Source organism: Diadema antillarum, unplaced genomic scaffold, assembly GCF_040938485.1.
Source record: "Diadema antillarum isolate AM-2024a unplaced genomic scaffold, OU_Dant_1.0 scf00000068, whole genome shotgun sequence".
NCBI classification, from domain to species: domain Eukaryota; kingdom Metazoa; phylum Echinodermata; class Echinoidea; order Diadematoida; family Diadematidae; genus Diadema; species Diadema antillarum.
Genome location: NW_027270957.1, coordinates 681,476 through 753,564, shown reverse-complemented (window position 1 = coordinate 753,564; position 72,089 = coordinate 681,476). Strand labels below are relative to the sequence as shown.

The window sequence follows — 72,089 nt, the reverse complement described above, 5'->3', positions numbered from 1 at the left end:
CTATAGGCCTGTCATCAGAAATGTATAATATGAGGCGAAACTCATGTGTTTGCTTGAGTTTCCGTTGACCAGTAAAACTGAATTATACAAGTTGGCTCATATTAAGCAATGCTTCATTTCCCCTCTTTCTTTTCTTTTGACTCTTATCTCCCATAACAACTTGCTTGGCCTTTGATCTGCCTGTGATACTCACCATTGCCCTATGGTTCGGATGTTGGAACAAAAAAGGTGAGTGCACTCTGCTTCTTTGCCATGTACTAAGATTTGAAAGATTCATAGTTATGATATGTGAATTAATGTTACAAACTCAGCGGCCTGAATTACGAAGGTGGTACAATTGAAACTATGGTTTAAACCATGGACACTTTGTATTGAGTGCCAAGTGTCGCATGGCCTATTTCGTTACAAAATCAGTCATTTCGTTGATGAGATGATCATTTCGTAACGAAATGACAACATTTCAACGAAATGATAATTTCGTTAGGAAATGAACATTTTGTCAACGAAGACGAAATGACTGATTTCATAATAAATAGGCCATGCGACACTTGGCGCTCCATACAAATTGTCCATGGTTTAAATCATGGTTTAAATATTACCACCTTCGTGAATTTGGCCCATCATGTGCTCATGTCTTTTTTGTATTCTCTGATGTAATGACTGTTGTCATTCTTGATAACGTTTGGATGCATCAGGTTGTGCTGTGGGTACCGAATGTGATCAGCCAATGCTTAATTAAACAATGACAGGTTGTGATACCTGTACAGAGTTAACCAGCCTACAGGTCAAAACAGAAACATAACTTTCTGAATAGAATATGCACTGAGATGGCAATGGGCATTCTGATTTCAAGATGTCTTCTAGCCAGCATATCTATATGAAAGTTAAAGGGATGGTACAGTATTGGTGGAGCTGAGGATTTGGCTTTTAACTTTTTGTGAGATACCAAGAAACCACTTATGGAATGGTACAGAGCATGCCATTCTAAGAGGAATTCAAAGTTTATTTGATGAAAATCGGTTTTGGAATGACTGAGATATCCAAAAACAAAGTTAAACAAAACAATCGTAATACAGTGTGGGTCCCACACTTCACTAGTATTGCTCTGTTTTGGGTATCTCATCATTTCATAACCAATTTTCATCAAATAAACGTTGGATTCCTCTTGGAATTACATGCTCTTTCATATTCATAAGAGGTTTCTCATTATCTCACCCAAACATGTTAAAAACCTGAAATTAGGTCTCAACCAAACTATACAAGCACTTTAAAGGGATGGTACAGTTTTGGTTGAGAGCTGGCTTCAGGTTTCTAACTTTTTTGGTGAGATAATGAGAAACTGGTTATGAAATATGAAAGAGCATTTAATTTCAAGAGGAATTCTATGTTTATTTGATGAAAACTGTTTTTGAAATGGCTGAGCTAACCAAAACAAAGCAATACTAATAAAAGGTGGGACCAGCCTTTCACTAGGATTACTTTGCTTGACTTTGTTTTTGGATATCTCAGCTATTTCAAAACTGATTTTCATCAAATAAACTTTGAATTCCTCTTAGAATGGTATGCTCTGTAACATTTCATAAGTGGTTTCTTAGTATCTAGCAAAAAGTTAAAAGCTCAACCTTCTCCTCCACCAATACTATACCATCCCTTTAATGTCTGTTCATGTTGATCATTGATGTTCTCTTGTGGAAACCATTAGTTTTCAAGAAAGAAGTAAAAGTATGATGTTAGCTCTTTATCTATTTCACTTTTCAGTGATTTAAAAAAAAAGAGCTCATGGTCTTCATTACTCAAATTTTGAACACTAACTTCAGAGGTTTTTAGCATACATAGGACTATCATAATATGTGACTTGTGCAACAGAATCAACAAAAAGTTAATAAAGACTTTGGGGTTCAGGTAAGGTGCAGGGGAGGGGTGGGAGGACAATGTTTGTTCATGTTTGGGTTTTGTTGTTTTATTTCTACTCTTTTAAGATAACCTTTTCATACAGTGTATTGAATAATACTGTAGTAATGTGCTGACTACACCCAACCTTGACCTTTCCAGACGAATCTCAGATCAATTGTAGATGGTCATTTTGAAATGTTCTTGTTGACAAACATATTTGTTTTCTGTGTATGAATTTTGATAAGATGGAAGTGTATTGAACTTATCTTCTCTGTGGGTTTGTATGTGAGGGACCAGTAAATAAGATATCATGAAAAAAGATCTGTTGAAGACCTTAAAGCAATTATGGTCGAGGTGGGAGTGTATTTCCGATTGAAAAAAAAAAAAAAGGATAGAGAAATATAAAAGATGACATCAAGACATCTTTATGACACTTGTCCTTGTCAATGCTAATGATTGCTTCCTCTCAAAGAAATATTTTGCTCTTCATTTTTTTTTCCAGCCATATTTGTGGCAAGGGCGTATTTGATCGCCCCATTTTGGCGCTAACTGTCCATATCAATTTCCTCAGAGGTTATAATTTGCTATTGGGAAAGAGAGAAATTTGATATAATCATATCCTAACCATTTCCTCTCTTTCCTCAGAGTATTTTTTTCTCTCTCTTCTTCTTCTTCTTTTTTTTTAAGGGGGGGGGGGGGGGGCAGTGGACAAGATAGAACTTTGCCAATAGCAGTTTTATGTCAGTGACAGGCAGACCTTGAATATATCTCCTAAAAAGAAAATATGTGGAAATAAAAGTTCTGTGAAGGTTGGCTTGATGTGTTTCCTACCGTAAGTATGTAAATCATGGAATGCTAAAGGAAACATCAATTCATCTTCTGCTAGCAAAATTCTTCTTTGTGACAGAGATTGTTGAGCTGTAAAAGCTGCAGTATTTCCCATCAAGCAGTTGCACAATAATGTATGACATACAGACATGAATACAGCTGTATCTTAAAAAGTAAGGTTGTACAGGCCTGAGCTTTAGATACCAGTGTACCTTTTCAAGCAGTTAGAATATGCTATTACAGTGCCATTGCAGATATGATTCCGCAGGCATGGATGCAAAAGAAATGCATGTGAACTATATAATTATGTGCAAAGAATGCTGCTTGTGGGGCTAACACATGCACTGCAAATTGTTTGTGCACTTTTTCTTCGTCTTCATTTTTTTTATGCAATACTGTCCTTCAGTCTTTCTATGAAATGTTATTTATGTCCTGTTGTCAATTGATCCTCAGTACATACTCTACCACATTTTTGTTTTTCTGCTGGTATTGACAAAGATAGCTATCAGCCATGTTTGATAAGCAACATGATGGCACGGACATTGTCTTGGATATGAAAGGACTCGCTGTAGCTAGATATGGGTACTCGGTGATGCAGAAAATACATTGCAACATTCAGTACATGGGCTGGATGGGATATTTTTTTGCATCAACCCCTTGAATACAAGAAATCTCAGCTCTTGTAAGCTATTACATGGCACATCTTATTCTTTTACATTACTTGTATTCTATTACATGGCACATCTTATTCTTTGAAAGCTTCACTTAAACGATATTTGATACAATTATATTCTCCAAACCAATTGAGCTAACAAATATTTATAGTATAGATTGTCATCTTATTGTCAATCTCAATTTTCTTCCTACAACTGCATCTTGCACTCTCACCTGCAACTGCACTGCACTCACCTGATCACCTTCCTCCAAGAGAGTTATGTCGTTGGATAGTCATTTTATGAGGCCTCCATCCATTTCAAGCTTAATCGCTTATGATGGTGGTCTCCTGCATTCAATTATCTCTGCTGTTTACTGAAAAATACTGTATATTTTATTTTATGTTTCTGTGTATCTACATTGCTCAATGCAATCACCTATGTGAATCTATTTATGTACTGTTATCGATTTATTTCACTGCACTTGTTATTCTTTGTCTTTGTACTTTTTGAAGTTTGCATTCAAATTGCATCTGATTGAATGCAGAAATAAAAGCAAACAAACAAACAAACAAACATCTGGTTCACATAAGCAATGGGTGAGTGGACCTAGTATCTCTTAATTGTCTGGAAATGTACCTATGCAACTTAAAGGAGAATGAAGCCAAAATAATATGTTAGGGAATGCAACAATGTGAAGAAAATTCAACACATTCTCACTTTTCTAGTATATTGAAAGAGCATTTGGCATACCTCATTCAGAATACAGGGGGAACAATATCAGTAACAAGTTGAGGGAACATATACTTTTCATTAAAAACATAATTCTTTTGTACATGTGTTCTTTATATCATTTTGGTGAGTGCAGTGACATCACAAACTGTCTTCTCATCCAGTAATGGTTGCACCAAAACTGAAAATTCATAACTTTTTAACAGATTGTATGATTTTCCTAAAAATAGTGTGTTCTATTACCATGGTTGCATTCACTCAATTGTCATTTATATTTTGGTATCATTCCCCATTCAGAATTGTTGTGAAATTTCGTGAAAATGTTGTGTATCACTAAACATACATGTGGGTGAAAGCCTGGATAATTTGAACCATAGTTTAGCGACATTCTGTCATTTTACCCACTGCTCGTCATAGAATAGATTTAGTGGAGATTCTGAAGATTTTGATAAAAATGCCAGTCGTACAAGGACAGTTGTTGTAAAGACTCAGTTTTCTCTCTTCATATAAACATGCTGAACAGCAAACTATTTTACTCTTTTCTCTCCTTTATCTTACTGTCTTTCTTCTCTCTCTCTCTCTCTCTCTCTCTCTCCCTCTCTCTCTCTCTCTCTCTGTCTGTCTCCCTTACAAACTCACCGCAATTTCTTGCAATTCACAATAAAATCATTGATCCAGAACTCAGTTGCATTTGATATATATAATATATATTTATATAATAGTTCTTTCTATTTACAGAAACATAGAGTTTTGAAAGGGAAATACACAAGTTTATGTTCACAAAACATATGTATATATGTATATGCACACAGATTACCCTCTAAAGAGGTGAAGAACACCATTGAAACAGGAAAAAGACACTCATTTGTCTTTTACCAACTTTTCAATACTTTGGCTGAATGGAAGACGAGACATTATTTCAAAGTTTACCAGCCTCGACTGTTTAATTCAGTCATGCTGGAAGCAGATCCAAGGCTTTCACAAACAAAACTCCATAATCATCTCCACATCTTTACACTATCAGCCTTATGAATTTAACACAGCTATAAACTACTACTCTTCTGTTTTCAATGGCACATATGTGTAGTCAATAACATAACATCATCGACATGACAAGTGAGTACAGTTGCTGGAATGACATTCACTAAATTTTTTATTTCACTCAGCCCATTACCAATCCTATGTCTACACCTACTCCCAGCAAAAGTTGGAAGAGTCCATGAGCAAAACACAAGAGGGAATTTGAAATATCTCGAATCATATAAATCTTCATTACTTCTATATTGTGTGTTCATCCTCCAATTAAAACTTTACTGTGGTACATTGAATTATAAATGTGAAAGGTACCATGCACAAAGTGTGAAATAAGTGTCTGTCAAATCATGTTCTAGATCTCCTTAGATCTTGTCACCAACAATGACCAAGATAGCAGTTGCCTAATAGCATCTTGAGTTGACTTTCATACACAAGACTTGACTTGAGCCATGTAAGGACTTGATTTTGAGCTATTATTTTTTCCTTGTCTAATTCTGTCTATTGAAAGATGCCAAGCCTTAATGTTTTCCTTTCCCTTACTGCCTCAAGTGTGGTTCACAGTTTTGTGTTTTCATCTATTAAAGAGCAAACTGAGAACATCTCATTGCTGTCAAAATTGAAATAAATGCCTAACTCAATTTTGTCACAAAAATTTGATTCACATTGGTCAACATCTATTCATTTCTCATTCATCACAGGAGGCAAAATTATCATAAGAATCATAGAATATGTCAAAGAATACTTGATTATATCCAAGATTAAGCTTTAGCTACAGTTAAACCACATTTACACCTTGATTGTCCAGTCTGTGCCCATTTCACACTCATGTGTACGTCATTTCAACGTGACTGCTTATCCTCCTCCTGATTCATCGATGGTTTTAGTTGGAAAATCTTGTTAAATATAGGGTCACTGATGAGCTATGACTGAGTCAAGACAGTCACCATAGCAAAAACTCATCAGTGCATTTACCTGGCTTCTCAGTAATGAAATAGCCCACAGTCATTACCTGATACCAACACTGTGCACACCTTAAGCATGTATTCATACATCTATACATTTCATGCTTATTAATAATACTGATTTTGTGCATAACTAATTTGGCCTCTCTTTCTCTCTCCCTCTCTCTCTCTCCCCTTTCTCACTTTCTTTGTATATAATTATCATCACTTAACAATACATAATGATAGTCTTGGAGTAGTAAACTATGTTACAAAGACTATACCCTTAACTGATAGTGAACTATGTCACAAAGACTATGCCCTTAACTGATGGTAAACTATGTCACAAAGATTATGCCCTTAAGTGAATGTCCATGCTAATATTGGTCAGTGACATCTGTTACAGTTATATCAGTGCTACAATTTGATATTCTCACATCAGTGTAGAACAGTTCCATCACAAAATATACATTTTATACATTTTAAACAACTTTAGGTCACTTAATTAAAGCCATTAAGAGTCCACAGAGCTCTTCTATTGGCCATAAATGTAGTAACATATATTTCAGATGCATTCTATAATGTTAACACTTTGACACTGAACAAATCACAAAATTGTAGACTATCAAAGAACACATGGTCAACATAATAAAGGGCAACATTTATCCTACATTCCTCAAGTGGTACATAATGATTTACAATAATAAAAAAAAAACAATTTTGTTGGTTTTTTTTTTAGTGGCTTCTGACACACTGACCTGGAATACATGACTATTTCTTCAAAACATTCATTTCAGTTCAACGTGCATGTCAACATTAATCAGCATACATTACACAGATGTATTTGATTGAGATTACATATACAGGTGTGTAATTGGTTTTTCATTGCATGTATTTATTTAGTTTAGAAGTTTCACAGCTAGTGTCTTGTTTTTTTCCTGAAATTGGCTCCAGACCACTGTTAAGTATAGTAAAAAAAACGAAAAGAAAAGAAAAGAAAAGGAGACCGTAATTCCCCCTTTAATGGGATCAGCACTCTTTTATCTCAGATTTTGCCCCTCGTGAAGGGAATGATAAATTTGGCATTTTTCTTGATTATTCAGAGTCATTCAGGATATGATAGATTACAACAATTACGCTCCAATTTCCTTAATGGCTAGACAGTCCTCCTTCACTCTCTAGCTCTAGTGGGCATAGAAACATACACACAGACACATACACGCAAAGGAGATTGCTGGTAATTAGCTTCTAATCCTCAGCTTTGGCTTCAGAAAGTGGATTAGGATAATCCATTGTTTCCTCCTCCCCCCCCCCCCCCCCCCCAAGCCTGATTGCCAGGGTCCCAAAATGCTATGTTAGGTTGTCGTCTTAGTCTCTCCAGTGCTGTGCAGTACTTGCTGACAAAGCCGTACAACAAAAGCAGGTCTCTTGCATGAGAATTGTCATATTGTTCCGCTGGCAGGCAGGGTACTGAAATACTGTGAATGCCAGTTTTGCTTTTGGAGATTATGTCATCCTTGAAACTTTAAAGACAAATCCTTGGGATGCCAATAAAAACAGCATATCATCAACTTAGCTGACTGATTAATTGCGTTCCTGCAGTCATTAACAAGTTACCTCTGGATCCACTCAAGTGGAATGCCCTTCAGAGAAGGATTACAATTTCATCTATTGACTCTCAACAAAATGGATGTAATTTGTCATGGTTTAAGCATCATCAATCAATTTGTAATGTTTCCTTTCTACATATAAGTGTTTAGAAACCCATGGTAGCATTTGTGTTTGTGTGTATGCAACACATGGGTGGATTCCTGTGTCATTTATCAGGGCTGTTGATTAGCTTCGTCAAGGATGTATCCACTTCCTTTATCAGGATTTACGTCATGACCACGCCCGACAAGGTTCCAATGTTCTTTCGGCATTGGATGTCATGAGGATGTTAGACACCTCTGTTCCCTGCGATGAGATCTTGCCTACCCATTTCACTCAATATTCAACACTGCCAGTACCCTGCAAGATTTGATCGCCAAGTCATGTTTTAGATTTTTCAGCAATTGCTGAGCTCATTTGATGTGGAGTTAACTTCATTTCAGACAAGATATTAAAACAAAGTACCGATTTTGCTCCTCAAGATTTCAGATAGTTCTCTAGACATAGGATGGGAAGTACATTTTGTACAGAGTTACATTAGACATCTTCATAGGGTGATATATTTACACCTGTAATTATCAAGTAAAATGTCAATTGCTTCATAGTATTTTCTTCTTTAATCTATTGAATGTGACTACATAAGAGCTTTTAGTTTAGATGACAAATAACAATCACATTTAACTGTTAGAATCGACTCCGTAATTTTTAGCTGGACTTGTGATGGTTGTATTGCGCAGAACACCTCATTCTATGGCATACTTTTCTTGTATCAGAAAGGTACAGACACAATGACTTGCTTTTAAGATACAAGATAGCTGCTGTGCTTTGATAAAAAAAGGAAAAAAATTTGGGCTATCTCTGCATCAATAGAGGCAAAAGATATCATGTTCTCACATGTTGTATCCTCTCACGTACCCTAACCCATCCCATTACTGTCTACCTTGATTTGATTTGAAATCCCTGAACCTCTACCCTGGAGTAACATATCCTTTTAATAAAATACAGGAGAGATTATCCACAGTGTGAGAAGCATAGACTTTCAAGTCCATTCCTATACAGAGGGAATCGAAAGACAAAAATTATGGATTGATTGTTTGTCAGAGGAAACATTTCTCAGCGTCGAGATTGCTAACTCGGCGTCGCTCTGGCGCAACGGTGCCTCCTGTACGAGAGCTGTATCTGTGTTGCTATGGCGATTTCCTGACCACCCCCTCACTGCCATTATGCTATCCCGCGATCTTTCCCCCCTGATAGCATCACATCAGAACCGAAAACAAGGAAGAAGGAGATGAGGTAGAAATGAAGAGTTTTGTGTTATCGTTCTTTTCTGGCAAGGTCTTGAATAAGGATCACATACAAGGACAGAACTCTTTTGGGAGAGTTTGAATCTCAGGTGAGTTTGCGGAAAAAGGGCGTATTTGTAACTGGATGGTGAGATAGAAGAAGAAGAAGGTGTAGGTAATCTTTGTGTATTGATGGGATTTTTTTCATCTCAAAAGAGGAGTGCGTAAGGATTTTGTGCCTCGCCTCAAATTACCCCGCCCCTCCTTTGCCCCTGGGCGGGATAATTTGGGGGCGAGGACCAATGTTTGGGATCAGTAAATCTATTTTGGGCCAGTTTTAGCTGCAGGATTTGGATTAAAGCCTTAGAAATGGTCAAAGTGATGAGGATTCTGCCAGAGGTTCATGACAGTTCAACACAAACAGGCAGGAAGAGGAGAGAGTCTGGCTAGAAGTCAAAGGACTTGTAGACCATTTTCAATCCCTTATGTCTCAATATGTCACAACAGATCATGGACATTTGCAGCCGTTTGACAGTATTGATGGGCTGGTCACTTATTCATCTATTTATCATGTCATGATACAGCATCAACAAGGAAATCAACTCCCCAAGATAGGGGGGAAAAAGTGCAGTGTTTGGTACATCCACAACCAATTTCAAATCTGAGTCATAGAATTTGCCATTGAGAAGGAATGAAAAAAATAAATTAAAGCACATTTCTTGAGGAAAGTTTGTCAAAACCTGTTATTGCCACACACGCTAGAAGTCATAATGGCCTTGAGTGTTACACGCACATGCCAGGTCAAATATATCTCAGAATAAGATTAACAAAAAAGAAAAAAGGTAGGGAGAAATACCAATTCAATCAGGGAATACTTGGTGTGCTGTATGATAAATCATAATTCCTAATTTTCCCAATTTTATAGAAAATATATCTAGATAAATATAAGTAGACCATTGAAAAATTTTTAATGAAGTTAGTTTGTCCAAAAAAAAAGACTTATGACAAAAGTAAAAGTTTAAAAGGCATTATGGGTCAAAAAGGGTAGTTTGCTAAGATACTAATTGTGCTTGAAGTTACAATAAAAACAATTATAGATAAGAAGAGCTCTTTTGTTTCCATTGCAAACCAAGCAATCACAACAAAAACCAGAGAGTGGAGGTAAGATAACTATTTGCATTATTTTCTCTCCATTTTTGCATTTAAACAACCAAAGAGATAAATAATTTGAAAAATCATGGACAGCTGTCCCTGACGAAACCTCCTCATCATCTCCGTGACCTTACTTGACTTCTGCAGTCACCCCTCATCCTGTCCCCAAAGAGATACTCCACTGACCAGAAACAAAGCAAAGTGACCACTGCAACTCATCACCAAGTTTGCTGGATGCCAAATTGTCTCCATCAACAGTTGATGAATTGGCTTGAACATCACTCAACAGCCAACCTTCCCTGCTCCCACCCCTCCTCCACTTATTGTCTGTCTAGTCTGAAATCAGGTGGAAAGAACTATAATGATAAACCCTCACCATCATCTTTTGCTGCAGTACTGTAAAACCAGAACCATTCGTAGTGCTCATGAAACTTTCACAAATCACCACTGGCATTCACTGCATTTTGTAGATAAGCACTTTCTTGTGCACTGTACTTTTGTAAATCTTGACTCCTTCCAAAATTCGCACTAAGTTTCATGCACATGAACATTTCTGGCTTTACAGTATACCTTAAAGTGATCATCGAAAGGTGTTCATATCACCCGTTTGGGATGATTTGGCTTTTCGTCTTGTGCCACAATAAGTTTTAGCTTCTTAGCGATTACTACTTCACTTGTTGGGTTATCAAACTTTTCACAAATGCTAGAATTATATCAGTGTATACACCATATTGTTTCATATTACCTCAGAAAAGTTGATACTGAAATGTTCATGTCATACCATCTTGCTATTGTCTACAAGACCAGATGAGGTCCAACAGAATGTATCATTTCCCACAGTGATGGCAGATTTAAAGACGGATCACACTGCTACTGTTAGATTGTTAGATTTTGATTATTTGATATTTGTTTGAGTCTAGTAGAAAAATCTAACCTAAATATAAGTCATCATTGACCAGCACATCTTGATACCGTATTGAGTTTGTGCTGGTGAATATAGCAAGGCTTGTATTTTCTAGAGAACAAAGAAATGTGTTAACACATCACATCAGTCAAATCAACACAGTTAAGCACATCACACAATAGAAATTTGATTTCCATGTAGCATACATTGAAACATTGTCAAAGTCAGTTTAATATGCATGTACATATATCACGCGCAATGTACTCTCTATTGACAAGAACATGGAACATTATTCATTTCAATAAATACTTCATATATACCTCTACAAAAAGATGATTTTTCTATACACATATATCGGGAACATGTCCATTTGTCCAATTCTTGTGGATGGAATCAAAGCAATTCTTACATTTCTTTTAACAAACAAATCAAGTGTGCACTTTTTGAGTGTCATCAAATCTCCAAACTCCATTCCTTTTGTATACATAACATCGCAAGAGTTACTTTTACCAAATTTGATATGCTTGCCATTCAAAGGTTAGCATACTTTTCACATTCAAGAGTTACCATTCTCTGTCGTTCATTTCATTCTGTTACATCGAAACCCTTTTTTTTCTACCATTGTATCACCTGTCATAAAATTCATACAGGTACCAAAGCTTTTATGTAAACCAATCCGTTTGAATGGAATAAAGTACAACCCTTCTGTGTATTTTTGTCGAACTCATTCCCTCTTTGCTGCTTTCATCACTGGTGTCCCCTGATATGATTTCCACTTTAGTACAGAATGATACTTTTATATATCGACACTGACAGCAGTGCTCCTGGAAATCGTAACAAATCACATACCACTCATTTTGCATCCCCTAACAAACTCACTTTCTTCGTGTCCAAGTTCCTTGCAAAACTCATTTGTATTGACACTCTGTATCTGGTATGTACACACAGGAAATGACAACATTAACCATTTATTTTTCCAACACAGGAGAGAACGTATACCGTCCACTTGAATCGTTGTCTTCAAAAAACAGTTTGGCACCAAATCCTGACTGCCAGAGCTCATTTCCCATTTGGGTTTGAAAGAACCTGTCCCTTTCAGGTTGTCCCTATCTATGCTGTGGTTCAGCATAAATCTTCCAGTCACAGGCAACTATGGTACCATCAATCTTTTCTTCAGCACACAATTCTACATGAATTTGCTGCCCTCTATTTGCCGACACTTGTATTTGCAATCGAGTAGAAGGCACCATGCATGGATGTAAATTTTTCAAAGTTGGCATGGATCAGCTTTTGACCAGAGCTTTGCTGCTGCACTCACACACAATTCAACTTCTTCCAATCATCCAGAGGGAGGAGTAGGAAAAAAAAATCAACGTCACCTGTCCCTCCAACCCTTACTTCATCCTTGATCACGGACTATCAGGAGACTGCCGTACAATCATCAGTCAAACAACTTCTCCGCAACGCTCAAGAAATGTGCGAGGTCACACAGGTAGGCCATCCACCAAGTCGTCACCCATGTCGCCTAATGTTTGCGCATCCTTTGCAAAAACACGCACCAAGAGATGTTTCATCATTATGCCGATGTCTCTTCATCTGCCCCTGTTATGAGAAGACGCTCCCAGTCTTTTGCCGACAATGTTTGAGTCCCTTCGTCTCCATCCAGTTGCAGTTTCCGTTGGGCAGCAGCACGCAGCTGGAGTATCTACCCTCGCAGTCATCATTGTCCATCATGTAGGGATTGTACGGACAGACTTCTTTCTCTTTTGTCTCGGGTGGCCAGTAGAGCGTACCACTCTTGATCTGCAGGGGAAAGATGTCAAAAAGGAATAGAAATACAGAGATGATTCAGTTGAAGGAGAATTGAATGTTGATATATTTGTTGACTTTTGAGAGTTCGTAGCATGAAATCATGTGCAGAGAAACAGCACAAACAGAATAGGCAGACTTTTGTACATGGCATCATTTGTGCTCCTGGATTGTATGTGTTGCCATTTTATCAATATGAACAGTTTTACAACCTAAAGTATGATGAAAGTAGTCTTGAATGGGTCAAAGATAAGGAATTGAGTACAATTTAATGTGTACACCTCAAACTTTCTTACATTCTCTAGTTTGAATTGACTGGACAGTGAGTCGTCAATGTTATCTGGAGTTCCCTTTTTTTAGCTCTATACATTCCTCCCTTGATTACCAGTGTAAAATGCCCCCATCTTCGCTTGAAGATATGCAGTTGAACAAACACAAGTTTGCTCAGTAAGTTCTGTGCAGTTTGCATGTGGTGAAAAAGAGCCAAGTTTTCACAAAATGTTCACCATATTTTTACCAACTGTTTTCTCTCTGTCCCTGATGATCCTAAGAAATCATAGAATCAAATCTTTTATTATGAATGAGGAAAGTCTATCTCTTCTATTCCCATGCCCTCAATGAATCTTGAAGATTTTTTTCTTTGTTGCTAAGCAGATGAAGAAAAATCCCAGTCTTTCGCTTTTGCCAATCTCCAAGAAACCAAAGCGAGGTCATGTGCAAGATTTCAGAGAAGATGGATCAATCTCTCAAATTCTGTGGATGTCTCCAGATTGCCAGTAAGGACAGTGGCAGGTCAGATGGATTGACAAAAATAGCAGTTCATGTAGCAAGGAAGACAAAAAATTGACAAAAGATGGCTTGGGGATAGTCGGACGGATAAGTCGATCTGTTTCGGCGAAAAGTTTGAATTACTCCGGCCAACAGGTGAGGATTATCACCACTACTCTGCAGTCTGGCCATTTTAAGGTGTTAATTGCACGATCCAAATCACTAAGAGGGAAGGATCGAGAACAAGCATACAAACAGTCGGTCCAGTTTGTCAGACAATAGTGTTGGTATGCAGAGGTATTTTTGTCAGTAGCACGGCATGGGGGGGGGGGGGGATGGGGGTAAATGACCAAGATATGGAGAGAACCAGAGTGGACAATAGGAGACGAGATGACAGGATTTACCTTGTTCATTGATGAGGAGGAAATATTTGATTATCACAGGCAAACATAACTGTCACTCTCTCTACTCATCCTTACTATCTTCAGGACAAGCATTTTTTTTTTTTGTCTCCATAATGAATCTCCACTGCTTTGTTGTTGTTTTTTCTTTCACTTATTTTTTTTCTTTTCCCATCAGAAGGGAGACTGCTAATTACAGAGAGTCCCATACCAAGTCTGTCCTACTTGCTATGGGCTCAGAAGATGATGAAAAAAAAAGATGTCTGTTGTTTGCTGGGTAGCAAACATGTTTTCCTGACAACCATTACAGTGTCCAGGTCCCAGTAATTTCAGCAGGATATCTCGAAAGAAATGAACAGACTGTCCGATTAGCTTGCTGTTGTGACATTTCTGCTCTTTCATGGGGTTGGAAATAGGTTTGCTCACGGTCACTTGCTACATTTGAGGTCAGGCAAAAAGTGCTCCATTACATATAAACAATTTAAAGCACTATTAACTCTGTCATAGATATTCTCTCCTCTTTCCCAGAAAGATTGAAAGATCTTTGCAACAATGTCAATGCAGAGAAGCTCATGAGTTCTGTTAGTTTTGTAGGATTTATACTCAAGTTAAAGGACAAGTTCACCTTCATAAACATAAGGATTGAGAGAATGTAGCAATATTAGTAGAACACATCATTGAAAGTTTGAGGAAAATCAGACAATCCGTTCAAAAGTTATGAATTTTTGAAGTTTTTGTGCAGTACCCGCTGGATGAGAAGACTACTGCAGCGTATGAATAACTTAGATGTCACATGCGTACAACAATATAAGGAAAATATAAAGAGAATTTCACAAAATTCCATCTTTTGAAAAAAGTACTCATTCCCCTGACTCGTTACCGATAAATGTTATGGGTAATATTATTCCCCCTACCTTTAGAAAGAGGCAAGTCAATTGCTCAATTTGTTATGCGAAAAAAGTGAAAATATGTTGAATTTTCTTTTATATTTTCTTCATACTGTTGTACGCATATGACTCACAAGCTGTAGTAGTCTCCTCATCCAGCGGTTCCAACACAAAAATTTAAAAAATTCATAACTTTTGCACCGATTGTCCAATTTTCTTCAAACTTTCACTGATGTGTTGTACTAATATTGTTGCATTTTCTCAATCCTTATGTTTATGAAGGTGAACTTGTCCTTTAACTATAGGCAGTTTTGGATACATCTCATGTTTTTATTTTTGTTTTGTTTTTCCCAGAATATTTTTAAGAGTGACTAGACTACGATCCATTTTAACGGTAGCCATCGTGCATCGAAGACCAATATACTTCTTTGTTGGACTATGAGTATGAACAGGAGGATGTCACTTCTGTTTTACTCAAATCTCTTACCTTAACCCTGTTTGCAGATGAACCAATTTTGCCATAAAGGGTGTGTACAGTTCTGGTCGAGGTGAAGATTTAGCTTTTAACGTTTTGCGAGATATTCAGAAACCACTCTATGAGATGTAGAAGACCATGCGGTTCTACCGGGGTATCAAAAGTTTATTCGATGAAAATCGGTTTTGATATGGCTGAGATATCCAAAAACAAGGTGAAACGAAGAGATCCTAATAAAGTTGTGGCATGTCGCCTTTTATGGTTAGCACTTTTTGGGATATCTCAGCAATTTGAAAACCAATTTTCATCAAATAAACGTTGAATCCTTCTTAAAATTACATGCTCTCTCATATTACTTAGGAATGTTCAAAACATGAATCCCTACCTCAACCAGTACTGTACAGTCCCTTTAACATGCATTTCCGATAGACACCTGCCCGAGTATACTTGGGACTAGTCCTAGTCTTCAATGGGTTAAACCCTGTATTTGCCCAGGCACTGAGGTTAACATGCCAAGCTTTTTCAACAACATTCACTATCAGATCCATCCAAACTTCACCTAGTCATAAAGTTAGCAGGTGTAGCAATATGCCTCAACTCAACTGGAGAGTCATGGATACACAATAGGATTTAGAGGGCTAGGTCATCTCTATTCATTGACAATTAGTTTCTAGATATCCATGCCAATCAGCAAAGAAAGTGATCCATCATGCACGCCAATGGTATACACAAAGCTCAGTAAGGGTTAATGCAAGGAGGTCTAGATAACCTCCCTGTTTTTGTAGTAGTGAAAATTTCTTCTTTGAAGTCTTATCTCTTTACAGACTTGATAGTTATGGCTGTACTAGGTTGATTTTAGCATAGATGTGCAAGAATTACCGTAAATGATTTATTGCAGACATATAGGGTAATTTGATGCCAGAATGGAAGATGCAAGCATTTATGAAGACCACAGGCATGGTCACATGACCAAAAATGAAACAGGAAAAGTTGGTGGTGGGAGAGGGGTGGGTGGAGCATGAGAGAGAGAGAGAGAGAGAGAGACAGGAAGTGGGGGGAATGTAGGGACAGGGATGTAGACCTTCAGGTGCACGTGTAATGCAGGGTGAGAGGAATTATCACTTCACAAGTACTTGTCCTTATTCCTAATGTACAATTCTATCACCACATCACATGGGGGTAATGGAGGGGGAGGAGGGAGGGTATTTTACCCTCTTCATGCCACATTAATTTTTGTCCATAGATAATTGTGTGAACTCTGTGCACATTTGACTCATTAGCATACAAAGGGTTAAGAACAAAAAGGCTTACATCTACAAAATTAATATCCTTAAATTATAGCTCTAAGCCCAAAGACTGTACTATCGATGGCAGTGGTGTTCTATATGTCGGATGGGCATGGAGAAATATTAATGACTCACGCCTGCAGGCGTAATCATACAAACTGAATGAGGGCAATCGGGGAGAGAAATTGATGTGTCATACTGTCAGTGAACAGCCGTTTGGCACATAGACCTTTTTGGCATGGTCATTCTGGGCACAAAATCGAGAAGACACTGTATAATACGGAATGATGCAGACCCAAGTTTGTTTTCCCCCTTCTTTTTCATATTTTTGAAATTGTGGCACTGTTGTTTTGGCACACCAAAACAAAAGGAATCTATGGAGTTTCTGAATTTCAGGAACTCAGCTACATGCATACAATAAATGTGTTAGCCTCCTTAGGAGAGGGTTTGGAATTTTAGAATTTTGTAAACTTTCTGTTCTCGGTGCCAAACATTGGGGACACAATGAAATGCTGCATTCATGTATTGTGCATGATGTGACATATGATGTGAATTATGATGAAATCTGTGTATTCAATTTCTGTAATATATTTATATGTTTCAGTTGGAAATAGAAAAATAAATGAATGAATGAATGAATGAATGAATGAATGAATGAATGAATGAATGGATGAATGAATGAATGAATGAATGAATGAATGAATGAATGAATGAATGAATGAATATATTTGATATAATTTAAGTCACTTCCTGTTCTATTCTTTTATTTCTTTCTTTATTTCTCTCCTTTATTTATTTATTTTTTTTTGGGGGGGGGGAGGGGGTAAGAATGGGAAAGTACAATGAGATGATTGTTTTGATTGTAACTGTTGGTTTGCTTAAGCAATGTATATTTTGTGATGAAAATATGTACTGACCTTGTCCAAACTTATGATTTTTTTTCAAGTCCAATACTGAAGTGTCTGTATTTGTTGACAAGTTGTAAACTTTTATTTGCCCACATTTTGTACAAAGAGGTAGAATATCCCATTTTGTGTTTGTTTGCTTGTTTTTGTGCTTGTTTTTCTTTTTTCTTCTGTAGTCTAGGTCAGACTGTCAAATTGGAGAAAATAAATAAAAAGACTCTGTCATCCTCCTGCAGAGATTTAGCCTTTTTCTGTGTGACTAACCAACCCCTCTCCTTCAAGTTTTGAAAATGCTTAAAATTGAATATATACAATGAAGTCGAGTGTTCTCCTGTCAAAGGAAAAATATTCCAGTGATGGAGTGAAACAAAGCTATTAATGATGGTGGAATCTTGTTTTCATTTCCTGTTTGTAATGTCCACATCATTTCCACAGAGGCATGAATCATGCAACATGAAAGTTTGACCGGTCACAGAGATACCCAAATTGACTTCTACTGCGATGTCAGGGCATGACACAGCATTTATTACAACAATCTTGCCTCCCTTCAGTGATGTCACATATTAACTTGGCCAATAAGCTATAGAGGCAGTCTGCAATCAGCTGGGGAAAAATGCAATTCTAATGAAATTCTCATCTTGTGAGCTATGTGTACTCTCGTCATTGATTTCATCAGCTGCCTCAGCTTACGAAGACAAAAACAAATTACTGTAGGGGTAGCTAAGGAATGAATGAGAAAATACAGAACAGAAACAAAAGAACAAACAAACACACAAAGTTCATACCATTATCAAATCTTTAAGTTCACTAAACCAATTTTAAGGATTATTCGAAATGCATATCATATGTTCCCCCAGACATTGTAAGGATAACCATCCAGTATGTATACTTCGTAAATATTGTGATGTAGTTGTGCTATGTGAGGTGTCTCTAAATGATTAATCATGGTAATGGTGATGATGATGATGATAAGAGTTAAAAGTAAGAATGCAAATTATGATCATAACAGTAGTATTAAAAATGATGATAACAATAATAAAACTGATAATGAAGATAGAAATAAAATATATAACAAAATATTTAAATGAGATTGCTCATGTTATGACATTGCAGTATATTTCATTTTAGTAATGATAATAACAATAACGTAAATAATAAGAATGCTGGTAATAATGAAACATAAGATATTTAACAAAATGCTTTATTGAGATTTACTCACCTTGCAGACATCGCAGTATTTTTTATAGGTATGCCTGAGTCCCCTCCTTTGGTCCTTGGTAAGCTGGCTTTTCTCAATGACCCAGTCGCAGAGGCCTATGAAGATTTCTCCGTCAACATAGTAACCTGTAAATGGGCAGTGATAGGAGAGATCCAATGCATAATCATACTTAACTAGGCATTCATAAAGTGTTTGTTTCAAGGCAAGTGCATACTGCAATCAACTCTCTCCTTATCAACAGAAACCTGCAACATTGTTTCTTAACTCGTCGAGGATGGGCTGATTTTGCCACAACATGCATTTTCCATAGACACATGCCCGAGTATACTTGGGACTCGTCTTTGACGGGTTAAAGTAAATACCATGTATCTTTGCTTTACAACCTATCATATTGTAATTATACTATATTTTGATATAAACATGTATATACCTGAAGTCGGTTTTTTTAGCATGATATGTTTCATAATTTTGTATCATTTCTTGTGGAAAATGAATTGAATGGATAGAATTTTAAATGCAATAGAGGCAGAGAGTGAGAGAGATAGAAATGTCACTAAACCATCTCTTGAGAAAATGTTTTTGTTATTATTTTTGTTTTGTTTTGTTTCTGAACGAATGTGGACAGGGTAGCTTTCTTCTTTTTCTGTCACCATAGACTGGTGACCCAAGATGACTTTTAGTTCACCCTTGTGGAATGTTGTGAACCAGCTATAAGACACTCTTCGTTAAGGGTGACATGTCCGGATAGTCTCGCCCAGGTGATCTGTAAACAAGCTCCTCAAATTTCATAAACAAGTCATAGGGAAGACCATTCAGGCACTTGCACTATCATTAATAGGTACACGCCTCTCAGCAAGCAACCCTGTCAATATTCCAAACTATTTCTTCCCTACGAAGATAGCTCCTGTGAAATTGGAAGCACTGCATCTATTCGTTCCATCATGGCTAGCTTTACCCCCATCCACTTTCCCCCAGCCTCCTCTCTCTTACCCCCTTCCCTCCCAATTAACCCCCTATTGGGCCATCTACTTAAGCTCTGCGAGACCCTTTTCTTCATTATACCGTACATATTCCAGGCTTAGCCAGTATCTTCTTCCAAGCTTTAGGCATTCCTCTCTGTTGTGTTTAGATTAACTGTAACTCCCCAGATGGGGAGTTATAGTTTTATTTAAACAATGGCATGTTATTGATCAACTCTGACAACCCCCTCCTGTGTAAAGCCTTTATATATCATGATAAGAAAATAAAACTACTTGTCTTAACCCTTTGAGGACGAGTCCCGAGTATACTCGGGCATGTATCTATGGGAAATGCGTGTTGTAGCAAAATCAAATCGTCCTCAACGGGTTAACAGGGCTCTCCAACAAGATAAAATAATATTTGGATGCTTGGCAGTCTATTGCACAGTAAAAACACACATGCATTTTCATACTTCTAGGTTAAATCTATAAGTTCATCCAACAAGCTTAAACCCTCGTGGGCACTTTTTTTTCCTCTCTCTTTGAATTACATTTTAATGCAAAGGCCTTGAATGACAAGTAAGCAAGCATAGTGTAGCAATATAGGAACAATTTGTCATTTGATCTTGGCATTATTTGGTGATATATTTGTATGTTTATATGTTTCTCTTCCTGGTTGATGAGATGAGATGGGGTGAAGCAATGGTGGTAATGCCCTGTTTTTCTCTCTCCCTCTCAAACTGTATCCTGAGCTTAATCCACGAGTGACTCAAAACCAATGAGTAATCAAGAAACATAATAACATTGTAGTTGTTTCCCCCAGACAGAAAAGTTGGCAGAAGTGGAAAGGAAAAAAGTGGACACACCCTCTCATGATTCCTTGGGCATCTGTTACATATGTTTCTCATTTTAAATGTATGACATTGATCCATACCGAATGACAGACATAAATGTCACACGTTCTAAAACTTCTACACATTTTTTCTCTCTTCTTTTCCATACCAAAATGTCAGTCAGACGACTCGTTGCATGTAACATTTTACTTTTCTTGTCTGAGAGCTCATGATACTGTCTCCAGTGGCTCCTTCAGTAGGAAAAAAAAATAAAAAGAAGTAACTTTTGGATAAGATACCACATAATCAGAAACTATACAAGTCAACACATTCATTTTCTGTATGATATAACGCTAGCCTTTCATTCATTTGCTCCATTAGTTTTCCGTGCTTTCTGCACTTCAGTAGAAAAAATAGGTAATGCTTCAATATCAGGATTATGTAGTGACCCCCTGTCTCTAACAAACTGAAATGAAACCACATTATGTCTGATGATGACATTTCTGGCTAGTAACTGACATATTTCAGCTCATTAACCCTCTTCTTGGTGACAAAGGGATCAAAAACACAGGTGACATACTCCTTGAACTTCTTTCTGTCTTTTTCTGGGTGTTCTAGGCATCTCCCAGCTGCAGTAAAATATGCCCAATGTACCTTGGATCAGATATGCCCCATATCATGCGATTTTTATCTCTTACACAGGTTGTGAGTTCAGCCGAACTAAAGCATGTCCATTTGGCTTTTAGACGCCTACACTGTTTTGCATGCTGCGTTTTCTGACTGACAAAGAATTGTCACAGAAATGCTAAGTCACAGCAAGAAGCAGATGTGTACGTAATAAAGATAGACATCCAGTTTCTGGGTAGGACCAGCATGTTTTCAACGTACCTAAAAAGTAATTTCAACTGATTAACAAATTACCCTACATTGACGTAATTCATTCATCGAATTCATTCATTTTAAAAAAAAAATCATGTTTCTTAAACTATTTAGCACATAATATGTGAAGCCAAAAAAATTGTTATGATCCATCTACATGCAAGTCAAATCATTCCCAACAACATGCATTCACAGTGTTTTTGTTTTTGTTCTTCTTTTGCTTTTATATAACCTGACCAAGGAGGTGATGTGTTTGGTTGAAATCTCAACTTCCGAAAATTTTATAGGGACAGACCTGTGAAAAAAAAAAAAGTTATTTTCTAGAAGAAAGGAGGGGATAGCGTGCAAAGGATATCGTGCAGGGCCTTCAACTTGAACTTCAAGTGTCTATGGAATAAGTTCATAAAGAATAAATTATTTAACCTAGTTTACACTCATTATTTAACTTTCCCTCATGCTTCCCTATATGTGTAGTCTGTGTGTGTCTGACTTGAGGGACAGTTGCCATGGTGATTCGATAACAAACCACTTCACAGGGCGTGGATGACACTCATGTATCCCTTTCCCCCATTTTATTTTTAATAGTCTAATTTGCTACTAATAATAGCATGCAGACTTGTGTTTATCATAAAATAAAATTGTTTAAGTATTCTTCTCTTTATTTTTTTTTCCTCACCACAGGGAAGATAATTGTAATGCAGGAAGTGTAGGGATGTTGTTATTAGGACAGTGGCAAACCTCGTAATGACGGAAAACAGCTGAGTGATTATCCATAAGCATTCCAGGAGTGCCTTTTGAATGTCAACTTTGGTTCTTTTCTGGTGCCCCATACATTCACACTGCCTGGTGTCAAACTTGCTACATAACGCACCTCTTGTATCCTCACCCCAACCACTGTCCCCCCATCACTTCAGCTCGCACAACTTTACAACACCTTCTTTTTTCATTGCCCTCCTCCAACCGAGCCTAACTCTCCTTTATGAATTAAAGAAAGTTCAAGCTGATGCTCCATAGAATTGCTTTTGTAGCATACAGTGCAATTCAACCAAGAAAAAACATTTTTTTTTCCCTCTATGTTTTTGAGCATAACATGTATTTTTTTTTTTTTTTTTTTAACAAGGTGCCATAGTATTGCAGGCTTTGAGATTTCATTCAAATGCATTCTTAAAGGCTAGGTAAGGATGTGAGATATGTTAGAAATATGACAGAATAAGCACACACACACACACACACACACACACACACACACACAAAATAATAATTCTCCACTGGTCATGTATGTTAGATTTCACTCTCCGTTCTAGGCCCAATAGAGTAAATCTGTTTTGCATACTAAAGCGAAAGTTATTGAGGCAGAAAGAAAAATGCAATTAACCCCTAAATGTACTCACGTGGAATTTGTTTGCTTTCTTTTGTCTGGTTTCATCCATAGTTGACACCTATAAGAAAATCTGTTTTTTTATTTGTTTTCTGTTTGGATGATTGCAAAGAAGACAAATACAGTCTCCAGTCATTTTCTTTTAAGCAGCTGCTTATGAAATGCCTTTTGATGTGGCACTTTCAGGGGCTTCTAATTTCTTCATTCTTACATGATAGATCATTTGACGCTTGATTGTAAGGTTAATGATTCGGTCATCAGCTTACACAAAATGTCATCCTTTCTTCATCAACTAAGATACACACAGGGAGGAATAAGCTGGCTACTTTAAGTGTCGGCATGCTTGTATTTTGGGTATTATGGGAAGGAAGGTTTGGAAACTCTGAACAATGCTGTGAAATGTTACAAGTGCTCCAAAGATTTGCATGGCTTCAGATAATGACATGGTTTCCTACCATAGAATGTTGAACAAATATTTATTTTGTTGGTCTTACAGAAAACACACACAACACACTAACAAACATTTTTTTTTCTGTCCCTCCCCCTTACTTTTTTTTTCATACCTCTTCTACAACTACCCTGCTTTGCCGTCAGTGAAATTCCAAGATAAATGGTGCACCCTAGGATTACAAATCAACTTGATGTATTGAACTTTTTCTTCTTTTCCACACAAAACAATGTTTGTACACAGCTTTCTCAGAGTGTAAAGAAGACTTGTTGAAGCACCTGGTTAAGAAAGCCTTTGTAAAGGTATACCAGTAAGTAAATTCTAGCAAATGTTTCATAACAAGGCTCGATATTAGCAGTGACCCAAGGCCACTAAAAATTGGTTTATTTTGAATCTTAGTTGCCCAATTGGGCCACCAAAAGATTTTAGTGGCCTTTAAAAATAAAATAAAAAGTTAGTGTTGAGCATTGACTTAGGCTTAGTATTGGAGATATATGTTCATTTTAAGCATTTTAAAGACCTGTGGAATGCTATCTCCAAGAGCAGTGTTTGGCATTATCACAAGTTTCCAACACCACCTGTATAGCCATACGTGGACCCAACATGTTTACAAGAAAAATAATCAAATGTGCCACTGGGTGGGGTTCTTCTGGTACAGCATTCACAAAATTGGCACTTTTATCATTATTACATTTTGTTATGGCATTTCACACCTATACGCCCACTTGCAAAGTACCAGCACTTATTTTGCCATGTGTGCAGCAGAGTTCTTACTATTTTTTTTTTCTTTTTCAAAACCTTGTTTTCTTCTGGCTAGCATCAACCATCAGATGTATATTTTTGGTAGGCATTGATATCAAACAAGTGCCATTAATACAATCATGATTGATGTTCGATTGCCAGGGTTTTTTTTTTCCAATCCTTTTTGCCCTCCTCGATGTACTTTGTATGAATTTATGCTTGTTTATGGCATCAGTTCTGGTGCGTGGGCAGTATGTAAATACATTTGTCGTAGTAGTGTGTGTTGTTGTTTTCACACACCCGTTGTCGTTACCACACCTTTCTCTCTTTTCTCTATCTCCATCTGTCTCAGTCAGAATGGTTATGCTGGCTTTGCTTTCTTTTAAAACCAGGCGGGGAAAGATGTGAAATAGCAACACATTCAGAATAAAACAGTCATTCATTTATTTGTTTTCTTCATTTTTTTCCACATTCTATTATGTATAAGCATTTTTTTCCTTATTATTTCTCCTTCTTCTTTTTTTTTAACTGCTGAAGGACTAAGTTGGCATGGATCCCTGTAGTGCAGTTGAGATCTTCGGGATTATTAGCTTGTACGATGACAGCTAAAATCGTCACACTTCAACTCAACTGTGCACTACTTCCTCCGACTAAACAGTCTTGTCTGCTTCAGAAATTGCGGTTGCAATTTTGAAGATGGACATCCAAAATGTTCTTGGTATTATACTTTTTAAGTCCTGGAGATAGTCCCCCTCCTCCCCCAAGAGAGTAAAAGAGAGAGAGAGAGAGAGAGAGAGATTTGTTAACAACAAACAAAATGAAATGAGAAGATGGTAAGAAGGGCAGTTGTGAATTGACCTTGTGGGGAAGCTCAAATTGAAACTTAAGTCTGGAATTTTTTAGTCAAAAACTAATGGGTAACTATCATCGCTAGAATGATGCTGTCCGTACTTACTTTTCATCAAGAGTAGTGATGTTCACTTGTTTACCACAGAACAAAAAAAAAAAAGAGTTCAGAGCAGTAAGTGTGTTATTTGTGCTGAGGCTTTGGGTCCATCCGAAGGTCTGCCTTCGATTATGCCATCTTTGAGTTAAGAATCGATGAAATGAGGTATAGGAGGGATGGCCCATGAAATTCATGGGACTTAGAGAGAGTTTAATCCATTTGGCACCAAATCTGAGAATTTGTGATACGAGAATGGAATGACATGTATGCTTTAAAAAAAAGTGAAGGTAAATTAGTCCATTAAAGTTATGAAGACTAATGGAATGAGTCTGTGAGTGCCACTTTGAAGTTTATTCATTTTCAGCAAATTATTTCCTAGCTCTCTTCACTGCAGGTATTCCTGCCTTTTTGTGCTTGTTTTGTTTGCTGAATTTCAGCGTACACAGAGCATTGCAATTGGCAGGTAAATGTTGGGAGTATATATTGTTAACAACAATCTTTTCGATGTGCTGATGTAACCATTCCAAAACACATACCAGACTTTGTAGAAATCAGAAGAAGAGAAAGACATTCAAGATTATTACATGAGAGCCCAGCAGAAAATGACAACACCAAACATGCGTCACAGAACAAAGATGGCAAATTAGCTATGCAGTGTATTGGTGTTCTTTTACAGCAAGAACTGTTTTGGTCAGGTGTGTACAGTACAAATTGCAATGTGAGTGATTTGGGAATGAAGTGGTACACAGACAACAAGGTCTGTAAATATTACCAGTGTGCGTATTTGTCCAAATGCCCTAGTGATCCAAACATGTTGTGAGGCATGCTTTCTGGTGTATTCAATTTGTGTATTTGCATGTGATTCCTTTCTCTTTCTGTATGCCATAAAAAAGTGTCCTTTGCATAGGTTACAGGGAAAAACAGCTCAAACAGCATGAAAGTACACACCTTTGGAATGTTAATAACAAGCACTCTGGAAAACAGGATTTTGTCTCTCAAATCCTGAAAATAAATTCAACTAAACGTTTGATTACTACAAAGGTGCAAGGTAGTCTCATGACTGATCCTACATTTTGCATTTAACAACAGTACAGATAACTATTATAACACTTTGATAAACTTTTTGAGTGAAACTCCCAAACTTGTTATCCAGGTTCACTGTAGACATCAAATGAGAACATCGTTTCCTTTGTTTGTTTGTTTGTTTGTTTGTTTGTTTGTTTGTTTGTTTGTTTGGTTGTTGTTGTTTTTTTTTTTCATATTAGTTTCGTTCTTAAATATTTCATATGTTGACCTGTTGAGAACATGCTGATTTTGCTACAGCACACATTTTCCATAGACATTTGCCCAAGTATACTCAGGACTCCTCCTCAACAGGTTAAGCATCTTCAATTTTGTTACTTCCTTTGCCTTTTTTCTTAACCCATTGAAGACAAGTCCCGAGTATACTCGGGCAGGTGCCTCGGGAGATGCGTGTTGTAGCAAAACCAGCCTGTCCTCAACAGGTTAATAGCCTAATTGTTAAATATTTCATATGTGAAGCATTTTCTATTTCTTAGTATAATGAAAAAAACAGATTCGCTATTTGGTCTGCATGCTTGCCCTCTGTGTGAACGCGTCACAAATTGATACTCTAAGCTGTGTGAGGTGGAATACTTTTCTTGTCGCTATCTCCCTCTCTCGCTTCTGCGAAACTGCAGCATTGTGGTTGTGAGTAAGAGAGTGAGGGGGGAATTAGCAGGAAACCATTGATTCAGCGGCTAATACTTTAACCGGGGAACAGGTGACAGCAGTAATAATCATCCTTTGTTTGTTTTGCTGTATTTCACCAGGTCCCTCCTTATCTCTTCTCTTGATCTCCTCTTTCATCCATGTACCCCCTCCAAGGTCATCGCTTATTTCCCCAACTTCTCTCATGTATGCATGTATGTGTGTATGTGTGTCTCCTCATACTTCCACTAGGCCAGATACATTGTACTGTAGAGCAATATATTTTCGCAGAATGAAATTTTCACGAATTAGAGCCAACGGCCTTTTCACTACATGAAATTTAAAGATGACAAAATGAAATAGGTTAGCTCTGTCCAGCTACCAATCCTGGTTATTCCACATTATCCTTGCAATAGTCTACCTGCACTTTGGCCAGTGTGTTTTTCACTGCTTTTGTCTACTGGATAATATACGTCATGCATCCAAGGTGTCAGATTTGAGTATTAAAATTCATTCAGGGGAGAATGCATCAGATTTGTAGCCATTGCCTCTGGCAAAGACAATTGGGGAAACCCCTTGGTACAACTTACATGTCATTGACATTAGGCAAGGGATAAGTATTATCCATCAAACCTTTTTTTCAGGATTCCCCCACCTGTGCACATTGAATTCAACTTGCTTTCGTTCTTGAGCAACCCTACTAATCCCCTGATAAAATTTGCTGGTATTTGTGGGGGGATGTCCCTGGACTATCTTTGATATTTACATTACCAATGGCAAGTAAACACAAAACGTTCGTATATATCTGCCATCTCTTGTAAGGCCAAATAAAAAAAGAAAGTAGTTTCTCGTCCGGGTTTTTTGAGCAAGGCGATGAGGGAGGTCCTTACTATTTGATATCTTACTATTTTTTCGAGGATTGTCAAAATGAAAGTAATATGTGTTTCTCGTCCGGTAATTCTGAGAAAGGTAACGAGAGAGGGCTTTACTATTTTCTATATCCAATTTATGAAATGAAATATCACTCTGGTAGCTGTGTTATGAGAGACCACGTCCCAAGTGTATGTCTTGCCTGCACTCTGTGCATTTTCAAACAAATAGATATAATATGTACCATACTTGAAATGAAACTTCATGCATGCAAAAATACATTTGCTTTTCCTTTCCACTACAGATGTCAAGGGAAAATGACCATCTTAATACTGGTATTTAGTGTTGTAATGGCATTTCTGATACCAGTGTACTTGCAATTCTGATGTATTGTGCTATTAATTGAAACAGGTATAAAATATTCTATCAACAAATGTACGACTGAAATAAATTCCATGATATTCAAAACACTGCTTTATTTATCATTGGTGTTTGTGACTTTTTGTGTCCACACAGCTGGTATGTATCTGCATCTCTTCACAGCACAATTGTAGCACATTCAACTGGAAACTGCATGGCTGGTACAATTGCAGATGGATGTCAAAATGATACTGATATGGCATTATAGCATTGAACATTTAAAGATGTTTCTTCATGTTCTAAAAAGACATTTGATAATCACTCATCATTTGGAAGATGAATGATTGTATCACACTACAGGTGATGTACGACTCACGACCGTGTCCGTGAATTTACATCGTAAAGAAAAGTATTCCGCAGAAATACGAGACAAACTAGAATCCGTAGAAAAGTTATTTATTTTGTAGATACACCCATTTAATAATTCTACATTTGCTGGAAACGCGCATTCATTTTCTCTTCAAAATAGAATACTACATCGCCGTCAGATGCAACGTTACAGAGCAAAGTGTTTGGGCCTCTACACATTCAAATGTGTTCATGCGTGCGTGCAGACAGCAGACAGACCAGGGGGATGGGGACCCTGACAGCTAGCTACAGACACGCTTACGCGGCCGGCACGGCCACTGCACTGGCACCGTACCTTCCGACACTGCACACACATGCACATAGTCACAATGACATGCCAATGTATACATACAAACTCGATACATTAATCCTCACAAGCATTTGTACAGTACAATTCATCCACTTAAAATATGAGAAACGGGGAAAAATACGAACAATGCGTGAAATATGCGTGGAATATCAGCGATTGTTCGCAAAAAAATGTTACCGCTATCGCGTTCACGACGTACCGAGTGCGCTGTACATCACAGCCCAGGCCCGCGCGCGCGCCCATCCAACTACAGTTCGACTGCTTTGTGAGTCATTCCTTCTTGCCGAGCTCGCAGTGTGAAATGCATGCGTTATTACACACGCACTACAGAAGCTCCAGCTAAGTAGAGGACGCAAGGCGTAGAAATTAGAAATGACATCACGATTGGTAGGTGAATTGTCGATTTTGTTTTTTCGGTGGCCGAAAAAATAGTAAATATCAAAAAAGTCGATGCGGCAACTGAAAATCGGTGCGGGCGGGGAGCGGGCTGGGACGAGAATTATGAATTTCTTGGTATTTTCAACGCCATTTTGAAAATAGTAAATAGTAAAAAAATCGATGCGGCGGCCAAAATCGATGCGCGCGAGGACGAGAAACTGGTTTATTTTTTTATTTGGCCTAATAGGTATTTAAGTGGTGTAATGTCAGCAAAGAGGAAAGGCCTGGTACAATGTTCATTTCAGAGAATTTATGCCCACCAATTACCATGTCTGGTATTCCATTTCTCCCCATAGCTTAAAACTTGATTTCCCAAGAGGGTTCATTAGATATTTCATTTGGATTATTACAAGGACTCACCTGCTAAGATATATCTCGAGTCTATCTTGAGATCCTTTCCGCACATTCCTTCACTGGTCTCTGTAAAGATGTTGATGGTGGATCTGGCAGCAATCCTTTCCTCCCCCTTGTACACCTTGTCCACCTTAACTGTGTATTTCCTCAAGTATTGCCATGGCAACCCGTCATCCTTGAAGCCACCGCTGCTGACTACAGGTCTGGGTTGGTGCAGGGGTTGGTGCCGGGGTTGGTGCTGGGGTTGGTCTGCCACCATGAGGGGGAGGGGGTCTTCAATGCGTGCCTCTGGTGGCTGATCTGCAAGCACCAGGGGTGGGTGCTGTCGGTAGCCCATGAAGGGGTTCTGCCACTGAGGAATCGGGCGGGGTTGGGGCCGGGGCTGGGGCTGGGGCTGTTCTCGTGGGCGTGGCCTCAGAAGAACAGGTTCCCACCATGGTTCCTGCCACTGGGGGAACTTGAATGGGGTGCGCTTGGTGGTGGTGGGTGCTGGAGGCAGGGTGGGAAGAGGTGCCTTTGAGGACGTGATGCCTCCAGCCGGAACATAAGTCTCCGATAGTACTTTTCCCCTAATAACTGTGAATACAAACAAAGAAGTTACGCGCATTATATTTTGACATGATACAAATATAATTCAGAGGTTGGTTAAGCTAAAGTCCAAACATTGATATTGTGATTAATACATGTATATTCAAAAGGTAAATTGTAGGTATTTATTCTATATCTTTCAATGTTGGTGTCCTTGTACTTTGAAGAGATGAAAGGAAACTAATTTTGAGTAGATGGATTGGGGGTATCATAAGATGGATGTACAACATGGCGTGCAAACCTTGAATTCAGCTTTGAAGTCAGGCAATTATCAAAGGAATGTGGCTGTTTGCATGCTTTCGTCTGCAGGTGGGTGTGTTGATCTTTATGAAGATAACAAGTTCCAAAGTCATGCCATGCATGATGGAATATCTGTGACAATAAATTGAATTGCAGCTGTCATTGCAACAACATGTGTACATATATAACATGATATCTCCTTTGCGTGAAATTATCACAATTGTAAGATATAGGCCTACTTTACACTATAAGGTAAAAATATAATGGTTTTCAAAAGACTTTATTACCAGATTATTGCACCTTTCTGCATTCCTATCCTCTCTCCTCCAAATACATGCTATATTTCATATCCCATTGCCATTGCTGACAAGCAGAGATTTACTTTTTTGAGCTAATTATGAAGTTTTAAGGTCAGATATGTCTTTTTGATGCACGGGAAAAAAAATGCTGGAAGATTGCCATATATTTCCTTGTTGCCATGGTGAACATAACCCAGGGTAGGGAGACTCCTTCCTTTGACCAAGGTGAAGTTGCTCTGACCAGCAGGTGTGACGACAGAAAGAGGGGGAACTTGATACTTCCTGAAAACCTGCAGTGGACTTTGTGAGAGTTGTGGGGACCAATATGCTTGCCTTATGCACAAGACTCTGAGCACTTGGTCAGTAAGAGAGATCTGAAAAGTACACTTTTGTTCTTTTCTGTATAATTTTTCTCTCTGATGCAAGCTTCAAGTTTGGTCCTGTCTTATTCCTGTAATTCAGTTCCTTTATGCAATTCATTTTCCCATTGTTGAGATGGAAGGGGAGTAGTTGAACACCCGGTGTTGTGTTCTTGAAGTTTCCCAGTGCTGCTCATATCAAAAATATTTGTTAACCATGCCCTAAATAAACATGTAGGCCCTAATATGAAACACATTTAGGGGTACACTTAATATGAATTGTATAGAGTCAGTGAAAATAGGTTTTACGTATTAATGGACCAGGATGTATTTGATCAAGAGGTAAAACAAAACTTTAGTAGCTCCATCATAGAGGATGTGCATTCAGATCCAACCTAATCAATAGGCACCTTATGCTATTAGGTAGATTCTACTAATTGACACTGTCTGTGGTCCAATAATTACCACTCATGAACAAAATCATGTGTTCATTCTGCGGGGATGGTTTTGTCACTTACATTACTCTTATAACATTAAAAAATCACATTTTCTTTCCTACTTTACATCATTCTGTGCCCACATCGCCTCCCACGATCTGTCAACGTGAGGTATTCGGGGTCAGGTAAAGTAGGCAAGAGTTTCATGATGGAGTCACCTCAATTTCCTGCTGCGGTCCTTGTGGTCAAACTAACACTGGCCGCAGCCAGAATATCGTACCTCCTACACAAGAGTACCACGCCATTTCAGTACCGATATATCTCAATTAACCTGTCGTAATTTACATGTGCTAAGACAAACCTGGCGAGTCACAACATTTTATATATTTTCATCTTTATAATATGCGGTGGGTTTTTCTGACAAGACTTTCTTCCCGGGAGGGGTATTCAGATTACCCACTGTTGTTTTACAACTGTCAACTCAGTGGAATATTTGGCATTTTGATGCCAGCGGTTGTGGTAACACTGCAGACTTATTGAGCAAAGGAGGGAAATATGAAATCCCAAGGTAGCTGCTTATATCCTGCTATTAAAAAGTATCTTTTAAAGTGAGAATGGTGTTTTCATTTCCTTTAATTTCCTGGTAGTATGATGTGTCACAAGAGGCGCATCATCATGATCGTTTCAGACTCACGTGTCATTCTTTAACATCGCTGGGGTGATGGAAATCCCCCCATCCTGATGTTGCAACAAGGATGAATTATGTAAGTGTGGATGGGTCGGTTTGAGGGGTGATGTTGCAATATCCTCAAAGATAATTATTTCTTATTCTCTGTCATACTTTCATACAGATTTGTAGGTGTTTTCTTTTTAATAATTTTTAATCTGAAAAAAAAAAAACCAACAGCAATCAAACAGTAACAAATAAACTGGACTGTTGGCACACCAAATCCAAAGGGTTCAGGGCACCATTTCATGAAAGTTGTCAGCCCTGACAAGTTGTCAGTCTCTGACAATATCAGGTAAATCCTTGGTTTTGATTGGCTGAGAAGCTCTGGTCAATGACTGTTACTATGGTAATTGTCAGAAACCGACAATTTGTCAGAACTGACAACTTTCATGAAACGCCCCCCAGGATTGTAATGTGACTCCATTTTTCACAGACACATATGCGGCACGCTTCCGTTTAGTTGTCATTACTCCCTTTTAACATGATATGTCCCGCACCTCACCACCTCCCATCATTTTCCAGTATTTGTCAATATCTACACTGTAATGTAAGTAAAAAGAAGGATTTAAGGACAAACATTTAAGGACAAACAACATATGAATAGGCTGTGCCAATTAATACCTGCAAAAGCGTAGCACGCACGATACATGTTGTAAGAAATAGGTTCAGCCCAAAAGGGAAAACAAAAAAGATAGTAAACTGTCATAATAAAGACACAGAAGGGCTTTTTACACTTGTGTTTCTTAACCCCGGACTTTCTCTGACCCAGGACTATCGTTAGTCCCGTACCAATTTTTTCAGCTTTTTACACTTGCCAATTAGTCCCGTACTATCTCTTGTCCGGGGCTAAGGAGAAAACTGACCTTTTTACACTCGTATTTCTTAGCCCCGGACTTTCCAAACCACATGAATATTCATAATTACGCTGTGTACTGTACACGTACACGCACGCACCGGCAGCACTTGATTACCTCGTTTCTGATTGGTCAGTGAGGGTCGGACTTCGTCTCCGTCGCTTAGCCCAGGATTATTTTTTCGTTCTGTTTACACTCACTTGCTTGGCACCGCAATTGCGGTGCTAACCCCTGCTATTTTGCAGGGCCAGATAGTACCGTACTATCGGTGGGGCTAGCCCACTTTGGCAAAAACGAGTGTAAACAGAAAGTGGGCTAAGGATAGTCCCGTACCAACGGTGGGGCTAAGGCCCCCCCTTAGCCCCACCGTTGGTCCGGGGCTAAGCAAAAATTTACAAGTGTAAAAAGCCCTAGAGAGTCATGTTTTCTGTCACTTCAGTGTGGCATCATCCTTGAAGTAGTCTTCCAAAGAGGCCAGTAGATTTTACAAATACCTGAGTATTATGTATATCCTCCCAAGTTACATAGAGTTACTCTCCTGTGAGCAGATTGCAACCTTAAAGTTACAACTGCATTTTAAGTCCCTCGTTTACTGTCAACAATGTCATGCCGTCATTTCCTTTACGACTGTACCATTCACTTTATCTGAAAAATGATTGTCATTTCTGTGCAGCTGTATTCTGGAACTGGCATCAACCACTTTCGTTTATGGTCAGAGTGTTGTATAAAACAAATAGTGAATGGCCTTTACTTTATGCAACTTGGATCAGTTAGATTTTGCATGCATCGCATCTTTCACCTCATGTGCAAAATCATATACCACTGCACTCGGGACCGTTCACTGTTTATGATAATGTCAACTATAAAGAGGAATACAGTGATTTTGACAGGTCTCTTGTCACTACTTGAGGTACAGAGCATAAGTGAGTCTGGACAAACAGACTAGTCACTTCAAGCCCATAAACTACCCAAGCAGTCAGACTCACTCAAGTTTTTATTGGCTATCATTGCTCACAATTTTTTATTGGCATATCAGCTCAAACAGGTCAATGACAAGCTGCAGGTCCAGGGGGCATAGAAATGTTTCTTTTTAAACTGTGTGGAATGGGAGAGATTAAAAGAAAATAATCATAAATATCCAGTGTCTGTGGGCAGCCACAAATATTGCAGTATTAGCCATGATTAACTACACATCAAAAGTTATCCCCCTTATATTTGACTGTATAAACAAATGCTGATGGACAGTCACAATATACATAGACAGGAAAATTTGACATAAAAAGGAATATTTGCAATGAAATCAAACTCAAAGAAATTCTATCTAACTACTCAATTTTGGGAGGACTGATATGCAGTAGTTTGCCAACTTTTTAGAGCAATAATTTGCTACTTGTTTATAGCATTGTTGACGATGGAATGTCAAATTGGACTGTTCCAGGCAGTTGGGTAGTTTTGATTGATGGTATCGCAGACCTCTTCTTTTCAGATGACAGTTCGATCCTGCATGTATAGACAGTACTCTTTCGGGTTGCTTATCCCATTGTCTCCTGTCTATAGGTGCTCAGCAGTTATGAATCGCTCTGTTTAACTCATTGAAATTTTGACATTCCATTTTATTTCAGGCATTTCTGTGTAGCGTGACAGCATTTATTTCTTTTGCATTCTTTTTTTGTATTTAATTTGGTAGGTTTTTTCAGAAAACATCATGAATGACACCAATGTCACAGAAATGTCTGTTTGTGTGGTTCCTGTGTCGGCTCATGATATGTGTGTTTCCCTGAGGCTGCGTTCACATAGAAATATATGGTATTCGCTATTCGCTACTTGCTATTCGCTATTCGGGCACCCAGTACACCATCACCCGCACCTTCAACTCACCATCACATGCAGTGAGGATTTCTTCCTCCTACATCCCAGCAAATCTTATCAACAATTTCTAAACTGCATCAGAATGTCAGTCTACATGCTTATTTTTGCTAAAGGGCAAGTCCAGACCAAAATTGTCATCATTTCATAAATGAGAGACGGTATACGCTGCAAGAAAATTGAACAAGCTCAATTCCCACTATGCTATACTATTCTATGCTATTCGGTACTTTCGAATAGTGCCCTCTTATGTGAACCGGTGTTAGGAAATCCTATCGTTCAATTCAAGCTATTCATGTGCCCTCGAAAACGAGCCCCGAATACCCAAATAGTATACTTCTATGTGAACGCAGCCTTATGCCTAAATGCTCTGATGTAACTTTCCTATTTGTTTGTTCGTTTAATTTAATGTTTTTTTTTGTTTTTTTTTTTGGGGGGGGGGTATCATCGTCAATACTTGTCAATCATTATCAAACGGACATCTGCAGTAAGACATATGACTTTTGATAAGTCCTTGTGAAGTTTTTCCATTTTGAACAAGCAATGTCACACGGTTGTATAGAGACATGGTTGAATTGTATCCCAAATGACATACAAGATCAGTAACAATGAATTGTGAGGGTATAGCATTCCTACAACACAACATGAAGCGTAATATATTGGCTGTTATGACACACACCACTATAATGACTGTTGATAAAGTCCTACAGCGCCATGTTAAAAGGGCAAAGCACTTTGTACAGCCGGTTGTCATTGCACAGAGGAAGACTTGCTTGTCCACATGGACAGTGTCTACTCACATCTGGTGTCAGGTTAAGCCCTTCTGACCATGAGCAAACAGAAGGATCATGTTCTATTCTATAACGAGCAGTAACTTGAAACATTGTCTGTCTATCCTTGGAGGCTGAACTAAACAGGCATCACATCGGCCGAACAATAGTGTGTATATTCTCTCTGTGTATCTATGTATAATAAAAAAATTGTATCCTATCATGAATTATATTCACAGGACAAAGTTAACATTCCCAGGGCATATCCTAAATTAGGATTTTTGTTTAATTAGGCCCTATATTGTGATAGAATATCACTTTTAGTCTTGTAAGTCTCATTCTGTAGCTCCTTTTGAGTGCCAAAATTTGAACTGAAACATTTGTCCTCTTCATCAAGCCTGGCCTGTAGAACTTATAAGATATGGCTCTAATTGCTACTGACTGACTACAATATACTGAAGGCATTACCAACCACTTTGAATCCATCATTATGTTTCACGAACTATCTTCCCGATAAGGAGTATCTCCTGGTCTTTAGTTTGGTCTCCTCCCTGGAAATAACTTTGACCCTGCCAACAGGTGCAACCACATCGGGGGCCCACAAGTGTAATGACGTAAACCGGAATGTCTGTCCCCGTGTCAGACGCTGGATTCCATTAAGTCATGCTCCAGTCATATCATGGTTTTCTAAGAAATACAGAGGACAGACGGAAGAATTTCTCAGATGCAGCTTGTCACCACTTTCCTACGCAGACGCTCAGCTAGCTGACATTGGAAACTCCTCGGTAATCAGCAAGGAATGATATCTCCGACGTCTTCTCCTTGTCGGTGGAATCCTGTCTACCCCATCTCCTCCCAGAGCTTTGTAGTCTCTACATGATCCTACCTGGACCTCTACCCCTCCCCTCCAATCCCTCCCTCCTCATGATGTCACTCACTCCAGCTCATTAATGCATGCCCATATCAACATCCCCATTTCATTAAGGTTTTTATCATCACCAGTCTCAAATCACATGTTTCGCCTTACACCTTCTAGGAACCCATTCAAAGATTCAGTCCATTCAAAACCAGACAAATAATAATTCCAGGAGGGTCAACAAGTGAGTGAATGAGTGAATGAGTTTGCTTGTTTTATTTTGTTTTATTTGTTTGTCTGTTTGTTTGTTAGCTATTCTTTTGTGTCTTTTTCCGAAGTCACACATCTGGATTAACAGCATCAAGAGCAATCGTTTATGACAGAGAATAGAGACAATTTGATGGTGTGGTGAAAATTTTCAGTGTGTACAATTTACTGGTAAGTTTGATAAGATAAGATATAAGTTTTCATGCCTAATCATTTATGGTTATACTTTATGATTGACATTTGAATTTAAATCAACAAAATTAGAAACATAGGTTGATATGATATCCTGTCCTTCCATCTCAAAATAAATATGTAGAGTAGTGTTATATTGTGTCAGCAGATGAGATTAGAGATAAGCAGATTTACATCTTGAAAGGCAGAAATGAATTCAGTGATACACTGTAACTGCAAGTTGTTAATATTAGCTCAAGGGCAAGTCCTGGATCCATTTCTCTCATACACAGAGAGCAGTAATAACATACAGTCCCTTTTCCAAATAATCAGTTGGTACAGACCCAGTCGAGCTGAGGGCTAGCCCATAAGCCCCCATCAACCATTACAGGGGTGATAATCACCCTAATTGCCGCCGTAATCAAACGGTAATTACAGTAAACCCTGCCACTGCGATGACAGCAACTCTACAGAGCATTTGAAAGAGAGAGAGAGACCGCAGAGCTCGCTAAAGGCATAGAGCATTCCTCCCCTTTTCCCTTTTTCCCCTGACTCAATCAGTTAGCTGACCACTGCTGGACATTGGTTTTAGTGGCGATTAGTCTTGACTTGTCCCAGAGAAACTCGTTTAGCCTGTGGCTTGGAATATGTCCAAAGCATCACATCTTGTCACCATTGGTCAGACAAGGAATCTTGGCATCTATTAGGGGGACAATCCTGCTCCCATCCATCCCCATCTCCCCCCCCCCCCCCACCTCTCCCAGGCACCACTTTGCAAAGTATTGTTTTGCACCTTAGGACTGCATCTCCAAAATGTTGAAGATGCCTCTGTACTATTCTTGGGGTCAGTTCCAAGTTTCAAAACAACAGTGTTGTTGACCTGTCGGTAGGTGTCAAGTGACATTAAATTTAGTTGGGCTTGAATCATACACTTTCTGTTGTGGTTAAATCATAATACTGGTCAAACCTCTGCATGGGTTTTATTACTGTTGTCATTGGAGTTTATCCTTTATTCTCTTTATTTGTTTTGTTTTTGTTTTTGTTTTGTTTTGGTGTTTTTTTTGTGTGTGTTTTTTTTTTTTTTTAATTTGGGGGTGAGGGTTGTTGTCTGCTCAAGCTGGTAAAGCCATGGCCAGAAAGTTACTGTTGATAAACAACACTGCCACTTTCTTGCAGTTTGCCTGTTAAATATTATCGTGTGTATATAAGTGCACTTTTTATTTGCAACCATTGCTAAGAAGAGGTCATTTAATTTGCTTCCTAGTATCAAGTAATCCTACAAGTTCAGATTTATGAAGTCTTCTGAAAAATAAAATATAAGTGTTAAATTTGACATTTCCTCAGCCATTAGCATTTCTTGGTAGCATTCCTTGAAAATGTTTCAGAATACTTACCTTACAAATAAAGAAATAAACCTTTACCCAGTTCTGAATGTTAAAGTAGAGCCTTAATGATACAGAGGGTACTGAAGATGTGGAAGTGTTGGTTTTCAGCGTGAGCACCAAATGAGAGTGTGTCTTCGTCCTCTTTGCAGCACAAACTGCATAAGTCATCACATCTACTGATACTGAATCTAAAAAATTGACCAAGCTGAAAATGTAAAAGAATTACCATCTTTGTGGATGTGTCATAGAGAAAAAGTTATCACATCTACTGATACTGAGTCTAAAAAATTGACCAAGCTGAAATGTAAAAGAATCACCATTTTGTGGAAGTGTCATAGAGAAAAAAAGCCAAAACTACATGACAATGATAGTAATCAATTTGATTCCTCATAAAAGCAGTATCAATTGTAGTCTCAAATAAACTAAAGCAATACAGCAGCAAATAATAGATTTTGACATTGTTAGCAATCATCAAAGTAATCACTGTTAGGCTCTGCAATGATTACAGTTCTCATGAAATCGGATTTAAGAAGGGCAGGAAGTGAAATAGATAGCATGATTTCTGTGATCAAAATGCAAGTGAAATTTGAAGCTTGCATTCTCAGGACTCTGTACTACTGTGTGCAGACAGGATGTGTGATAAATATGATATGAGAGCGCTTTCCCCTTTAAAGACCGAGCAGCATGAGGATACTGTGATGTGGGAAACCTGGCCCGACTTGGATATACTGGAGTATCCCTGTAATGAATTGTGAACAGCTTTATCACTGATATCTCTATGTTGTAACACACACAGCCGAAAAAATGTGTTTGGACTCGACTGTGACCAATGAGCGGACATTTTGACAGGGACTATTCATGGTTTTCGAATGTACCCCGGTCTGAATGAAGATTGACTCAATCAGACAACCAATGTTTTCCTGCCAGTACTTTTTAAGGGCAGTCAGGACCTGTGAAAAGGAACTGTAAGAGATCGTTGCTATTCCCTGTGGCCGGCTGGGTGTGTTATGGGAGAGTAACCACCACCAAGTGGCCGAAGGAGGTGTAACTTGGACGAATGTCAACAGAGAGACAGATAGGAAGAGATACAGATGAACTGTGAACGTCAATGGGGTTCCCAGAGCATGGCCATTCAACCGCTACTTCCTCTGTCGCAATCTTCCTTAGATTAGGGGACTGGGCACATCCGTGGCAAAATTAATTGTAGGAGGACTCACACGCAAGATGAATGAAAAGTGAAAATCAGGAATGTGCTGAAGTGAAAGTGAATTTGACATTTCATGATAAGGCCAAGTAAAAAAAGAAAGTAGTTTCTCGTCCGGGTTTTTTGAGCAAGGCGATGAGGGAGGTCCTTACTATTTGATATCTTACTATTTTTTCAAGGATCGTCAAAATGAAAGTAATATGTGTTTCTCGTCCGGTAATTCTGAGAAAGGTAACGAGAGAGGGCTTTACAATTTTCTATATTCAATTTATGAAATGAAATATCACTCTGGTAGCTGTGTTATGAGAGACCAGGTCCCAAGTGTACGTCTTGCCTGCACTCTGTGCATTTTCAAACAAAACTATGTGCCATACTTGAAATGAAACTTCATGCATGCAGAAATACATTTGCTTTTTCTTTCCACTACAGATGTCAAGGGAAAATGACCATCTTAATACTGGTATTTAGTGTTGTAATGGCTTTTCTGATACCAGTGTTCTTGCAATTCTGATGTATTGTGCTATTAATTGAAACAGGTATAAAACATGTCTTTCAACAAATGTATGACTGAAATAAATTCCATGATATTCAAAACACTGCTTTATTTATTGGTGTTTGTGACTTTTTGTGTCCACACAGCTGGTATGTATATCTGCAGTTCTTCACAGTACAATTGTAGCACATTCAACTGGAAACTGGCTTGTACAATTGCAGATGGATGTCAAAATGATACTGATATGGCATTCTAGCATTAAACGTTTAAAGATGTTTCTTCATGTTCTAAAAAGACATTTGATAATCACTCATTATTTGGATGATGAATGATTGTATAACAGTACACACTACAGATGATACCACTCACGGCTGTGTCCGTGAATTTACATCGTGAAGAAAAGTATCCCGCAGAAATACGAGACAAACCAGAATCCGTGGAAAAGTTATTTATTTTGTAGATACACCCATTTAATAATTCTACATTTGCTGGAAAAGCGCATTCATTTTCTCTTCAAAATAGAATGTATCGCCGTGACAGACCAGGGGATGGGGACCCTGGACAGCTACAAAACACGCACACTTTGCCGATATATACGGTGCGGCACCACTGCACTGGCACCAGGGAGGTGTGGACCTCCCTGCTGGCACCGTATCTTCCGACACTGCACACACATGCACATAGTCACAATGACATGAAAATGTATACAAACTCGATACCGTACATTCCTCACAAGCATTTGTACAGTACAATTCATCCGCTTAAAATATCAGAAACGGGGAAAAATACGAACAACGCGCGAAATATGCGTGGAATATCAGCGATTGTTCGCAAAAATGTTGCCGCTATTGCGTTCACGACGTACCGAGCGCGCTGTACATCACAGCCCAGTAGGCCGGCCCGCCGCGCCGCCCATCCAACTACAGTGCAGTTCGACTGCTTTGTGGGTCATTCCTTCTTGCCGATCGGCCGAGCTCGCAGTGTGAAATGCATGCGTTATTACATACGCACTACACACAGAAGCTACAGCTGTACTACAGTCTACAGCTAAGTAGAGGACGCAAGGCGTAAAAATTAGAAATGAGACGTCACAATTGTTAGGTGAATTGTCGATCTTTCTTTTTTTTTTCTGCGGCCGAAAAAATAGTAAATATCAAAAAAGTCGATGCGGCAACTGAAAATCGATGCGGGCGGGGAGCGGGCTGGGACGAGAATTATTAATTTCTTGGTATTTTCAGCGCCATTTTGAAAATAGTAAATAGTAAAAAAATCGATGCGGCGGCCAAAATCGATGCGCGCGAGGACGAGAAACTGGTTTCTTTTTTTACTTGGCCTAAAATTGTGCATGATAGAAACCAGCAAACAAACAAAATGGACCTCATTTGTATTTGTAGCATATCTTCTTCTTCTTTTTTATGGGGGAGCTTAATTTGGTAGATATTCATTGCAACAATTTAGACAATTTATAATCTTTCCTCTCTGTAAGCAATTTGTTATGAAGTGATTTCCTCTTTGAGTGAGTATCATAATACATCACTGGACTTCATACTGTTACTGGAGTTTATCAATACTGTATAGAATGGATCAAATGTAAAGTAGCTTCATGGGGAGGTCTAAAAACAAGTCCATCATTTTCATTATATGGAAGGGCAGTTAGTCTAGAACAGAAGTGGGCTCATTATAATTCAAGATGAGTGTTTTTGAGACATCTATTTGACAACAATTCAGTTTTCAATATGACATCAACTTGGTGCCATGGACCCTATGGACTTGAGGCGAGTGAAATTTTAAATGGCATTGGAGTGGAATGCATGGGGTATGTGTCTTAAAGGCATAATTTACCATTTTCAGATTAAACAAAATCCTATCTTTAGTGCTTCAAAATAGTTCTAAAATGTGAGTTAGGGATAGGATTACAACCAATGTAAAAATTTGAACCAGAATAATTGATGTTGAGTATTGTTAAATATAAAAAAGAATGTTAATTATAGTTACAATAAAAATGCTTCCAGACTAAACTGTCTACAGTTATGGTTTAATGAGAAAAATAGTGATATCTCTGTATATTTTAGGGTTTATTGCAAAAATTTTATATGGTAGGATGTTTTGTGATACAACTGACCTACACATATGCATCAAATGTGATATCTTGAACATTTTTAAAATCACTGCTTCCAAAGGTAAACAGGACCTTTACCCCGTTGAGGACAGTCCGGAGTATACTCGGGCAGGTGTCTATGGGAAATGTGTGTTGTAGCAAAATTAGTCCATCCTCAACGGATGAAGAAGGCCTGGGATGGTTCAAATCATCATATCTCTGCAAATTTGTTTTGTTTGTGTGTGTGTGTGTTTTTTTTTCAAGAAAAGAATGACTGACCCTGTAATATCTATATCACCGATTCCATTAGGGATTATTTTCCCACCGAATTGATAAAGATTTCCCTTTCATGGAGAAAAATACCTCAGATTCACATGGGGGAATGACAAGTTCTATCCCAAAAGCTTCTTACAAAACTGGAAAAAGACAAACAAACAAGCAAACAAACTGATGCAATGTCAGTGGTTCCATCGCAACCACTCTGTTTACGTTTCCGCAGGAAATTGTGCCGGTTGTTAAATACCTCGGGGGATGTACCTTCTCTGTGAAGCTTTCCAGAAATCCAAAATTTTACAAGAGGAGGGTGCGTTTCAGGAAATAATACATCCTGCTACTTTAGAGGTCACCCGCTAAATAAGGCAGTCAGTTAATGCAAGTTTTTTACGTCAGCAATAGAGTAACCAGAAGAGTGGAAGTAGAGAGTGAAATCGGAAACTAGAAAGTAGTGAAAGTGTGACAACTGGATGTCATATGATTGAAGTGCTTTTGTGTGTTCACTGAGTTAATTTTCACCCTTTATTAGCCCAGGAAACCAAGACCTCTATAGTTTGTTCTAGCTTTTTAATGGGCATTTGATTAATGCCCCCCCCCCCCCCACTTGAACTCATCATAAGTTAGAGAGCAAGCACTGATGTCACAATGCCTAGTCCAATGGAAAGGTTATGGTGACACAATAGAGGATTAGGCAATTTATATTCATCCTCCGCTCCTTTCCTCCCCCCCCCCCCCCCCCATTCATGAAGAAAGCACTCAACTTGATGTACCAGTCAGCGATAAAGCACTGTATGGGTCATAAGTACAAGTATCTGATGTCTGAATCCGTGTCATCATGAGTTATCTAATGGAAGAGTATTGATGTAGACATCATTAAACTGAACAGAATGTTTAAAGAATGATAGAGTGCATGTTTTGCAGTGAAACAGCAGTTTGATTGCATGCTGTCTATCTATGCTGTCAAAACAAACAAAAAATATGCAGAAAAAAACCCCAACAATAACAAATATTGGGTGACATATCTGACACTTACTGACCAGATACATGGTCATTGCTGAACAGTGTGACAAGTGGTCAGTGTGGTTACTGCCCACTACTATAGCATGAATAGTCAAAAGTATTCAGGGCATAGTTCCCTTATTCACACTCCCTAATATCAACCTTCACTGACGCTTGGCTTGCCATACTTATTTCTGCGTGCAGTCATTTAATTGATAGCACTGATTGCAAGAAATTACATAGCACCATTGGAATGTTTGACATCTCCATCACAAATATCACCCTCGGGAATCCTGTTGTACTGACCAAGTTCAGCTCCATTTCCACTTATTTCTTTTTTCTCATCATTCCAGAGGTTTGTTCAAAAGCATCAGCCTGTGACCTAGGGGTCAGAACTAAACTCCAAAAACAACACTTGTACAAGTGCGTGGGTGTTGGAAGTGAAGGGGGTCACCTTCCATGTATGGAGAACTAAGATGAATTCCCAGAATTACCTGTTTCTTGCTGAAAGTTTATTTGTTTGTTCCTTTTCAAAAAATGTCTAGATTTCCAGGAGAAAGCAACCCTTTTGGACATTGATTTGGCAAATTATAATGGGAGGAGGGCAATGAAAGAGACATGGTCAGTCACTTTCCTGGTGTAAAAGGATCAGAAAACCCACAAGGACCATGAGGTGCAAGTAATAAAAAGGAATAAAGGAAATGTTATCAAAGTGTGTGTATTTCCTTCTTTTCCACATGGGCCAAGTTGGTGTTTAGTTCACCTTTTTTGTGCCAGGGATTTTGGACAGTGCGTACAATGTTGTGGGATTTTTGTGTCAATCAGCACTCGGAACATATGAAGGGTTAAACTGTCAACACTATGTCATCAAGAGAATTTGCCGTATCCCAAAGCAAGTAATCGTAGAAGACCTTTCTGCGTTCATGTTCGCTCAGCTTCACACTTGCAGCCGGAAAAGACAGTTGAGATAGTTTTTAATCTCAGCATCATCTCGTTCAGTCGCGCAGCTGCAGCACTAATCTGTGTTTGGGCGGAATGATTTTGCACTCAATCCTGAAAACTTCCTCTTATGAAATTATCATAGAATTCTGCTTCTTTTTCGTGGTAGTCTGTTCTCATCTCTCTCTCTCTCTCTCTTTATCTCTCTTTCTCTTTCAAAATGATGTCACAATGTAATCATCCTCATTGCTGCAAATGTAAAAGAATAAAATCTGATTTTCCAAGGATCATTAGTATCTCGTCATCAGCTCATTTTTTGCCAAGTTGTTAGATGAGGATGTTGCTTGTGTTCTCAATTCAATCCTTGCGATGCGAGCTAGACTAATAATCTTCAAGCAATGTATGCCTCGCATCCTCCATTCGTACATAGAAGTGATGGTGCAATGTTTTGCCCATTAATCAGTTGGTAGATTGAGTGTGAATCAATGATAAGCAATCTGCTGATAACTTTCTCATTTGATTTCAAGCACTAATGGAATGACAATGGGATGATAAAGAATATGTCTATCCCCATATTTTTGTTTAATAATATAGATCCTGATACGCACTTATTGATTTGAAGAGAATTGGAAGTTGAGGGATGACATTTGTCCATTGAAGTAGTTCCATGTATACTCGGACAGGCATCTATGGAAATATGTGTCAAAATGAAATCAGTTCATCCTCAAGGGGTTTTAAAAGCTAAATCTATTCCTTTAGGCATATCCATGCTTCACACAATTTGTATTTATGATTTACTGATCTCCCTGAGCTGTATGAAAGAATACATTTACATTCTTTGATCGTGGGAGTAACACATCATATCATGATAATAGATTTTGATTCCAACATATTATTCTGTATGTAATTGTTTAAATGTTCATGGTATTCTCCATGATTGCTGTGAACAAACTGAATATTTCTAGTAGTAGTCTTTTCGTCATTTGGGATATTCTAAGGTTAAAATAATCTTTCATCTCGGAATGAAAGTATATGTCATTGTTTAGTATTGGAAAATTTGGTTCTTTACTTGATATTAGTCAAACATTGCCAGGTCTTCTCTTCTGTTTGCTGTCTGTGAAACACATCTTGGAGCAGTTGCCAAAATTGCTCTGACTTTCAGAGAGAACACTTTAACCTTGGAGCAAGTGGATTTAATGTTTATTTGATCAAAATGTCTCCCAAGCAAGATCACAGATCAGAGGGCTTAAAGGTGCACACCTGTTAATGTCTAAATCATAAACATGTTTTTGTTTTTGTTGTTTTGTTTTGTTTTGTTTTGTCATGTTGTTTGTTTTGTTTTGTTTTGTTATGTTGTTTGTTTTAATGCAGGAATCTGTTATCACTTACATTGGAAGACTGATCTGCTTCTTTTTATTTTAAGACTAGGCTCATAGATAGTATGTGATGCTTTTAGGATAATCATTCTTCACTTCTGTACTTTTTTGGATTATCACATTACAACTTATGATCATCAGCTTATGATGAGTGTTTTGAAAGTGTTTTTTTAAGGGACTCAGCGAATTCCTGGGAAGAGGGAAACATATCAGGTAATCTAGTGAGTGCAAGCACACGTAACAGTAGCAGCAAGATGTTAGAAATCGATGAACCGTGCAATTGTGTCATGTGTAATGTGTGTCATTCTTTGTGAAGATATGTGTGCCTTGTCAGAGAAGGTTGTAAACTTCCCCTTTAAACAGGACTACCTCACATCACTGTACAAGGTTGTTCCACAAAGTCAGAGTCTTTCTTCTCAAGAGTTACAACCTTCTTTTGGGGGTAATGCCATTAGACAAATCCTTCTACTTGTATTATGATGGCTGATCACCCACTCACCTCATTTGCCCCCCCCCCCCCTTGTGTTTTACATGTACATACAAGTAAATGTTCATTCGGGTACAGTAGTCAGTAGCTAGCTATGGTTTGTGTGGGCTACAGAGTTCAAGACCTATTTGCTGTGATTGCGCCAGCAGCTGCTACGTTGAGACAGGCATGATTTTCCCCGCAAAACCTAATAAGACGTCCAGAGCCCGGAGAAAAATCACGGACCGCGCCGATGATGATGACATGTGCCACCTCACGCTGTCAAGAATCGCAGTCAGCCAAGAATAGCCTGCTGACTGTGTGCACTTGCCCTCTTCTACCATGTCACAACACCTTGCAATTTGTATAATGCCGCCGACACAATATCTTTATCTGTAGTGTATTGATATGGGAGTGAATTCCTTCATTCGTGATGGGCTCAACGATGACAAGTGAACCTTGCATGTGCCTGCAGGGGTAATTGTGTAAATATTCGTGACCTGGGTGAGCGTGTTGGTGTGTGGGTATGTGTTTGTGTGTGTTACAGAACTTTGGGTCAGAAGATGCTCAGATGAAGAGAATGATATGAATGGGATCTTTTCAGTATTAGCAGTATCCCAATGCCAATGCTACCTGGTTTTCATTATAGTTACTCAAGCCTCGCTTCCTTTTTCATGACAACACAATTTAACAAGTTTCTTTTTTCTTAATCAATTTTGTTTATTTCCTATTTAGAATAATTGTACCATATACTGCACTGCTCATGGTAGAGCATGTAATATATTATAGAAAAACAAAAATTGTTATGAAAAAAAAAATTATGTTATGTGATTAAACAATGTTAACCCATTCAGGACAGTACCGAGTATACTCGGACAAATGTCTATAGGAGTACGGAGTATACTTGGGCAAGTGTCTATACTATTAGGAAATGTGTGTTGTTGCAAAATCAGCCCATCCTCAATGGGTTAAGAAGTTTATTTCACACATACAACCTCAGCAAACAAATTAGGTCATGATATAATACTCTCTGAACTGGTAACCCCATATGCACTCTGCCATTAGGGTAACCTATTTGTGTCATGTTTCTTTCTCATGTCACGGATGTAGTTTAAAAAGTACCATCTTTCTTGCTCTCAACTTGTTGTTGTATTTTATCCATTTGGCCATGTTTTAATCAACTGTTCAAAAATTATATGAAGACTATGGAACTGTATGCACTGTAATGAAGGTTAGCAAAGCTCTAGTGACACACAAAACTCATTATGTTCTAGTCTGCCTTGTGTTCATAACTTTTGAATTGGTGTTTACTTGACAATAAATTGAAAGTTGTATTGTGGGTAAACATGAGTCCTGGACATCTGGGGGGCGTTTCATGAAGGAACTTGTCGGATAAGATATCCGACAAGTGAATTATATCCGACAAGTTCAGAGAAATCAACCAATCAGACTAAAGAATTTCTCAAAACTTGTCGGATATAATTGACTTGTCAGATATTTTATCCGATAAGTTCCTTCATGAAATGCCCCCCTGATCAGAAAGAAACATAGTATGTGTCGTATCAAATCCTGTTGACTTTATCTGCAAAATTCTCGCAGCGTGCTGGTACTGGTTACCATAATGTATAGGCCTACAACTAGATATAAGGCTGTTGTCAGTTTCTATTGATTCCAATCAGAATGGATTCCTGCAAATAATCCATGTAAACATACATATTCATATGTGTGTGTGTGCGTGTGTGTGAGTGTATTTGAAATTGTGAATTGACCATTGGAACAAAAAAAAAAAAAAAAAAAAAAAAAACAGAAGGAAAAAAGTTCACTCACCATAGTCAGCATCACACATGTACTGCTGGGGGTGTTTCTGACGGGCACACTGGCACCCGAGGACCTTTGATGAACGGAAATCCAATAAAAACATGGCCACAAGCATCCCCACAACTAAATGCAGATCCATCGTAGCAGTCCGTCTGATCACTGACCCCTAGAAAGTGAAGTAAAAGTCCAAGGCTTTGCCGTTTTCGCTTCCTTCAGTTTTATGTTGTGCACAGTAACACCTAGTGGCTGCTACAGGCTACCTACAATCTCCTGAAATTGATCTTAGCGACGAGATTTCACCGTCATGTGAAAGACAAAGTGACGATGAAGAAAAATAGAGACAGGTCCCCAGAATTATCATCAATTAATTCATCAGGCTTTGATGGAAGGACTAGGTAAGTATTCCCTCAGGAAGAAGAATCTCCTGCAGCAATTCAATTTACCAGTTAGACCCTGGCTCTGTGTCAAATAGAGACTTTGATGCTCACTACCGTATGGCTACAGAACAATTGGTGTCATTCTCGAGAGCTGCGAATGCTTTATATTCAGCCAAGAGCAAGTGGGTTATTGTAAATTTCCTCTCAGATGTTTTGCGGCAGGAGCTGGCACGTGGATACGACTGCGTTGCGACATTCTTGTTTATATCCCTCTCTTCAGCATACTTTGCAAGGATAACACGCTCGATCTGTGCACACACAATCTCCTCATAGGCACACTGTGCAAGCAAGCAGGGAAGATTCGTGTAAGTGCTGTCGCACACATGCACATGCTTCTGCGTGTATATTTGTGTGTGTGTGTGTGTGTGTGTGTGTGTATATGTGTGTTTAGCTCCACACGTGTGGGTAAGAGATTCACGCTATCTACATTCTCTTCACTCATGCATAGTGGAACAATCACTCCACATGATGTCACTAGCTGACAATACCATATAAGGTAGTGTGGGTGGGGCCAAGTAAGTGAAGTGTGTGTTTGTGCAGACCAATCAGTCAAGCGCAGTGCTGAAGTTCTCCTCACAGCTGTGAGGCCACACCCCTTTCCTGTCAGGCAGTGGGTGATTATTGGCTTATTGTTGTTCCAGTATATTGCCCTAGCAGAGCTTAGACCCAAATTAAGATGATAATATCTGATTGGTTTATGCACTTCCTTAATGAAGTCCCTACAGTGAGCAGTGTGCTCTTAACAGTAGGGAGAATCTGTCAGTCTACTGTCAGTGTTGATTTTTTTTCTTTTCTTTTCAAGGGAAGGCAGTATCAAGATCTGCACAAGATTAAAGATTTGTATTTCCTCAGTATATTTGACTAGTCATAGAGCTTTGTGTTACAGTAAAATCACATTAGATTTCTGTTGTGATGTCCAAGTAAACATACAGGCATTCATCAGGAATGATGGTGTCTGTTTTAGTTCATCAACTCCTTGTTTCCTAGTCAAACACAATCATGATTTTAACCCGTCGAGGACGGTTTGATTTTGCTACAACACGCATTTCCCATAGACGCTTGTCCGAGTATACTCAGGACTCGTCCTCAACGGGTTAATGCTCATTCCCCCAAGTTGTTAGAGTCAAATCAGAATAAACCATTGGTTTTTGGCAAGATCCAAGAATTTCCCAGTGACAGGATAACAAATAGAAAGTCGCATGATGACCTTTGTTGTGAAGCTGTGAAAATAGCACATTCCAGTGTCTAATTAAAAAAAGAATGAAAAGTGAAAGTAATATTTGCAACTATTTTCCCCAGCTGTCATATCTTACCATCCTGTCTAAACATAAAGGCTAATTCAACAGGTTAGTTGTTGCATTGTACTCACAAATCAAAATCTAAGAATGTTTGTAATATGTAATATGATATTGTTATCAAGTTTAAAGATAATATAAAGTTTTGGTACCTCAAAAGTTTCCCTGAGTTTCCTTGTCTTAGTTTGTATTTCAGGTTAAAGTACCTTTCATATAACTAACACTGTGAGACTTACTCGCCCCAAAGTGCTCTCATGTCTTAGTAATCATGTAATAATGGTTTCGTACCAGATTCGAACGAGCCGTTAGTTTGACTCGACGCGGTACTAGAATCAGTATACACGTATTGTACAAAACCATTTTTGCATATGATTACTAAGACATGAGAGCACTTTGGGGCAAGTAAGTCTCACAGTGTTAGTTATATGAAAGGTACTTTAACCTGAAACACAAACTAAGACAAGGAAACTCAGGGAAACTTTTGAGGTACCAAAACTTTATATTATCTTTACTATATGTGTTTGCTATGTTATCCTTTTTTTTATGTTGATGGATGCGTTTCTAAGTATCATAGTACTAGATGGAGAACAGCCTTTTGGTAAAGTGGGCTTCATGCCCCCCCCCCCCCCCAAAAAAAAAAAGAATGAAATGTAGTGACATTAAAGTGAAATGAAATGAAACAAAATGACACAGAACAGAACAGAATAAACTGTGAAATGAAACAAAATGAAATGCAGCTTTTTTTTCTTATTTTTTTACCACAGGAGCTTACATCCCAAGCTACTACAAGCTTTCTTTTGTTTGTCTTTTACATGCACCCCAAATGTTTCACATGTTAAGATATAAAATTTCTGGGTACATCCTTTCCGAGTTACCATTATTGATTACATGCTAACCTATAGTTCATCTATACATAATATGTTTGATCTGGTACACTGTTAAGAAATTTGCTTCCCTGCCACCAGTCGTTTGCTGCGATTAGTGACTTATGATCTTACAATGTAAGCTGTCAGCATCGTTTTGCAAAAGTCTGAAACAACTCAAGCATTTTCCCCCTAAAATAAATCAAATTTTAGAAGACATTAATTCCATATCATCTATAGTGTCAGTCAATTCTAGTGTGAGCAGTAAAACAAATTGAACTAGACCCGGAATTTGTCAAGACTGACAAATTAGGTGATCCGATTTTTTTTAAATCAATGATTCGAGTTTTCACCTGAGATTAGGGACATTGGTCGTGTGATGTTTGGATTCTCATTTTGAAAAGGGAGTCAGACCTTCCATCTTGGGTGCCGAATTCCGTATACACTATCAAAGATGCAGAATGAAGTATATTTGACCTTTGACCCCACTTTGCACCCCCAAGATGGCATCTGAGCAAAAAGTGGTTACTTTGTGAAATGATTCTTGTAACATGGTCTTTGCGTGTGCAAAATATGGGAAAGATAAGACATGTATTCACCAAGATACAGGATGAAACATTTATGACCTTTGACCCTAGTTTACATACCCAAGATGGTGTCTGATCAAGTAGTTGTTATTTTATGAAATAATGTACGTAACATTAACTAAACATGTGCAAAATATGGGGTTGATAGGGGATATTTTTCTTGAGTTATTACAAAGAAAATTGGAAAAAAAAGAAATATGAAAATACATCGAAGATAACCTTTAATTTCAACCACGTTTTTGGACATGATCCCGACACCATATGAAAAACAAAGGGAACACGTACGATAGCGCAAAGTCTCAGCTACAACATATTAAAATCTGGGAGAAATTCACCGAAGGGTAAGTGAGCTAGTGCTCGATAAAGACAATCATGTCAATTTTCACATCTAGAAAAATTCCCTCCCATAGAGATAACACGTCATAACGAAGATAAAGAAAGAAGTACATATGACCTTTGACCCCGATCTGCACAGACAAGATGGCATCTGAGCAAAAAGTGATTATTTTGTGAAATGATCCTTGTAACACGGTCTTTACGTGTGCAAAATATGGGGAAGATAGAACATGTATTCACCAAGATACAGGATGAAACATTTATGACCTTTGACCCTAATTTACATACCCAAGATGGCGTCTGATGAAGTAGTTGTTATTTTATGAAATAATGTACGTGACATGAACTAAACATGTGCAAAATATGGTGGTGATAGAGTATGTTTTTCTTGAGTTATTGCACAGAAAGTTGAAAAAGAAAGAAATATGAAAATACATCGAAGATAGGCTTTGATTTCAACCAAGTTTTTTGACGTGATCCAGATACCGTATGAAAAAATAAAGGAGACATTACGATAGCCCAAAGTCTCAGCTACAACATATTAAAATCTTAGAGAAATTCACCGAAGCATAGGTGAGCTAGTGCTCGAAAAAGATAGTCATGTCAATTTTCATTTCCAGAAAAACTGCACTCCCATTAAGATAACACGTAAACTGGTCAAATTTGACAAGATTACTTTCAATCCAATATTACGAGGTGATGCCGTCATCTAATCAAAATGTTGTTATTATATTAATGAAAGAGCATTTAGTAAGCTACAACATACTGAAATCTGGGTGTAAATTGGCCAAGGATAAGTGAGATACGCTCGAGTGAACTTGTAATTTGATGACGTCATTTTGAAAATTTACTCTTTTTATCTTATTAAGAAATTTGATATCTTTTAATCATTTTTCCAGCATCGCCAACCCATGAAATGATATGTACAACTCATCAGCTTTCAGAATATGTAAAGAAAATGGGGGGTCATTGTCCATCCTGACGAGTAAAATCGGATTTAAAATTGGCAGTTTTTTGGCATTGTTGCACTGTATATCGCCATTGACGCGCGCGCGGAATTTCAACTTTGACGGGCCCGTATGACGTCATATTGAGTCGGATTGACTTGGAACTTGGTAGACATATTCCCTGACATTTCAGGCAGGCGATAATTGTGAAAAAACGGGAAATTTCTATTGCATATGAGCTGTGCTTGCGTATATGCGCGCGCGCGTACGCGCCCGTAAAATTTTTTCAATTTTTCAAAAAATGCTCTAAATGGTCTGAAACGTGTGCAAAAAAAATTTGAGCTCGATTTGAGCATACAAATATTTCAGCGCGCGCGTACGCGCACGTTTTAGGGTATGGATGAATTTTGAGAATATAAGTAGAATGCGCTTGACTTGAAATATATGTGACGTAAATTTCATTGAAAAATTCCATTCCATTAATGAGATATGATCGAGAATGTGTTTTCATATAATGACGTCATAGTGACGTCACGGTCGACTGATCACTTTGATTTTAGTTCGATTGCCGTCTTTGGGAGACGATACATATATGGTATAAGTTTGAAATTGATAGGAAGAGGACTTTCTGAGCTAATCGATGCACAACTTTTGGGGAGAAATAAGAAGAAAAAGAAGAAGAAGAAGAAAGAATCCGTACAAAAACAGAAGGTGATCCGAGAGGATACTCGGATCACCTAATAATCAAATTACAGTTTCTGTAACCCGATCACAATTTTTTTTTATCCATTTCAAAGTGACTTGCATTATTCATTCACAAAGTATTATTCTTGTTAGCACCTTTTGCAAAATGAAATTGTAAGTGTCACTGGCACTGTGACCTCCAGGAACTTTGACTAGCTTTAGTGCCTCAAATATGAAAATAACTGCTGCAGCAATAATCTCTATAAAGGGAGGGATGGGAGACAGTTGTATCAGGAAATCAAGTGATTCTGAGGGGGGGGGGGGGAGTAACACAGCATGGAGTGGTGATAGATTTTCCGATTTGCTTTATTTCTTTGCATATTCTCTACTCTGGTGCTTTTCTGCAAACTTTCTGCTTTGGATTTGTAGCGATTCTTCAAACATGCCTTGAGTCTAGCAATGTTCGTGACACAGAACGCCTGACTGCCATATCTGTTCCTGTCACTAGCTGTTACTTTCAACGAGGGAACCTGCGGCCTGTTTTGACCTCCCCCGTGACATTCTTTGCTCACTTCCTGAATATCTCTACGCCTAGGAATTTTTGAGATAATTAGCAAATTTGAGAGTGTGTGTTTTTTCCCTCATTCTTTCCGTTGCATCTTTCCTCTCCCCCCACTTCAAAATTTGTTCTACGCTAAGCAAAAGGTACGGCACGAGTGTCAGAGGTGCTGAGTGTGTGTATTTGAGTGAACAAGTGACTTTGCACTTTCCGCCGCAGGATTTGTTAACTAGATGTCAACACCTCTATGTTGGGGTCACCATAGTCACTGATTTGCTGATATATTTCAGGAATTTCTGAACTGTCACACGCAAAAATGAAACTCCTCAAGAGACACAGATGTTGTTTTTTTATCCTTCTTCTTTTTCACACATTCACTGTATATTTTTCTTAATTCAGTTTAGGATCTTGTGATTCTCTCTCTCTCTCTAACAAAAAAAAAAAGAGTGTCAGTTTTAAAGCAATGAATGAAACATATCTTTAATTTTTTCCTTCTTTTGTACTGAAGATAATGTGTTAGTAGTTTTTGCACTATTTTTTCTGCACATTACCGTCATTAGGAACCAAAAACACACAAATCCATAATTTATATTCTCAAAATACCAAACAACTGTAAGTCTTGCAATCTCTTATAAAGTCAATGTTACATTTTACTACAATGATGAAATGACAAATCCTTCAGTAGCAGCTCAATCTTTTTTGTGGAGGAAAAAAGTACTTTTAGGAACCGTTTAGCTTGACTCTTTACCCATGGTAACCTCTGGGCTACTGCTTAAAGTCCTGAACAGTTTAGAATTTTGCAGTCAGTGGGCTGCAAGGAAGTGCCTCCATCTTGTTTGATGAGCAAAGAGAGATGGGATGTATGGATGAAATTTTCAGATGCTCATCATGGCTTGGAATGAAAACCTGTTATTGCAGGATTTTGAGTTGTTGACCTAGAACAACTTGTTTTCAAGATAATTTTTACTTATGATATTTTGGCCTTGTCAAAATTAGATTGCAAGATTTCATTGCATGTTTATTTTGGGATGATATAATTTAAGCAATAGGATGAAACAGTTTCCCACTTTGCTGTTTTGTCCTATCTACATCCTTTTCCTCAATTAATGTGTACATTGTGTGTTTAGTTCTGTTTATTTCTGCTTGCTTGTGCTCCTACTATGATACCATTTTGCTGTGAACTGTCAAGAAATTGAGTGGTGTAATTTTTTTTTTTAAGTTTGACTTTTGAATGGGCTTCTCCTTTCCAACACTGCAGTATTTTTTTTAAACAGTTTGATGTAGGTTCAGCCCTTGCTTATTTTCCTTTCTACCTTCAAAATGTATGTTCATATATTTTGTGGTATATTGCTTCTTGTAATTAGCGCATTTGATATAATTAATATGATAGTGGTAATAAAATCTGGCTTGCATTGAATTAAACAAAAAGGCAAACATAAGGGCCACACTGATAGTAACTTAACCCATGGCCTATGGCATCTTGGTGTGTACTGTCTTAAGTCTGGAGGCTTTTCAGAATCTTACAGGGAATCAGTTAAAACCTTGATTTATCATTGCACATGTATCTGGATTGGAATCACCCTTTCCATACAGATTTTTGTACAGAGAGGGAATACCTGTGAAGCAGTTCAACATACCTTTAAGGAAAAGCCAACCAAATCATGACAGATCCCCCCCCCCCCCAAAAAAAAAAAAAAAAAAAAAAAAAAAAACTACCACAACAAATCATGTCCTTGTGCTTGTTTATTTACATTTTTATGTGTGCAGTGCAGGCAAACAGAATATTTGCATTATGCCCAAATATTCTGGTGCATGTTTTATCTCAGATCAGCCGTATTCTTCATACTTCATTGCTTTTGACACATTTATAGATGTAGAAGATTTCAGGGGGAAAAAAATGAAAAGAGATGGAAAAGGATTGCAGCCCCAAGGAAGAATTTCACTTCCGGAAACTTTAGCTGGATCTTCTCACTCAAATATATGTGAGGCCCAGAGAAGGAAATAGTAACAAATCAATTTGCTTGATGGGTAGCCTACTCGATGCTAGTCTACGGGTGCATTTATCAACTCACACCTGGCACAGAATTAAGTTTTCCAAACAATTTCCAGGGAGTTTTGGCCAGTTAATAAATGCAAAGCTGTTTTGATTATGAGGTTAGAAACATGTTTCTGAAACACTAAAACTAGTGCGATCGCAAATGTGTTTCCATATAGAGTTGATGAAAGTAAGGTCATTTTGAAAAGCGTTAATAGCTCTGACCTGCCCTTACCAACCACCGCCAACTGCACATCTCTGCTCCTCAAGTAAGACTGCGCATTGGTACTGCGCAGTGACAAGGCCTCCCAATCAACTCATGACAGAGTTGATAAATTCAACAACTTGAGAAACACAATCCGAAAAGCATTTGCAAACACGCTTTGATTGAGGGTATTGAAACACATTTCAGGCATGGGAAAATGCAGACTATGTCTGTTTGTAGAGCCTTTTACACTTCCAATTAAAGATTTTTACATTTCGATGAGAAATATTGGATGATATCTAATGTTACCAGTGTTTGCTGGGACATTTGTAATAGTGCCATTGTCAATCGCGATAATTTGTCGACCAAACTGCACATGCCCAAAATCTACCAAAATGATGACCCTTGCCCTGTGTTTGTGCTCTGTTGCCATTTTTGTTTTGAATGATGAGATGAAAAAATCTCAAGATTATACGCTCAAGCATTCACACACTAGCCGCAGTGCAATTTATCGTGCCATTTCTCAGATTATTGCAGTAATTCCATAATAATCGCAAGATATCTTGGGATTTGGATCACGCTACTGATTGCACTATTTAGAGAGATTTGAATGTCCACACTGGCAAAAATTTAAAGATTTGGCTCATGATGCAAATTTCAAGATTTATATCCTTGGGTCAGTATGAATCCCACTACTGATTGTGTATCACTTTGAGTCTTTACACTGAGTGCCAGTCTATTTTAAGTCTTAACACTGAGTGCAAGTCCATTTCAAGTCTTTACATTGAGTGCGAGTCTATTTCAAGTCTTTACATTGAGTGCGAGTCTATTTCAAGTCTTTACACTGAGTGCAAGTCCATTGTTAATCTTTACACTAAGTGCAAGTCCATTAAAATATGGTTCCAAGTGGCTTCATCCAGTACGAGTGGGGAATACAACATGTTTTTCTGTTTTGTTTTGTTTTTTTCTAACTGTACATCCGGCCAAAGTCTCCAGAGAAGTATGAATTGAGACCGTGCTAAATCTGGTAACAAAAGATTGTTATCAGTTCTGTGTGTCTTTTCAGATGATTGTGATATAAAAGAAAGTACTTGTCATTTCTACATTTCTGTGAAATATGTCAGGTGAGAATCATAAGGGCATTAAGTTGCCACAAAACCTATAGTGTTCGAGACAACTTAACGCCCTTTTAATTCTCAACCGACGAATAGATAATGTCCATTGATACAATATTCCATTATTTCTGTCGTCAATAGGTATAAACTTGCTACTGTCTTTAATTCACAGAAAGCCCGAAACAAGTGTGATTATATCTATATATATCAGGTGACGCTTCATCTTCTCCAAGTTGGAATGTTGTATCAGCATCCCATTGTTTTGTGTGTCTTGAAAATATGTGCGTCATTGTTATGTTGTTTTTACTGATATACTTATCTGTCTTGAAATAGCTTACAGCATGTTCTGTATGCTGTACAGTATGTCCCCAAAAAAATTACAACGGGACCCCCCGCAGTGATATCTTTGAAAATAGTGAATCAATCTAAATACAAATTCAGGGTATGAGACTATAACTCATTGCCCACATCTTACAGAAAACCCCATTCGATTTGCTTCAGTGGTCAAAGAGAAATGAGGAATTTTGTGGAGGATGTCGGGAATCTCTTTTGTCCAAGTTCTGTCTGTTATTCACACACTGGAGCACTGAATTGTTAAAATTGGAAAATTAGACTCATGACATGCTTTACAACAATCTACATTTCTCTGTGACCGCTTAACCAAATTGAATGAGGTTTTCTGCAAAATAGAGCTAAGATGTTATATTCTAAGGCCCCGGAGTAGCACTTAGACAGGTCGATCATTTTGGATGTTATCAATTCGAAAATTTGATTGTAATTTTTGAGGGACATACTGCAGTATGTCCCACAAAAATTACAATCAGATTTTCGCATTGATTACATCCAATATGATTATTTTTTTTTTTCAATGCTGCTTCAGTGTCTTAAAATATAACATCTTAGCTCTATTTTGCAGAAATCCCCATTCGATTTGGTTGAGCGGTCACAGAGAAATGGGGATTGTACTAAAGCATGTCATGAGTCTGATTCTTCCAAGTTTAGCGCTTTGATGATTTTGTGTGTGAACAATAGACAGAACTTGGACAAAAGAGATTCCCGACATCCTCTACAAAATTCCTCGTTTCTCTTTGACCACTGAAGAAAATCGAACGGGGTTTTCTGTATGATGTGGGCAATGAGTTTATATAGTTTCATACCCTGAATTTGTATTTATATTGATACAATATTTTTAAAGATATCATTGGGTAGGGCCCCGTTGTAATTTTTTTTTTGGGACATACAGTACAGTATTCTAAAGATGGCTGCATAATGTGCTTTAATGAGGTAAATTCTTTGTTTTGTTTGTGGTTAATAGATATAATGTATGTGTGTTTGCATTTTTTATTTGGTATCATATTGTTCATTCTATGTTACCAATAAATCAGTTGTTGTCACTCTTTATTGGTAATGTGGTGATTTCACTCATCATCACACAGACTTTTACCAGCTCATTTCAAATCCAACTTGGTGTGATATGTATATAACCCCTGCAGGATGATCTTGATTTTGTATCACACATCAATAAGAGTAAAGGTGTGCACATTAACACTATTACCCACGGCAACAGCCAGCCTTCTAAGGAACAAGAGAACAGTTTACCCTAATTTGTTTATTCATATACCTCAGTAAAGCTGATCTGACTCATGCAGGAAAGCTCAGAGCTCACGTGGTTCCAATCAATATCACCCTGGTACCTCTGTAGTAATTCAGGCTTGTACATCATTTTTTTAAAAGCATGGATTCACCACACACTATTTCCTTTTTTGTCTAAAAACTATACTACACTATTTCGTCTATTAATATTCCTGTTGTCTATATCCATGTGATGAAAGGTACACATTTTCCATGAGATTTTTTGTGAAAATTGTCTCGAATGTTCCTTCGACATTAGTGGGGCCGGCCTTTAATTTCTGGAAGCATGTTTGTCTTTCCGTAGTGTGGCAGCTGCCATACTATCACGTAGAAACCAAGCACATTATCTCATGATCTGATCTGTTTTTGTCACTAGCTCTCGACCGCCTGACATCTTCCATTTGTCTGGACTCTGCCCATTTCTCAAGTGCATTATTGTTATTATTTTTTTCAGATAATAATTCATTGAGGCAGCTGCCTTACCCCTTCCCCCTCTTTATTGACCTGAGCTAAGAATTTGTCACTGTGGGGACTCTAAAAATTGCAGCAAATTGTATCAAATCTCTACCGCCACAGTATAAATATGTCAGACAATTGATTGATATCTAACCATCAATTTCTACACAACTTCAGCGGTTTCGGTCTACCTATAACAAACATAGATGTATATAAAGATTGGACTCAGAAAAAAAATCATATTACAAATCTTAACTCAAAGACTCCTATCTTTATGCAATTATTTTCAAATATAGCTCCCATTTTTAACTTCTGTTGAGTTCATTTTGATAAGAAAAATGATTATTGATCATTCTTATATTTAAAATGGACAGATATATTAAATGACTTGATAAGCCAGAATAACAGGTCTGCCAGCAATGTTTCAGTAGCAACAGTGCAATAAAAAAATATATATATTTTTGAAGAAATAAAGTGTCAGAATTTGTAAATAGAGCTCTTGCTTTGTGTTGACATAAAATGATTTGATAGTAATTGAATTCTCAGTTGTCTTTTAAGTAATTTCTTGTTTGTACTCAGTCACCACAGCTATTTTTTTCCCCAAATATCATCTACTGACCAATAAGGAAAGACATGGAATTTCTGGCATGAAAATAGTGACGGTCTCCCAATATTAAACTTGGAGTTTTGCTAATATACTTCTCTCTACAGACATCAACCTCTACCATTTAATTTTTTTGAATTTTGAAAGTTAAACATATGAAAGAATAAAACCTACAAAGGATGACAACACACAAAATTAACCTGTCTGACTTTGATTTTCTCAGCCAAATGTTGTCATACATATTTCTCATATCATACAGATGTGATTTGCCTTTGTACAAATTGTGTTGTCTTTAATTTCTATCTGTCCTCATGTAGCAGCACAAACATCTGCACTGAATTTGGATGGGAATGCGCTACCTTCAAAACTACCAATGGGGAGTTATTCTTTCACTTTTGAAAGGGTCATGGTACCCTTTTTTTTTGACAAACCAATAGTTTGACTGACGAATTGACCAGAACCGTGGCTTGCTGCCAAGGGTCAAACATGGGGACCAAGGCAGCGCCAAAGAAGAGCATTCTTCCACAAAGGAGCGTGGTATAATTTCAGGAAGAATATCGGATCAAAACTTGAGAGAAGATAACAAAATATATGGAATAGGAATGGTAATTGGCCTTTGAAATGAAGCATCCCACAGGAGGATCATCCCCTCTGTACATAATACAAATATTGAAAGAGGAAAGGTTTGTGACTGGAAAATATGACTACTGGGAGGAATAGAAGCAAAAGGGGGAATGTGTTTTGACAAGGATTGCCCCTGCTCTTCTGAAAATAACAGTTTTGGTAGTGGGAAGACAGATCATAAGAGAAATATCGAAAGAGAAGAGAAACAGAGAATATAAATGAGAAGGCGTAGATTCTGTCTCTCCCTCTCTCTCTCTGTCCCCTCCCCCTCCCCCTTCTGTATCTCACACACACACACACACACACACAAACACACACACACACACACACACACACACATATGTATAAATAGATAAGTGTCAGGTGTATAGAGTGTCTGAGAATTGTACTGTTGTTTGTCAGAACTTTCACTTTCCCTGTCTTCCATCCATTGTCCCATCCCACCCTTTCTCATTGGTTGTTGCTCCACCCAATATCCCCTACTTGCTCCGCAAAGTGACCACATGTCAATGGAAAGGAATGCAGAAAATGTCAGGAATGTTGATGCTTGTATCTTCCTGGCATACTTCAGTATGACCCCCCCTACCCCTCCAATGGATGTTCTACTAATGCTGTCTGACAGTTATTTGTGTAACCATGAAATCACTGTCTGAAAATGCTCCCCTTGAATTAATATTTATGCCAATACAAGTATAGATTTTGATATTGGTATGTGTAAAATGTGGGTGTGTGTTTAGGTCAGGATTTAAGGTGAGCAGAAACCATGGTTTATGACCTTGTTTTGCTGACATACCACCCTTTATTTACTCAGTTATTGTTCTGAACAGACAGGTAATGTAGATGGAAAAACAACTTTGATACAATATCATTGTTTTGGTCTTCTTTTATTCCACTTTTGATTTATTGACAAAGTAGAAATGTGAGGTGCAAATTGCTGTAAACGCTTCCTTTGTAGTGGGTTTAAAGGGACTGTACAGTACTGGTTGAGGTAGGGATTCATGTTTTGAACATTCCTTAGTGAGATAATGAAAAGCCTCTTATGAAATATGAAAGAGCATGTAATTTTAAGAAGGATTCAACGTTTATTTGATGAAAATTGGTTTTCAAATGGCTGAGATATCCAAAAAACTGCTAATAATAAAAGGCGACATGCCCCAACTTTATTAGTATCTCTTTGTTTCACCTTGTTTTTGGATATCTCAGCCATTTCAAAACCGATTTTCATCGAATTAACTTTTGATACCCCTTAGAACCGCATGCTCTTTGACATCTCATAGAGTGGTTTCTGAATACCTCACGAAACGTTAAAAGCTAAATCTTCACCTCGACCAGAACTGTACACACCCTTTAAAGTGTCATTACTTCTCATTTCAATTTCGGGGTGTGTTTGACAGGAGGTCTATTCAGATAAATATATATGTGTTTTATTAGTTAATGCATTCATCATTTGATCTTTTAGTTGACATATGTAGGCTCTTTGTGGTATATACTTGACCTTTCCTTTTGAACTACCAGATCAAAATATAATGGCTCTCTAGAACCATCATATACAGAATCGATCATAAACATGTGCCAAAATGCACCTGTTTATTTTTCTTTTATTTTTGCTAAACATCATCCTTCACATGCTGAAGAAGATAGAATATAGGTTACTAGGCTTTAAAATGTCACTTTTTTCAATTTTATGCATTTCTGCTCCTTTATGATGTAGAAAACTGCACTCCATATGCTTAATCAGCTAAATCAGTGTTTACCTTATTTTCTCATTTTGCTCGTATACCATTTTCATACTTTTTTATGTTTTAGTCAGCAATATTTGAGCATTTGCAAACATTCTTTGTTTGAATATCATTACTCTTTGTGGTCTGCTGAAGAAACATTCTTTCAAATATTAATTGCCTATTTTAATCTTCCTGTCAAATATCTAATAGGTGGCATTTCTTAACAAAAGCTAGTTCTTGCATGCTGTCCCCCCCCCCCCCCCCCCCCCCAATAAGGTGCAAGGCACTGCCAAGACATTTTTTTTTTTAATTCATGATAGGTGAATATTTCAGATGAAAAGATACAACAACTCTTTATCCACCAGCATCAACATTCCTTGAATTGTCAACTATACATTTTCAAAGGGAGGGATTAATTTGCAATGTAGTGATACCAAACATGCTTGGAATGCAATTTTCACAGCACAAAAGACATGAACCAATTGTGTGACAGTAGAGGACCTAGAGGATAATGTCACAGTCTTTTGTTACAGCTTTTGTTAGAACCAGGTGCAAGCATGGTTACAACAATAGTGTTCATTTGGGCCAGGTGAGGTTGTTTAGAACCAGTTTCTATGACGATGAATGGCTATGAGATTACCCTATTGCATTGTTCTTATTTGAAATCAACACTCCACCACATGTTTATCCTTTTATGAATGTAGTCTGTAAAGGGTTAAGTCACTCTTTTTTTAGTGTTCTGTTCTGGTGCAACTCATATTTTTGTGAAATTCTAGGATGACAAATCACAAAGGGTGACAAGTTTACTGAAAATAACACATAACGACAAAATCTTCTGAGGCTTGTTCATGCTTCCTTTGTTTTCAGAGATATGAAAAAGCTCCTCATACTTTTGAAGTGAACACAAATTGGCATGGCCCATTTCTTTTTCCCCTTTTTCTTTTAAGCATTGGTTCTTTTTTGGGGAACCGCTGTGAAAATACAACCCCTATCCTGGCCTGACATCTTTCTCTCTCTGAGTGTTGACGGAGGAAGAAGATACTTTTCACCTCCCGTGAATTAAGTGGAACTGGGTTAAGCCAGGGCTTTTAAGGGGGAGCTGGAAGATCCCCGCGTCCAATCCCTCTCCTAATCTTAGCCGACCGAAGGTCAAGCGAACCCCCAGCAAAGGAAGTTTGTTACCGTGAAGGGTTTCAGAATGTAATAATGACTCGTTTGTAAACGTATTTAAGAACGCATTTCATGCTTACCAAGATGATTGTTTGTAAGTCTGAAAGCAAGTAATAGGCTTTCTATTCTCCCATAGTATGTTTAGGCCAATTCTGGTCCGGAGGTGTTTTCTATTGGAGTTTCCCTCAAAGCATGATACATGTGTGCAGTTGAAATGATTCGAATCTCAAGACATGTTTGAAAAGGCAATGCATAGCTTGAACTTCAGTCATTTCTGCCAACGAACAGTGCACTCTTTGGTGGCATTTGCAATGCACATGCACTTAAAGCAAAATACACTTGCGCACATGTTTGTCAAGAGTTACGGGTTTGTTACATGACTTGACTGATGTGTGGCTGTACAGTTGTAGCTTGCATTGGGAAGACTCATTTCAGTGTATGAACACCCCGTGACTCAAAATACAATTTTAAAGAATGCATGTCAGGAACGTGATCGCAATTGAGAAAGTTTCACAGTCTGGAAGTATACTATGACATGGGAGGATGTGGGAGATTGAAGGTTGGAATATGATGATATGTGGTAGAATCCAGTTCATTTGTACTTTACCCCCATTTTTGAAAAGTTGCAGAAAGTGTGGCTCACATCCTTTTTGCAAACAAGTTTAAAGATGGAGACTCAAATGTTCTTGTGTGTTTATTTGTTTGTTTGTTTTTTACCATAAACAATGGCAATGTAACATGATTCTAAAAGTCAATTTTAGTGTTTAATCCTTAGTGTGTTTTGAATGCTGATTGGCACAGTAAACCCTATAGCATTGTGCACACTGTCAAAGTCCTTTACACAGAAAGGGTTTAACCCATTGAGGACAGACTGATTTTGCTACAACACCCATTTCCCAGAGACACCTGCCTGAGTATACTCGGGACTCGTCCTCAATCGGTGTAATAAGCACATTTCCAAAGTTGATTTTAGTCATTATATTAATAAGTGTTCTTGGAGTGATGAAATACATTTTAATGTTTTCATGCTACTATGCGGTACTTTGATTTGATCTTCTTTTTTCAAAGGTCTCCTTTGAAAGGAAGCTCCTAAGAAAAAAATGTTTCAAATATCTCAAAGATATATCTGATCTAGTTATAATCAATTATATCATCTGTGAACACATGTATAGGACCTATATCAATACTTCTGCACACAGAAACCATGTTTGCTGACTTCATCATTGCATTTCCTTTGTGTGTGATTCTATGTTCACAGTTTGCAGTGGACTGATGTATGTTGTATGTGACATCATCCAACCAACCCCTTTTAATTTATAAGCAAAATGAATTTTCTCAGTTTTTCTAGCTAAATACATCCTCTGGGGTAGCTAGACTACTGGGAAACAGCAGGACTGCAAAGTTCATTGTAGCTCTGGGGAGGGATATGATTGTGTGCATGTTTTTTGTGAATTGAGTAGGCCTACTCACCAAAAAGAATGCAGTGATAAATATGACCGAAATATGGGCCTTGTCGTTTTTGGTGCCCACACTGTACATATGTCTCCACGCACCTGCTTGGTCAGAGGTGAATGCACTGCTGACTGATGAGTGAAGAACATAGTGCCTGCTTTCTATATGAAAGAAAAAAATGAAAGAGAAGAGGGGTGGGTGGGGGGGGGGGGGATGGAGAGAGAATGAAAGATTCACTTACAGTATGGCTTTGATGGGTATTGCCAGGTAGTGGAGGCATCCTGAAAGTGACATGTCCCTGAACCTGTTACAAGCTACACAGAAGGAACAAATTATGTGTTGAGATTTCTCACAAACATTTCATCTTCCTCGCCCCTCCCCCCCCCCCCCCCACTCCCACTCCATAATTCTGTATATTTACCCTTCTATCAAGAGCCCAAACAGTCCCCCAGAATTACTCGTGCGATAATAAATCTTGACCCTGGCGATGCGAGAGATTGCGCTCTGTTGTTTTAAGAAATTACAGTTTTAGTGAATCTGTCAGGTGATGCTACAGTAGCAGGGTTGGTGCTGTTGATGGCAAATCTGTTTACCGCATAGTTTTGAACGTGGGTGTGGTGGTAAAATATATTTGCGACTGATAGACAAAGATAGATGGGAAGACAGAGAGATAGAGAAGCAACAGTTTCAAAAATATGAAAAATGACATCGAAAAGGATAAAAAGAAACCATGTGTGCCTCTTGAACATTTAAAGCTGAATTCACCCCAAACATACTCAAGGACTCCTAAAAACAGAAATAGATTAACACATTGCATATTGTTGTCATTTTTTGTATTCATATGTCATTATTATTAAACTGGTATCATAATTTGACGGGTGCACATCACGAGACCGACACCCATGAGTCATACAGCCTACGAGTTATATAGCCCAGGAGTCATACAGCCCATGAGTTTGACACTAAGCAAACAAGGCCCACGAGACAGACACATTAAACCCGTGTTGTATCTGTCGAACTCATGGGCTGTTTTTACCTAGTGTCGGTCTCATGGGCTTTATTTGCCTAGTGTCAAAGTTGTGGGCTATAGGACTCATGGGCTGTATGACTCATGGGTGTCGGTCTTGTGGGATGACCACAATTTGACAAACGGGTGTATCTTGACATAGGCCCTACACCGCATTTATCATATTTTCTCCTACTGCGGTGAGGCAACAGAATGGTGTATGTCATGATACCTTCAGTCATATTTTTATCCAAATTTCAATGATTTCTACCACCAAGTCTGTCCTTCACCATCCACATCACATGCTTTCCATTTTGTCAACACTGGAGTTCTTGTAGTTGAGTGGTTTGTACACTGCATCTTCTGAGAGAGAGTTCAGGGTTCAAACCTTGCCATGGTGCTACTACAACCTCAAGCAATATGCTTTGTCCTCTGTTCTCCTCCAGAAGCATGTGTAAGATAATGCATGTTGATATGAAATGTAAAGTAGTAGCTGCTTGGCAGGATGACTTTTCCAGGGAGTTATAGAATGATAGACCCAAGGGGAAAGGGTCTGATAAATGTGCTTGGATGAATATTGAGTAAAGCGCATTGTACACTTTGTACAGTAGCACAAGAAGCTGGTCATGATGTAAAGATGCTGTATTAAAATGAACAAACAAATAAACCAAACAAACAACTAAACCAAACAAACAACCAAAAACAGTCATTATGTTACTATATGGTCACAGTCATATGCTACATGCCACTTTTCAGAAGTTTTGACAGGTTGGCAACTATCTCTCTTTTTTTCTCTTCTTCTTCTTCTTCTTCTTGTGCTTCTTCAGTGTTCTTTCTCTTCTTTTTTGCATGATTGATACCAGAAATGTACACACGATAGGAAAATGAACACAAAAATTGCTCAGTTGATCATTGTGTGTTTGATGTCACTGCGAGCTGTCATTTTTGTTGAAATATTGTTAACCACTCAACAATCACAACTATCGTCATGAGGATCATCTACTCAGGGGTGTAAATATGTGGCAATCCAATCCCATGTTTATTTGCGTTGACCCAAAAATGTGGCCCAGATAGGGGGTGGGGTTAGGGCAAGTGGGAATAATGACATTTTTCGGTTCCTCCCGAGGTATTTCACACTCCTAATTCCTGACAACTAATGTATTTCTTATAGCACCTTGTAAATGTCACCCGTCACTACGTACGATCATGGAGTCACAGATATAAGAGCTACAGAAAAATGCAAAATAAGGTGATCTGGCGGCAAAACAAAATTGTGTAGTTTTGTTCAATAACCAAAGTTTGATATCCTTTAAAATCTCTTATCCAAAATCAGAAGTTAGAAACAATTTAAAATTCAAACTCTCCAGTTTTGATGAAGCATGTTGAACTACATATGAATGCATGATCCAAACTTGTCTGCATTTAGACTACTAACTTGCAAGTCTGTTGCCTGGCTGTGTTACCATTTCTGCTTTAATTTTTATATAAATAAAGTGGGACAAGTTACATTTCACCAAAATCTCAATGTCCACAAAAGTTGGAAATACCATAATCAAAATGTCTTTTAAAGGGAAATGTCACCTAAAAAGATATGATATCAAATTTTAGGACAACAGAAATCAGTGTATTCCTCACAAACCAATGAAATTAAAGACATCAGTTCAGTATAGCAATAGGTAATAAACTGTCTCTGTTTTTCTTCAGATGATGTCATTACTTATTTACAAAAGATTGCCTATTTTCTGATATTTCACCATGGCCATGCAAACATGAATCTTTGACAATGTTTCATATGTTAGTCACCAAGCTCTTGATTTTTTTTTTTTTTTTTTTTTTTTTTTTTTTTTTTTTTTTAACAGAGGTACCATATTGTTTTGCAATGAAACAATTTGTGTAATTTTATGAATACCAGAATAGTTCAATGCAATATTGCAGGTGTATTATGTATGGGGACTGCATGCAAATCAAGCCGTACTTATGCTGTAGCCCCACTGTATTATTCATTGTTGTATTGCTGATACGTTTTGCTGTACATTGTGTTAAAGAAAAAAATATATATATGTGACCCGCTACAACAAAATGATCCTAAAGTCGGGCGAGGTCGATTATTTGAAAATTGCGTGATATAATCCCCCAATCTTTCCGCTTTAAATTGATATATAACACATTTTATAAAAATAATCGGCTGCGGAGATATCGATGCTTAAAAGAGAGCATGTCGAGACGTCTGGAAAATCAATGTTTCGAGAAAAGCACCCTAAAAGTCTTCCTTTCGACGCAATCGCGATCAAGGGACACGCAAGTTAGTTTTCACCTCTGGACAATAGAAGGTAAACCCTAGCAACCCCCGAAGAGTTCATTCAAGCACATCAGCGTCGGCGGTCTCCTCACCAACCAATCAGTGACCAGGATGTGAGAAGCGGCTGAGCATAGCGCACTCCGCCCGCACGCACCAGTCGACTGGGCAGTGTGCGAGCTTCACGCTTCGGTTAGCAGCAAGCGGCAAACTGACCAATGAGATCACTCTGGTCGTTGTTAGGGGCGGAACCTTTCTGTGGCGCTCAATCCAAATTTTCGAACCAGTTTCTGCTTCGTTGAAACGCCAAAAAAACATGGCTCAGAAAAACGCTATTTTTTTAATCATTCCTTTGATCATTTTGCTTCAAAATTTCGACAGATGATAGAAGACATGTTAGACTCCAATAATATATCAAAATCAGAAAATCGTAAGTTTTGACCAATTTTAATGCTGTGATTTCAAACTCGATTTTCACGGCTTCGACCGTGGGCGACTTTAGGACCTTTTTGTTGTAGCGGGTCACATATTTTGTTAACAACTTATGTTTATGTATATGTATGGCATGAACAATGCCTGTATATATACATGTACAACGATAATACAGGAACCAATAAATCAAATCAAAATCAGATCCAGAAAGATGGAACTCTTAATACTTTGTATCTCCTGTTATTCATTCAATTGCATGAAAAGTAGAGTCAAAAACCTCATTCCAATCAATTTCGGATAAACTTTGTTTGAACAGCTGGATATTATGATCCTTGTGACTTGTGACATTGTGACTTGTGACATTATGACTTGTGACATTGATATACTGTACTAAAAGCCTATGTTATATTTTTGGAACCCACATCCTACAAGCTTTGCTTTTTAGTGGGTTCCTCATATTACGCGTCAATTATACGTCCTTATACATTTGTGCAATTTTGGTTCAAACTGACCATTGTGTTAAAAACATTTCTTTTTCAATATCAAATGGAATATAAAACTTGTATGAAATGTCGAATATGGAACTTGAATAAAAAATAAATAAATATCTCTAATGCCCCATCATTCATTGACACAATATTTTTTTTTTTTTTTTTTTTTTTTGGGGGGGGGGGAATTTTTTATATAAAAAATGTATGACATCATTTTGGTATACCTGTGATGTGAAATTATCTGCACAACTCACAAAAAATGTAATTTTTTCAACATCTTAACAACAATAGATTACTGTTACATAACATTGTTTTCAGAGAAAATGCTCAAACACGACCATTAGATATTGAGTCTGTATTACCTCAAGATGAAATTAAGAATCCTAAACTATGATGTATTTCATTGATTATGGATTATGCATGAAAAATTTTCATATACCACAAAATTGAGGATAAGAGCTGATAGGACAACACAAATGTCATACAGACAATGCAGTCTAAAGAGACTTAGCAGTGAACTTGGGCTATGGATCATTTTGATATTCTTTTATCAAGTATTTGACTGTTTGTTATAGAATAATGGTGATTAATGTGTGAAGCCTTTTATTGGTAATGAGCGCAAGAAGGCAATAGGCAGTTGGAGTGTAACTGATATTTTATCTATCAATAAGAAATAGCTTGAGTAAAGTACCAACATTAAACAAAAAAAAAATGTCTCACCAATCATTAAGCTTTTTAATCAATGACTGAAATGTCTTGTTTTAATGAAATCATATGAAGGAGAATGCTCATAACACACAGTTCAATGTACTGACATTTGAACTTTGAGATATATTAAGAATACCCAAGTTTTTGTTGACCATTTATTCCCCAACATTTATTGCTCCACACAATTCAGGCTTTATGGCTTTCTGCTCTATGAACTTGCATCCAATGCCATTTCGCAACACCGTATCTGTGGTAATGCTATTGCTATTCCATAAATTTCTGTCACGGGTTGTAGATTCATTACATCGCCCATTCATCAAAGGATACTTGGTCTACCATGCAGAACTCTGAATGCTACTTGTGGGGTAACGGTTAGTGGTATATTTTGGTCACCCCCATCGTGCACATGGCCAATGCCATATATAGCTCTCTAATGAGTGCTTGGTGAGAGAGTCCCTGTTTCCACCAGTTAGAATCAATGTGACTTTGGAAGATTAGTCACCATATACACCCACATCTCAAGCTTGCAATTCCTGGCCCCCTGTCTTGTCTTTTCATGGTCCTTTCTACCCCCCCCCCCCCCTCCCCCTTCTCTCCATCTCTTTCTTATCCCACACACTCTTTGTCCTTTTTTGACACCATTTTTTTTTCCTTTTATCACACTGTCTCACTCACTTTCTGGTCACTTTTATCTTCTCATCTCTCTGTAGAATGAACAGCGCTTTCTTTAGACTCACACCACTGTGAATCGACTGATCTTGTTCCATCCTTGTGCACATATACATGTATATATATAATATATAGTGTCATATATGTATGTATATATATATTATATATGGGCCATAAGCACATGGACATTAAAGATGAAAAATATGTATAAGATAGTAAATTTTACCAAGATATAAAATTGGATATTTACTCAAAATCAAAAGTTTGGTTTGCATAATTCACCTCCTGTTCAAATTTTGAAGTCTAAAACTATTTTGGAATTCAAATACTGTTTGTGTGAAGAATCTAATAATACTACGAATGCTTTTAATCAACTTTTTTGCAGTAGAAATGCATTAAAAATTTTATACCAACTTTCTGAAACATAACTTTGTCTGATGACCTGCATTCTTACTGTTTCTGTTTTACATTTTCTTTAACTCTTTATGTGCCACGTTCACACGCTCGACTCAGTGGACGGTGTGCCAATTTCGGCTATTCTGCTCAAACGCACAAACCCGCCCAAACCGATCGATAATCGCCAAATGCCACAGTACAATGAAAGCGTTTCTTGCAAATCTATTCCTGTCACTTGTAGCTTGCAGTGTATGTGGTGATTAACTATCAAGTGGTGATCCCTACTGGATTTGAGAGTAAATTCTAAGTTTCTGTCGCTGTTTTGTGTGCAAAAGTCACGCCTCTACAATAATGAAGCATGATCATTTGACAGAAAAAAAAAAATCAGAGATTTGTCGTATGATTTACATCAAAGAAAACCTTGGCATTTTCTCTACAACTTTGTTCATTATGTCAGACTCATTTGGAGAACAGAATGTTTTCCCAATTAAAAGCATGACTACATTCCTGCCTCAGAATAATGTGGCACATAGGGGGTTTTCACGATGGCACATAAAGAGTTAAATATTGACAGTGATATATAATTTGAAAGCTGCTATCAGAGAGTGGAAAACACCAAAGTCATAAAGTCAATGTTAAATGATTTTTATCAGGATTTTGTGATCAGCTGCATTTTGCTATCTCTCTCTCTCCATATTTATCCCCCACCCCTCTCTTTCCCATCTCTTTCTTGTCTTGCATGATATTCATCTTCATTTTTTTTTTCACACAGATGAGAAATATTTCACTTCAGTAGTCATTATTTTGAAATGCTTGAATCTCATCTGCTGGATGAGTAGTACAAAAAATGTCAATGTCGAAGTAGTTCACTCTCTAAGGTCACATTAATATAGGTCTGATTGAATTTGTGAGTAATATCCCCTCAGGGCAACATATTAAAATCAAGAACCACAGGTATGTCGGGGACATTTAGTGTATAATAGATTACTGAAAAGGCAATGTTTTCTTTTAAAGCAGGTTGTGGGTCAAAGGTCAGTTTCTCAAGCCAGTAGTAATTGGAGCATTTTGATTTTCAAAGCCATTTCCTATAAACTAAAAGTTTTTTTTCTTATCACCAGAGATGTAATATAGACCGACAAAGCTTAATTTCAGTACCACAACAATATTTTCACCATTATAATGATGCCAATAACATTTTACTTAAAGAGACCCTGACTTCTCAATGATATTGTTGATGCAGCGTCCCCCAGGTATCAAATTCTGATTTGTTTTTCTTTCTCAGAAATTGACAGAGAAAATGTCAAACGCCTTTTGTTGAAGGTCAACTTGGAAGTTTGCCAGCAACCATCGATGTTGCTGGGGGGGGGGGGGGCGTGAGCAGACAAAGAACGGGTCTTAACGAATGCCACGGTCAGTTGGCGATGAC

The 72,089-nt window shown here is 37.9% G+C and overlaps 1 protein-coding gene across 1 annotated transcript; it reads right to left on the bottom strand.

The window, feature by feature from the left end:
• Positions 1-12,166: 12,166 nt before the first annotated feature.
• Positions 12,167-48,530, bottom strand: LOC139716620 (uncharacterized). The gene is made up of 4 exons (XM_071628146.1): positions 47,953-48,530; positions 29,462-30,031; positions 18,822-18,946; positions 12,167-12,874 (listed from the first exon to the last, which is right to left on the bottom strand). The coding sequence occupies exons 1-4, from the start codon at positions 48,080-48,082 to the stop codon at positions 12,677-12,679; spliced, it is 1,023 nt and encodes a 340-aa protein (XP_071484247.1). The 5' UTR covers positions 48,083-48,530; the 3' UTR covers positions 12,167-12,676.
• Positions 48,531-72,089: the final 23,559 nt, after the last annotated feature.

Coding starts and splice junctions, on each gene's coding strand:
- LOC139716620 (XM_071628146.1), bottom strand. CDS start 48,082: ATGGATCTGCATTTAGTTGTGGGGATGCTTGTGGCCATGTTTTTATTG. Junction 30,032..47,952: donor CATGTGTGATGCTGACTATG/GTGAGTGAACTT, acceptor TTGTATTCACAG/TTATTAGGGGAAAAGTACTA. Junction 18,947..29,461: donor CTCGAGATATATCTTAGCAG/GTGAGTCCTTGT, acceptor GCCCATTTACAG/GTTACTATGTTGACGGAGAA.